This window comes from Pyrus communis, chromosome 17, assembly GCF_963583255.1.
Source record: "Pyrus communis chromosome 17, drPyrComm1.1, whole genome shotgun sequence".
In the NCBI taxonomy this organism is placed as follows: Eukaryota; Viridiplantae; Streptophyta; class Magnoliopsida; order Rosales; family Rosaceae; genus Pyrus; species Pyrus communis.
Window position 1 is genome coordinate 9,010,867 of NC_084819.1, and position 72,089 is coordinate 9,082,955.

Here is a 72,089-nt window from a genome sequence, read left to right on the forward strand (position 1 = left end):
CGTTAGGAATATTCCGTTATCCCTAACAGATTCCGTTAACGGCGTCAGGAATATTCCGTCAGATTTGATGGAATGTTCCGTCGTCTTCTCCGGCGAGCCTTTAGCGCCGGAAAACCGGGAAATTTTAAACCTTGATATCTTCTTCGTTTTTCAACCAAATTTCACAAAATTGGTACCAAAATGAAGCTTACAACGAGAGGAACACAATCATACCACTTTCAAGTGCTAAAATCTACAAAATCTCACCTGGAAAATCACCCCAACTCCGACCAACCTCGAAACTCGTGATCCCGACGTCCAAAACCTTCAAACGAACCACCCCGAGCCTCCTAGGGACCTCACCAAGCTTCCTACAAGCTTGAAATTCCCAAAAACGTGAGAAATCACGTGAGCATGAACAGTACCCAAAATCGGGCATCGTGAGTTCGACGTGAAAACGAAGGTATTCTTACCTGAAATGGGTATGGTTGGACTCCTACAAGCCTCACGAGCCTGAATATGTGCTTGGTTTCTTCGATCTGTAAAGGTTTGATGGGTGTGTGGGTGTGTCCGTACGTTTCAAGGAAAATGGGAAAGGAATGGGAACTCGGGAACAGGTGCAAGGATGGGGGAATAGTGAGGGTGAGTGTGTGGTGCAAAACCAGCCACACCAAGTCAAAAAGAATAACTACACAACGAAAAATCACGCTAGGGGCAAAATCGTCTTTTCACGCTACGTTTTTAAAATTTCTCGGGACGGGCTGTTACACTGCCCCCTTGATGTTCACAAATCAATAGTAGTTGCCTCGATAAAATCTTGCTTGGAAAACCCAATGGGAAAAAACCTAAGCAAAGGAGAAAAATCGGGCACCCTGATGATGAAATATTGATATGGTGTTGGATGCACATAATGTTGCCTCGTTAAAACCTTGACAGGAAAATCCCAGTGTGATAAAAACCTGGTCGAAGGGAAAAGAGCACAATGCACATATATGTCTATTTATAGCATATTGTCGACTCTCCCTAATGGACAACTACACTTGTCTCCTCCTAATGATAGTAAGTTTGAAGAAGTGCAGAAGTTAATCGGGAGTTGACAACAACCACTTGTGTTCCTGCTAAGAACAAATAAATACAAAATCAATTCGAGGATTTAAAATAAACTAGGAGTGGTATAAACTCCATGATAAATATTAACCATATTTGCAAATAGCCTTATAGGCTCTTCAAGAGTCATGCTAAAACTCTTTAACTCTTTTAAAGGTATGTTGCAAAAATATAATTTAGTTTGAACTAACAAAGGTACTCGTTGAGGCAATTTATACCAAATTTATTTATAACAGTTATTGAGTACATATTTTGAGCTTTATGCCATTTACTTGAATTCTTTGGATAATAATTTCATGGCATTCTCTATTATTTATGAAATTGCTTCGCGAGAGATATAAAAACTTTAAATCTCAAGTAATATGCAGTCTTCACACGCTATAAATCTCACGTTTAAAATAACACTGTAATTATAGAAATGTGATTGCGCTTACATTCGTAGACTATGTCTATATTTATGCCATAGTGATTTTATTTCACTTCATCACATACACACAAAAACAACTTGTGAGGTTTAAAACTACAGGTTCACTTATTTCACGTTTTTCCATGCCTCTCAAAAATAAAATTTATCTCTTTACAATTTTGCCAACCTTTAAACAATTTTGTCGACATTTAATGGAAAAACGTGATTGAATATTCCCTAAACAATTTTGTCGACATTTAATGGAAAAACGTGATTGAATATTCCCTAAACAATTTTGTCGACATTTAATGGAAAAACGTGATTGAATATTCCCTAAACAATTTTGTCGACATATAATTACTGTAACGTGCCGATCCGCTTTGCCGATTTCGGTTTCAACTGGAAAAGCCCATAGCTTTGATATCACGGTTGCAAATTCCAAGTAGACCAACGCAAAAACCAAAACCCGTTCGCAGATAAACGACTTGTGGCATCCATCCAACCCGTAATACTCCCAAAACCCAATTTCGTTTTGATTCAAAACTCCTTCGGATATTCAATCAATTTACTCCCATTCGACCTTCAACTCCATAGCCAGCTCCCTTCTCCAAGACTTCCATTTCTCTGAAGACTGGTATATTCGGGTGAGATTTCTTGATTGCTAAGCAAAGACTGCAAATTTTGGTTAATTTCTGCAAACCCTTTTGCTGATTTTTGTTAAAGAGGTCGAATTTCTGGGATTTGAGAGCACCCATTTGGTTGGTTTTCGAGGAAAAAAGTCAAATTTTGTTGAATCTGTGAAACCCATTTGCTCGTTTAACTGAGTGTTTGATGAATTTGTACTGGGTTTTGTGTTTTTTGTTATATTTTGCAGAGCGGAGATGGAGATTGACAAGGCAATCAAAGAGTGTGATGATCGAAGGCTGAAGACCAAGTACAACAATGCTATCTATGTTATTCAGAGAGCTCTTGCGCTCTACTCGTAAGTTCTTCTTTGTTTGTTCCCTTCTGGGCATTGCTTGTTTTTGGTGAATTTTCGAGCTTCTGCAATTTTTGTGAACTGAATGCTGTGGTTTTTTTATTTTTGTTTATGGGGATTAGACAAGGAGATGGGTTTTTGAATTGTTGCTTTGGGTTCTGTAGATTTTAAGAAATATGTAGGACTTTTGAACTGAAACAAGTAGTTATAAGTAGGTTCAGTGTTAATGAAACTTATAGAAACCGTTTTTTTGGTTTATTTTTACTACATTTTCTCAGAAATTAAATGGGTTGAGCGCAAAACTCTGTATCAATTACTTTGTAACAATATTTCTGCTCCCTTTCGTCTCCTCCCCGTGCATCTTTCATTTTCAACTCAATGCAGTTGCCAGACCGTTGTTTCTGAAATTTTAACATGTTTAACTCTGTATTATGTAATGCTATTTCTGTCAGGTGCTCTAAACCTGCAATATAATAAAAAGAAAAAAACAAATAAGTTGGTTAGTTGATTACTGATACTGTTTTGATTTTAATTAAAGGTAGAAGCAAGTACTTGGATATTGATGTGCGGAAGTATCTAGTAAAATAATTATTTGAATCTAAGCGATGGATTTTATTCTTAGTAAATGTTACTCTGCTTTTCCTTGTTGGTTATTGCCTGGTTTGTCGCTATCCGTTGAAGAACCTTTGGATGTATACACCATGTGTTGCTGGCGGTTTGGGCAATATGAATCAGACTACGCTTGCAAATTTCTTTGTGAAATTTTGAATATCTTGCAACCTTATCTGGAAAGTAATCCCATATCAAATGGATTAAAATTGTTCAACCATTATTAGGAGATTAAGGGATGAATGTCACTAATTAATGTATACATTTGAATCAAACAGCATTGGAAAATAATAAAATAAATATATGCACTTGAGGTGCTCCTGCTCTCCATATACCTTAGAGTTCGAAATTTCACACTTAAACTCAACTTTTGAAACATTGAGATTTGAACAGTCACTCTCTATAGTCTATATGCAAGTACTAAATTGTTTTCATCAACAGTATTGAAGAGGTTGCCTTCAGCTTCAATGGGGGAAAGGATTCAACTGTAAGTTTACTAGTGATTTTATTGGTTATCCATTTTTCTCAGTTGCTATCTTTGTCATTGATAATATTGTTGAGAATATTGTGTTCAAGAATGGGAAAAATAGAACAAACTCTGGAATTGGAAAAACAAATAACCAAGATAAATAACACCAAGAATTTATGTGGTTCGGCAATATGTGCCTACGTCCACAGGACAACAACGACAATCTTTCACTATATCAATAATGAGTACAACCAATAATCTTGCCAAATCTCTAGAACTAGGACTTGACGAAAAACCTAAAAGAACAAGAACAAGAAATACACTATCTCTTTTCTTGTCTCTCGCACACACTTTACAATATTCTCTCACTCTAATCCCTTGAGTGGTATACAAAATATTGTTTTGCTCCCTTCCATTCAAAAATAGTACAATAGCCCATTTATATAGACATAATAAAGGTCTTCTTCAATAAGGATTATTAATCCTAATTGGAATCTAGTTATAAATCCTACTCCAGTTGAGAAACTAACTCCAATTAGGTAAACAACTCCAATTGGGAAAACAATTTAATCCTCTAAGACTATAATTCCTTATAGACTTAGGACAACTTATCATGGAATGAAAAACCTAACAATCTCCCCCTCCAGACCATGAGGAAGGTATACCAAAAAATAGGATTGCTCCTCTTGACCAAACTTCCAGTTATATCATGGAATGAAAAACCTAATAATCTCCCCTTCCAGACCATGAGGAAGGTATACCAAAAATTAGGATTGCTTCTCTTGACCAGGCTTCCTCTGATCGCAATACACATGACCAGACTCCATGTGATCGAACATCTCTTGACCAAAATTCACTTGACCCAACTTCTCTTGACCAGGCTCCCCCTGCTCAGAATTACCATCGTCATTGGCAAAGGCAATTGTAGACTTCTTTGCCAGAAAACATCGCTTATCTTCATCTTGGTCCAATCAGCATCAGACATACTTGCTGGCTTGCTCTTAACACCTTCAGTAAATCATGTCCTCCTCTTGATTTCCACGTAACCCAGTTGGAGCGGGTGAGTTTCATCATAATTGCACCCTCCATTCTAAACGGATATCAGCCAAACCTGGCTCTGATAACACTTGTTGAGAATATCGCTTTTAAGAATGGGAAAAATAGAACAAACTCCGGAAATCGAAAAACAAATAACCAAGATAAATAACACCAAGAATTTACGTGGTTCAGCAATATGCGCCTATGTCCACGGGATAGCAACAACAATCTTTCACTATATCAATAATAAGTACAACCAATAATCTTGCCAAATCTCTAGAACTAGGACTTGACGAAAAACCTGAAAGAACAAGAACAAGAAATACACTATCTTTTTTCTTTTCTCTTGCACACACTTTACAATAGTCTCTCACTCTAATCGCTTGAGTGGTATACAAAATATTGTTTTGCTCCCTTCCATTTAAAACTAGTACAATAGCCCCTTTATATAGACATAATAAAGGTCTTCTTCAATAAGGATTATTAATCCCAATTGGAATCTAGTTATAAATCCTACTCCAGTTGAGAAACTGACTCCAATTGGGTAAACAACTCCAATTGGGAAAACAATTTAATCCTCGAAGACTATAATTCCTTATAGACTTAGGACAACTTATCATGGGATGGAAAAACCTAACAAGTATTAGTAACTTGATTGTGTAGGTTTTGTTGCACCTACTCAGGGCTGGCTACTATTTGCATAAAGGGGAGCAAAGCTGTTCTAACGAGGATGTGAAAGATTTTCCTATGCGAACGATATATTTTGAGAGCCCATCTGCTTTCCCTGAAATCAACTCGTTTACTTATGATGCAGCCACTACGTGAGAGATGCTTCCTGTTTTACTCTCATTGTTTACTTATGTCTTAAAATGTCATTGAGGATCATAAGTTCTAGTTTTAGGATAGATTTAAAGGTTCGAGATGTAGCCTTCTAGTAACATATTATTTTTTAAGCAGCTATGGTTTGCAACTGGATATCATCCGCTCTGATTTCAAGTCTGGTTTGGAAAATTTACTTAAATCAAAACCAATCAAAGCTATTTTCCTTGGTGTCCGAATCGGTGATCCTACTGCGGTAATTGATTTTCTGTATCCACAAAGATACAATCAATTGAACATATATCTTTTGTTGTCAGATTATTCTGCAGATGTTTCCTACAAAGATGCCTTAACTCTTGTGACTCGCAGGTTGGTCAAGATCAATTCTCTCCTAGTTCAGTTGGATGGCCACTCTTCATGAGGGTGAATCCTATATTGGATTGGTCATACAGGTATGTTTCGCACCCTTAGCTCTCTCATCTATTTTCTTTCTTTTCCGCATATGGAAAGCTCTGTTAGAAGCAACATTGCCTTTATAGTGCTTTTCTCCTTTAAAGAAAGAAAAATGAGTTATCTATATACAAAATTTCCACTTATTGAGAAACAACACACAAAGCCCTGGATAAGACACAAGAAGATAATTCTACTATTAGGTATCAGGTAACTACTGATAATGCAACATGAGGCTTTATAATGTCATATGATCTGAATTATATGCTTAAATATGACAATTAAGTGCGAGTTAGAAGTGTATTTGATCTAAATTCTAAACTGAAGTAAATTCTAAGCTATAGAATTTAGTTACTCGTTGCATTAGACCAACAGGAGGCTTCGTCTTTATCCAAATTCAAAACTCTTGTACGTTCGTGGGGTTTGACTTCCATGTGTTTCATTGCAGAGATGTGTGGGCCTTTCTCTTAACTTGCAAATTGCAGTACTGCAGTCTTTATGATCAAGGGTATGTGGCTTGAACTGTTGCTTTGATGCTTGACTTTTTTCAATGCTCACCATATTTTGAGTTGGTTCCTGATGCTGACATCATAACGTTTCATTTGATTGTACTCTTCTGTTATACTTGTTTAGTCATATTCAACGAAATTGACATGTTATTTCGTTTTCACAGTTATACTTCAATTGGAAGCATACATGACACAGTTCCAAATGCATTATTGAGCATTAACAATTCATCTGAAAACAGAGAAGTATTTAGACCTGCGTATTTACTTTCTGATGGAAGATTAGAGAGAGCCGGGAGGGTTAAAAAACTTCCTCCTTCAGTTCATGGGAATAAGCCTGCTGCTATCAATGGCCTTGATGGTGTGGGCTTACATAAGAGTGGCCTACTCATGGCCTCAGCCATTGCTGTGGGGGATGAGATTCTGTAAGTCCTTCGTTGGTACTACATTCTTTTGTTCCAATCAATATCCATAATAGTATGGTTGCGCCATGATAATATGAAATCCTGTATTCCATTGGTTGCGCCATGATATTGATGATCAGTGATTACTTATTAAAAAGTTTCAGGCGCTTTGTTGGATTTTCAGTAGTTAACAGAATCAGTACAAACCATTTTGTTCAACTATTCTCTTTTGTTTTCAGTAGCCTTTCATTATCTCACAGTTTAAGGCTGAAGGATTACTAAATTTTTCAAAATTGTGTTTAGGCCCTAATGAAATTTAATTTAGCACTTCGAGTTAACTTTATTAGTCATCGTGTCCCTGTTCATGATCATTATTTTTCTTATATTTTTTAATTATCGCTTATGCAAAGGAAAATATAAACAGTCATGTGTAGAAAACTGACTTAGTATTAAATATTACGTAACTTCAAAACATGAAGGAAAGGTAAAATTCACGGTTTAGATGTCATAGTATCTTCTGTACCTTAACCTAATGTTGTTACTGAAGTTTATTCTTTTCTTTATCTGTTTGATAGCTCAGGTTTGGCACTGTTGAGGATCAATTAGGGCCTTCACTGTGTAAAAAGCTCCATTCTATTGGCTGGTCGGTATCACAAACTGTTGTTGTTCGGAATGATGTGAGTTACCATTGCAATATAATTTGTTAAACATAGTTCGCCTAGTTCAGTTACCTATATATCAATATATGTAACTGCAATAATGGATGTGCAGTTATGCATGGAAACTGAAACATTTACTCAAATCACCTTACATTTTCATTTCCACGACATTCTCTTGGTAACAGATAGATGCTGTGGCCGAAGAAGTCGAGCGACGCCAATCAACTAATGATATGGTAAATCTTTACAATCTGTTTGAGAGTTCTTAGGTGGTTTTTAATCATGAAATGGATTGAGGGATTTTTCCCTTTTTGTTCTAATCTCTAGCCAATGTTATTTGACATTACTATGTAGGTATTTATGTATGGAGGGGTTGGCCCACTGCACTCAGATGTCACTTTGGCTGGTGTTGCAAAGGCTTTCGCGGTTCGTCTGGTATGTTTATTTTGACTGAGCTTTCTAAAGCACATAGAGAGTGATATGTTAACGAATCTATTAGTATTTCATTTTTGGAAAAAAAGGGAAATCTGTATTAACCCTTCAACATTCATGGACTTGTAAAATGGAGTCCATAGGAATATCATTGAGATGTCCTAATTTGTCGAAATTTTTTAGTTTTTCTCTAAGCCTCTAACAATATTGAGGTTGGTGAATCTTCATCGTTTAGGCTCCTGATGAAGAATTTGAAGAATATCTGAGGCATCTTATAGGTGATCAATGCACTGGTGACCGGAATGAGGTACTTGGATGTCAAGAGTTTCTTATACTTAATGCAATGTATCATGATCTCATTGTGCATTTTTTTTTTTTTTTCTCATTTCTGTTGGTTGTTACTTTCTGTGTACTATTAGTATGTTCCCATAAATAGTTATTTACATACCTTATTGTGCTAGAAGCTTCACAGTTCACAGCATGAATTTGATTGTATTCTTGCTTTTGCCTTCTCAGATGGCTCTGTTGCCTGAAGGTATCACTGAACTATTGCATCATGAAAAGCTGATCGTCCCTTTGGTATGTGTTTGAAAGGTCACATATGAAGTTTTTCTTTTTGTATGTTCTGTTAGCTAGAATTTGTGATATCGTTACTGGGGATAATCTAAAAGTGTCCTCTTGAGTGATTTGTGTGTATATATACATCCGATCAGTAAAGTACTAATTATATAGACTCAAATGATACTCTTTCAGATCAAGTGTAAAAATGTAATAATCCTTACGGCAACAAATGTCTTGGAGCTGGAGGAGCAGTGGAACTGTCTAATTGAACTAATGATATCTGACGGTGTGCTAGCAACGTTGCAACCATTTGTATCTAGGCACTTGACAACAAACCTTACAGATGTAAGTAATTCTGTATTCCATATATCTTCAATTAAGTCTTGAAAATTTGGGTGTGCGTACACAACACACTTCTTGTTTTTTTCCAGACAATCTCTTGTTAGTTACTAGACTGTTAAATGGAAGCACACGTTTAAACAATAAGCCATGGTGGTCCACACTGACAATCTCACAACATTAGCATGCAAGACTTGTAAAGCTTTACCACCCCTCAAACAACATACTGCAATCCCTGCTAGTTTGTTAGGCCATCTCCAATTGAGGGCTGGCTAGAGGGCTTGTGTTAGCCCTCTGGCCCTCCAAGATATTAATATTTTAATGAATAGTACATGGCCATATTTGCCTCCATCTCCAACTGAGAGCCAAAGGGCCATAGGGCTTGTTTTAGCCTTGTCACAAAAAACCGTCTCCAACTGAGGGCCAAACATAATTTATTATTTAAAAACAACAACTTAAATTCAAATCCAACGGCTAAGTGACGTCAGCTAGGAAAAAAATAGAATTTAAAAAAAAATATGAAACAAATTTTGTAAAATAGAAGTTATAGGAAAAAAATGGAATTTAAAAAAAATATGAAACAAATTTTGTAAAATAGAAGTTATAGGAAAAAAAATATAAAACAAATTTTGTAAAATAGAAGTTATAGGAAAAAAATTGCGTAAAAAAAAAAAAAAATTCAAAAATAGCGACTAGCTGCCATCAGCTAGCCGTTGCATTTGAAATTTGGCCTAGAATTCTTATTGGATATAACCGACAGGAATGCTAGAATTTCTGGCTAGCCTGGGGCTGGCTGGCTGGCTGCAAGGATTCAGCCCTTTGGCCTTTTTAGATTCCGTGGGGCCCACGAGCCCTTTGGCCTAACCCTTGGTTGGAAATGGTTTTCGAGCTATTATCGGCCCTCTGGCCCTCTAGACCCTTCGGTTGCAAATGGTCTTAGTGTAGCTCCCATTTTAACTTCTAACATCTTATGCATAATCCTCTTTGTGTGAATCACTTCACCCCTATGTGCATAAGTTGGAATGATCATTCTTGTACTCTGTGCTTGGCCTATTTTTTATCATAAAGGTACATGAGATGAATCATTAGGGGGAATATAGGCTGGTTTGGTGCCTATGATTGGATAACTAAAAAAATTCAAGGTATGTTTAAGTAAAAAATAATGTTAGAGGTGGCTAGAACGGTAAGCTATTAGGTGTTGATATCCTACCATTTATGGGTAATAGGGATTGGAAGGGATAACTTTCCTTCATGACTAATTCATCTTCTACCTTCAACTAGGTCAAAATTTTTTCATTTCTTTCTTCAACATACATTTGAATGTAGAGAGTAATTAAATCCTAGTTAAATCCTAGGCACCAGACGAGCTTATAGTACTTATGCCAGGAGATATAAGTGGTCGGTTGTCTTTGTGTATGTAGTCCACTATCAGAAGGATACCGTATCCATTTTTCTGAATGTTAGTCATGAAAGTACTGAGTTGGGTAATTGAGAAGGTCACATTTTCTTAGAAATTCTGGAATTTCTAAGCATGCAATTAATTGGGTATGCATAACAAAATTGATGTATTACTAATTTTGATGTATTACTAATTGTGTGGTAGTCATCTCTTTTTTTATTGGGTGAAAAATGCAGGTAGAAATTGCTCAACCTCTGTCAAAACTTTGCCTGGAATTTTCAGACCTTTACATTGGTGAGTGCCCTTTGAAAACTTTAGATCTCTAGGACAACATGATACCATACATGAATTCTGATAGTGATCTTCCATGGAAAATACAAAGGTTGTCGTCGCAAATCAAGGAAGGAGCCTCTTATAATCTATTTTGAGGGCAAGGTACTAGAACATTTCTTGAGGTATTATGCATATACATGTAAGTTGTTTGAATGACTATAACTGATTGAGTAATTTTGTTGCAGGACCAAGATCGAATTCAATCAGCCATAGAGGCATTGTGCAAGAAGTTCCATCCGGGGGCTTTCGTAGAAATGGACTCAAGTTGATGGCAGCGGTTGTTCAACTGGTCTTCTGATGCTTCAAAATGCTGAGTTATCCTGCACTTGAACCGGCCTCTCTTGTACGAAAATGATGATGGAACAAGCAGAACCCTCTCAGTATATTTGAATGGAACAAGGAGATCATTGAAGTGGAATTTGGAAGGGGGGCAAGATGAGAAGAAGGAAAACATTACAACATTATAGATGCGGGTAACTGGGCAAAGCCCCCCCTCCCCATGAAATTGGGGAAATGTTTAACTAATGATTATGGACAAACGAACTCCGCCGTGGATGCAATATAAGTCAGTTTACAATTCTATTTGAGGTGATCGACGGGACGGTTCTTTTCGATCACTTGTTGGCTTTATCTTGGTCAAGCACACAAATCCAATGTAAAACTAACAAATTAACTTATTAAGGTTCATTTGACATGAATCTAACGATGTCACTTATGTTGGTGTCGTATGAATAATTTTATTGCCTGTTTGACTGCTAATTGTACAAATAAAATGTTGACATTGTTTAGGGTGTTTTTATCGTGAAGAATTTATGCTACTGTGCATGTTCTTTGTTGTGATTCTTGTGTTTGTCAACCCTGTAACAAATGGTTTTCGTTTTCTTATTTAAGATTGAAAATAAAATTATGTATTCTACTTGACTTTGATTGGGTGAGTTTCAAAAAGGGGGAGGAATCTTCAAGACAATAAATTCAAAAGACAACTCGGGGATCCAACCTGTTTTTGTATTTGGATTAGGGTATTCCAGATAAATTCCCTTCCATTGGACGAAATATTCTATTTCTCACAACGAAATATTTGTCCGTCGACGACGTATTCCACGTGGCTTGGACTCGCTTAATTTTGAGTTGACTCTAACCATTGATCGGTCAATGTTGATTGATGACTTTTTATGGAATGGACTATAGAACCCTTCTTAGGATATTTCTACATGCTGATTCTGTTTCAATACTTCGTTTCTTCAAATTCAATTGTTTTAATGGAGTTTTTCTAATGGATCTGTATACAAGCCCAGGAGAAATTGTTATCGGTAATCTCGTCCTTCATATTTTGAATTTTATTTTCAAGTGCATTATATTTATATAGTTTTCAAAAATGCTTTGTTTAAAGTATTTTTCTACATCATGTCATGATTACACTTATCTTTAGAAGTACTATCATATTCCTAAGTTTTATGAATCTATCATGGCATGATCATACATATTTTATATGCTCATCATACATTCCTATACTAGTGATATGTACTTGTTCGGCAATGTATGTTCACATCACATCGATACACTCGCATTGGATCCATTAAGTGCCAACCTGTACTAGTCTGCATTAGGCAACTATTTCTTACATGTGATGAACTTAGCACCAGCTTCACGTGTATGTGGTACTAAAGTGTAGATCATTATTACAACCAACATGTTTCATGTCAGAATCTCTCTGCACGAACTTGTATGTCCGCACATGTTGATGAGCATTTGATATTATGTGTTATTATATTTGAGATGTTGTCATTTACTGTAATCTTAAAATGTTGTTATCATACGGTAATTGGTTTTCATACTAATACGTAGGGTCAATTACACAAATCCACCTCAACTATAGGTCACACCAAAAAATTTAAAATTCTAAAAATCTAAATAAAAATAATAATACAAGAACTGAATATTTCGACCGTAAGGAAGAGTTGACGGGAAGGGGTGGAAGGGGATCAGGAGTCGACTGGTCGACGAGGAGAGGTGCGTCAACGACTCAACGGATAGGTGTAAGTGACAGAACTGTTAGCAACGTTCAAATATTTTCACTTAAGGTGGCCCACATATTAGTCATTAATATTTAGTTACTGATATTGGTAATTAGTTAAGATATGAATTAGTCAAACAACCCACTGCATGCATGACTTTAGTTGATTACATTCCACTAAGAGCATGACTCTAGTTGATAGATAAGAGGGAGATTTTGACTCAGTGAATCCCTTAATTGGAGGGATTAGTGGAGTCAGTTTCTTTTCACGTGAGATTAAGGGGTCCCTAGGCTAGCCTATATAAAGCCTTATATATTCCATCTAAAAAAGGTACTCTCGAGTGGCTATAGGCTAGAAGATCACTTAAACTAGAGTTACAGGAGCTTTCAATATTGCTGTGCTGCTGAAAACCCGCTGTTGGTCGATCATGGCTGGAGGTTAGTTCGAATTATATGTTACATGTTGCTGCGCTGAATGTGATTACTAAAACTGATAACATGTGGTATCAGAGCCACCTTCAGTACATACTGTTCACAATTCAGACCCAAGGCACGAAGTGATATTGCTTGAACGTGCTTAAGGGTTCAAACTTCTTTAATCTATTCATATTATGAGTTTCATTTCATTATTAATGAAGACTATAAGTTAATGCTATATCCATGTATGTTATGAGTTTCTTTGCATCTGTACTCAGTAAGTTGATACATATATAATAGCTTCATGTTGATTTAAGATTAGCCGCAACATCTTAAGTCTATAAAGTGCGTGATTTAATCATGTAAGGAATGAGGAATGAGGCATCTACAAATTACAGTAATCTAAATAACTATTCTACCCGCAGGAAGTAAATATTTAATATTAGTGAAAAGCAAAATGGCAATCTAGACATATAAGTATTAGTTTTCCTATTTCCACAGGTATGGATTTTTTGGTTTTGATGTCTTGATTACCTTAAAGCATATGTAAATTCTTGTGTTAAACAACCTCTGCCCAGAGGAAGGTGTGAATTTACATTTCAAAAGCATGATTTATTTGTTTTTCTTTGGTTTGCAGTTATCTCTTTTGATTCATCTCGTGTTCCAATGTTGTGTGGTGATAATATTTCTGATTGGAAAGACAAAGTAATGTTGGCTTTGGGGTGCATGGATTATAGAAACAAAAAATCTCTCTGTAAAAATGATATTTACTTTTTCTGAATAATTACATCAGTAGAAGAGAGTATATATAGCTAAAGGATTGATGCAGTAATGCCTTTAGCTCCTACAACTAATTACACAATAACCACAGCTAAAGGTTTACAGTTTTAGCTAACTAATAGCTTGCTTATCTATTTTAGTATTTTCCTTAATACACCCCCTTAAGCTGAGCTTGGGATCAACCATTGAACCAAATGGAAGCTTGGATTTGAGATAACGAAACCGGTCTTTGGACAAAGACTTGGTGTAAACATCAGCTAATTGATCTTGGCTGCAAACAAATTGAACCTTGATGAGCTTAGCCAAGACTAATTCTCGAATATAGTGATAGTCGATTTCGATGTGTTTTGTTCTGGCATGACACACCAGATTAGAAGCTAGGGAGATTGCAGAAATATTGTGTCACATCCCGGCCCGGGGCGGATCATTTCCAGGGCCCGCTCCACCACCGTAGCACGATATTGTCCGCTTTGAGCCCCGACCACACCCTCACGGTTTTGTTTTTGGGAACTCACACGAGAACTTCCCAGTGGGTCACCCATCATGGGATTGCTCTCGCTCACTACTCGCTTAACTTCGGAGTTCCTACGGAACCCGAAGCCAGGGAGATCCCAAAAGGCCTCGTGCTAGGTAAGGATGGGAATATACATTTAAGGATCACTCCCTTGGGCGATGTGGGATGTCACAATCCACCCCCCTTAGGGGCCCGACGTCCTCGTCGGCACACCACGGCCAGGGTTAGGCTCTGATACCAAATTGTTACATCTCGGCCCGGGTGGATCATTTCCAAGGCCCGCTCCACCACTGTAGCACGATATTGTCCGCTTTGGGCCCTGACCACACCCTCATGGTTTTGTTTTTGGGAACTCACACGAGAACTTCCCAGTGGGTCACCCATCATGGGATTGCTCTTGCGCACTACTCGCTTAACTTTGGAGTTCCTACGAAACCCGAAGCCAGTGAGCTCCCAAAAGGCCTCGTGCTAGGTAAGGATGAGAATATACATTTAAGGATCACTCCCCTGGGCGATGTGGGATGTCACATATTGTTACACCAGAGAGTGGGAACTTGGGAGAGAGAGAGAAATCAATATCACGGAAAATTTTATAGATCCATGTAATTTCAGCAGTAGTGTGGGCTAGGGACCGGTATTCAGCTTCAGTAGATGAACGGGCAACATTGGATTGTTTCTTTGCACTCCAACTAATAAGATTTGAACCCAGAAAGACACAATATCCACTGGTGGAACGTCGATCAAATGTACATCCTGCCCAGTCTACATCTGAGAAAGCAATGAGATGAAGATAACCCTTTTTGAACCAAATTCCTTCAGATATAGTTCCTTTGAGATAACGAAGAACTTGTTTTGCAGCCTGCAAGTGTTGTTCTCGAGGAGCATGCATGAATTGGCAAATTTGATTTATTGCAAATGAGAGGTCAGGACGGGTCCATGTTAAGTATTGCAAACCACTAACAATAGATATATACTCAGTAGGATTGGAGAGACAAGGGCCCGTGTGATCAAGTTTTGTGGAACCAAGAGGAGTACAGCAAGGCTTGGCACAATCCATATTAGTTTTTCTCAGAAGATCCAGTAGATATTTCGTTTGATGAAGAAAGAGACCTTCAGCAAACCTATGAACTTCTAATCCCAAAAAATAGTGCAGGGGACCAAGATCTTTAACTGGAAAAATAGTATTGAGCTTTTGAATGAACTGAGTACACACAGAAGAACTTGGACCAGTGACTAAGATGTCATCGACATAAACAAGAACAATGACTGGACAGGGATCTTTAAGAACAAATAATGAAGCATCAGAAGAAGATTGCACAAAACCAAATTGTAGGAAAGCTTGAAAAAGTTTGTCAAACCAAGCTCGGGGGGCCTGTTTAAGGCCATACAGAGATTTTCGCAATTGACAGACATGATGAGGCTTGCTGGAATCAATGAAGCCAGGAGGTTGCTGCATGTACACATATTCCTTTAAATGCCCATGAAGAAAAGCGTTACTGATGTCTAATTGGTTCAAAAACCAATTAAATTGCACTGCTAGTGATAGAAGAACTCGAATTGTGACGGGTTTAGCCACGAGACTAAAAGTCTCTTGAAAATCAATGCCTTCCTGTTGGTGAAACCCCTTTGCAACCAAGCATGCTTTAAATTTATCAACAACACCATTAGGCTTCTTCTTAACTCTAAAAACCTACTTGCAACCGACAACATTTTGAGTAGGGGAAGGTGGTATTAATGTCCAAGTTCTTGTAGATTGCAAGGCATTAAATTCATCTTGCATAGCAGATCGCCAATGAACATGTTTAGATGCTTGCAGATATGTAGTGGGAACAACATCAATATCTAATGGAAGGGGATGCTTGGTAGCGGCATAGATTTTAGGCTTGTATATGCCAACTTTGGAACGAGTCACCATGGGATGAATGTTACTGGGAAGTACTTGAGAAGATGAAGTACTTGAAGATGCAGGATTCGATGCTGCTCCAATGAGATCAGAAGGTGAGACAGAACTGGAAAAATCAGGATTTGGGGATGCTTCAATGATGGATCCTGAGGATGGAGATTCTGAGGAGATTCTCGACAGAGGAATAGAGAAATGTAAATCCATAGTAGGTGAAGTAGAGTCTTGAACCGTAGTAGCTGGTTGAAAGATAGTTTGAAATGCATATGCAGTTTCATCAAGCTGCACATGTCGAGAAATATATACTCGCCCAGTTTGAGGTTCAAGACACCTGTAGCTTTTGTGTTGTAAACTATACCCCAAAAAAATACAACTTTTGCTTTTAGGATCCAACTTGGAATGAACATAAGGCTTAAGCCATAGGAAACAACGGTAGCCAAATACCTTCAATCTGGAGTAATATGGGGGTTTTTGAAAAAGGAGTTCCCAAGGAGATTGAGATAGTCCATATATTGGCAACCTATTGCTAAGATACATAGCTGTGGAGAAGGCTTCTGCCCAATAGAGATGAGGTACATTAGATGCAACAAGTAAAGTTCGAGCAGTTTCCACAATATGTCGATGCTTCATTTCTGCACAACCATTCTGTTCAGGGGTATGAGGACAGCTTAATTGGTGTACAATACCATGAGAACGAAGTAAAGACTGAAATAGAGTACTAGTGAATTCACCCCCTGAATCGGAGCGTACAATTTTGATTTTATTTCCAAGTGAGGTCTCTACATACTTTTTGAATACAACAAAAGTAGAATAGGCATCATATTTGGCCTTTAAAGGAAACAACCAACTATAGCACCTGTAGTTATCTACTAACAACATATAGTACTTAAAACCACTAGGTGAGAGAATAGACGTAGGACCCCAAAGATCACAGTGAAGCAGTTGGAGACTGTGACTTGTAGTAGAACTTGCATATCCAAATGGAAGTTTATGGTTTTTAGCAAGAGCACAATCTGAACAAAAGAAATCAATAGTGGTTGTGCCTTGTACAACAAGATTATTTCTGGATAGAACCTTTCGAAACAATGAAGAAGATGGATGACCCAATCTGCGATGCCAAATCTTCACAGGTGCTTTGACACTAATGAAAGCTGATGAGGATGAAATGACAGTGCTATTGAAACCTTACAGAGGATAAAACCCATCTTCAACTTGGCCTCGCAAAAGCGTCTTCCCCGAAACACGATCCTTTATAGTAGATCCATCAGGGTCAAGAGTTACAGAACAATCATTATCTTTGAGAAATTGATAAGCAGACAATAAATTGTGCTTCATATGTGGAACATGTAGTACATTACTCAACTTGAAATCAATATGAGGAGTATGTAAATATGAGGAACCAATATTTTTAATGGACAAACCTTTACCATCTCCGATATAGACCTTGTCTTCACCGGTGTAGGGAGAGGAGACAGAAAGATTTGCAATATCATTGGTAATATGTGATGTAGCTCCAGAGTCCAGTAGCCAAGAGGGAGAGGGTTTGGAAGAATAATGAGCACATAAAGGAGCAAGCTTGGCTGGTGGTACTCTTCCAAAGGTGTCAGGATTCATCCTATCAAAACAGTCAATAACTTCGTGGCTAGTGGAACCACAAATTTGACATGGATTCTTGGTGCCAGAAGAGGATGAAAAGCCTTGATAATTTGATCGGGAGCCTTGAGGATGATTTTGAGAACCACGATGATTACCATTGAAAGAGCCACGATTAGTATGGTGATTGCGATTGCCTCTGTTGAAGGTGCGATTCTGTCTCCCACGATTAGAGTTGTAACGGAAGGAAGATTGAAGTGGTGAAGAATATGCAGGCGTAGGCAGCAATGGTGCCTGAGAGTGAGCAGAGAATGCCTGAAATGGCTCAGTGACAGAAGAAGAACCAGTTTGCTTACGACGAGCGATGAATAATTCTTTAGTAAGCAGCAGGCCATGTAATTCATCAAGAGAAGTAGAAGACAATCGAAGCATGATTGAGTCAATGAATGACTCAAATTCATCAGGTAGGCCATGAAGTGTCACTGCAATTAGGTCTCGATCAGAGATAGGAGCACCAGCAGTAGTGAGAAAATCAGAAATTTCCTTGATTTGTTGCAGATATTCTGAGATCGATTGATGACCTTTCTGAATAGATTGAAGATGAAAGCAAAGTTGATGAACATGAGCATCAGAGACTCCACCAAAATGTTGTTCAAGCTTCTGCCATAACTCTCGAGATGTAGATACTCCAACCGTGAAAGGAATGAGATTTTCAGAAAGGGTCGAATTCAACCAGATTAATAGATTTTGATCTTTCTCAAACCACTGCTCAAACACTGGATTCACAAATCGATCAGGGAGAAGAGGAGCCGGACATGGCTCAGTACCATCAATGAGATCGAGGAGCTTGTAGCGACGAAGAAGGGGAGCAAACAAGGCACGCCATAGGAGATAGTTGGTGCGCTTGAGCTTGATAGGTACCATACTTCCAATGTTTTGAATCGTAAGAGACATATACAAATTTGGAGAGGGAGAAATTCCAGAGAGATTAGGGTTTGGTAATGGCGGTGAATCCATCGGAGATGATGGTTCAAAGGGGGATGCCATGATGAATTGAGACAGAAATTACAGATCAAAGGCAGAGATCGATCAAGAAATCGGAAGAAATTAATCACGAAATTGATCGAGACAGTGGGTGAATGAGAGCTGTGAGGCGGTTGGCAACTTGATACCATATAGAAACAGAAAATCTTTCTGTAAAAATGATATTTACTTTTTCTGAATAATTACATCAGTACAAGAGAGTATATATAGCTAAAGAATTGATGCAGTAATGCCTTTAATGCCCTTAGCTCCTACAACTAATTACACAATAACCACAGCTAAAGGTTTACAGTTTTAGCTAACTAATAGCTTGCTATCTATTTCAGTATCTGCCTTAATATGGATCTCGACCTTGCTCTCCGTGGAGATGAACTACCCATGCCCAGGGAATCAAGCACTCAAGAAGGCAAGGCTATGTATGAATGGTGGGAGCGATCTAATCGCCTAAGTTTGATGCTCATCAAATCCAGTGTGAGCAAGAGCATTCGGGGTTCAATCCCAGAATGTGATAAGGTGACAAATTTCATGAAAGCCATTGAAGAACAACTTGTGAAATCTGATAAAGCAATTGCTAGCACCCTGATGCAGAAACTTTTAGGCATGAAGCACGACAATTCCAAGAGTGTGCGTGAGCACACTATGGAAATGAGGGACATTGCAACTCAACTTAAGTCCTTAGAGATAGAGATTTCTGAGTCATTCTTGGTCAATTTCATTCTTAATTCTCTCCGTCTTGAGTATGGACCATTCAAGATTTCTTATAACACACATAAGGAAAAATGGTATTCCAATGAACTTCTGACCATGTGTGTTCAAGAGGAAGAGATATTGAAATTAGAGAAATTGGAAACTGCTCATCTGGTAGTTAACGAGCATGAAGGTGCCAAGAAGGGCAAGCGTTTTCCTAAGGTGAAAGGAAAGAAACCGATGAAGTGTTTTGCCGAGAAGGATGCATGCTTCTTCTGCAACAATAAAGGACACAAGAAGAAGGAATGCGCCAAGTACATTAAATGGCTGGAAAAGAAAGGTACTCTATTTGCTTATGTGTGTCATGAATCTTATTTTGTTGAGGCTCCTAGTAATACATGGTGGATTGACTCTGGTGCTTCAATTTACATTACCAATGTCATGCAGGGGTTCCTAAACCACAGGAAGCAGAGAGGCAATGAGTAATACATCTACTCAGGAAATCGGATGTGCTCCAATGTTGAAGCAGTGGGGACTTTTAGAATAAAATTAGCATTTGGTTTTAATTTAGATTTGGAAAATGTCTTTTATGTTCCATCTTTTTCTAGAAATTTAATTTCAGTTTCAAAGTTGGTACTTTGTAATTTTAAGGTTGGTTTTGACAATCCAATAATAAGTCTATATAAGAATGGTTTGAATATTGGTGATGGTGTTTTATCAGATGGTTTATTTAAAATGAATTTAGACCCCACGCATGAGTGTAATCTTTCAACAATGCCTGACAATGTTGGTTCTAAAAGATGTATTATTAATGAAAACTCCTCAAAGCTTTGGCATAAAATAGTAGGTCATATCTCCATGGAGATAATCAAGAGATTAGTAAATGATGGAGTCTTGATGACTTTAGATTTTACTGATTATGGGACTTGTAGAGATTGCATTAAGGGAAAACAAACCAATAAGTCCTCTAAAGGTGCCAAAAGGAGTTCGGAGTTACTTGAGATCATACATACTGATCTTTGTGGACCTTTTCCCACTTTATGTCTAAATGGTCAAAAATATTTCATCTCATTTATAGATGATCATTCTCGCTTTATGTATCTTTACCTTTTAAACGATAAGGCTGAAGCACTAAGTGCATTTAAAACATATAAAGTGGAGGTAGAGAAGCAAAAGGAGAGAAAAATCAAAATTGTAAGGTCTGATAAGGGTGGAGAATTTTATGAAAGGTACACAGAAAAAGGACAAATGCCAGGTCTATTTGCTAAGTTCCTTGAAGAAGAGGGTATTGTTACACAATATACAATGCCAGGCACACCACAACAAAATGCTGTGGCCGAAAGAAGGAACCGCACATTTATGGACATGGTAAGGAGCATGATTAGCAATTCAAGTCTCCCTATATCCATGTGGAGTGAGGCCTTAAAGACTGCTGTGTATGTTTTAAATAGGGTTCCATCTAAGCCGTTCCTAAAACACCGTTTGAAATTTGGAATGGATGGAAACCTAGCTTGAGACACTTACACGTATGGGGCTGTCCAGTTGAAGTGAGAGTTTATAATCCACAATTAAAGAAACTTGACTCAAGGATAGTAAGTGGTTTTTTCATAGGCTATCCACCTAATTCAAAGGGATTCAAATTCTTTTGTCCTTCACACATACCTAGAATTGTTGAAGCTAGAAATGCTAAATGTCTTGAAGATCATGAGCTTAGTGGGAGTGAATTACCTAGTAATATGGAAATTGAGGAAATTAATGAGGCTAATTTAATCCTCAAAATGATCAGGAGCTTAGAAGGAGTGGTTGTTTTTCAAGAGAATCATTCAATTGATACTCCTGAAATACAACATGTTCAAGTGGAACCACTTCATGAAGAACAAGCTCACGAAGAACTTAATCCTCAAAATGAACAAATTGAAGATCAGGGAGTAGTTATAAGAAAATCTGCAAGAACAAAGAAGCCTGCCATTTTTAGTGACTATGTTGTACTCCTACAAGAGTTTGATTATGATGTTGGGCCACTAAATGATCCCTGCATGTTTTCCCAAGCCATGAATGGACCAAATTCTAATATTTGGTATAATGCCATGCAAGATGAAATGGACTCTATGACTAAAAATCAAGTTTGGGAGGTCGTTGAACTACCTAATGGGCATTCAACTATTGGATGCAAATGGGTTTATAAGACCAAAAGGAATGCATCAGGTAGTATCGAACGATATAAGGCAAGACTTGTAGCTAAGGGTTTTACTCAAAAGGAAGGCATCGATTACCATGAGACCTTATCTCCGATCTCAAAGAAGGATTCATTTAGAATAGTCATGGCTTTAGTAACTCAATTTGATTTAGAGTTACATCAAATGGATGTGAAAGCGGTGTTCCTGAATGGAGATCTTGAAGAAGAGGTATACATGAAATAACCAGAAGGTTTCTTTGACGAAAAGAAAAGTCATTTAGTTTGCAAATTAAGAAAAATATACGGATTGAAACAAGCCTCCCGCCAATGGTATTTAAAGTTTGACAATGTAGTTACCTCTTATGGTTTTGAGGCTAATATTATCGATGAATGTGTATACCTTAAAATCAGTGGGAGTAAATTTATAATTTTAGTTTTGTATGTGGATGATATTTTGCTTGCAAGCAGTGACTTGGATTTAATGGATTAGACGAAACATTTTATTTCACAAAATTTTGATACGAAGGATATGGGTGAAGCCTCCTATGTCATTGGCATAGAGATTCACAGAGATAGATCTCTACGAACATTAAGCCTATCTCAAAAGTCCTACATTGAAAAGGTTTTGGAAAGATTTAAGATGAAAGATTGTTCGCTTAGTATTGCACCCATTGTCAAAGGAGACAAGTTCAATCTTAATCATTGTCCACAGAATGATTTGCAGCGAGAACAAATAAGGAATATACCCTATGCTTCAGCTGTTGGCAGCCTAATGTGCGCACAAGTGTGTACAATACCTGATATAGGATTTGCAGTTGGAATGTTGGGTAGATACCAAAGTAATCCAGGTTTGGAGCATTGGAAGGCTGCTAAGAAAGTCATGAGATATTTACAAGGAACTAAGGAATATAGGCTTACATACAAACACTTCGACCTTTTGGAAGTAGTTGGTTATTCAGACTTGGACTTCGCTGGTTGTGTAGACTCAAGAATGTCTACTTCAGGATACATTTATCTCCTTGCTGGAGGAGCTGTGTCTTGGAGGAGCGCCAAGAAAACTTTAGTTGCTTCGTTTACCATGGAAGCAGAATACATCGCTGTTTTTGAAGCTTCTGCGCATGCAAATTGGTTAAGGAATTTTATCACAGGTTTAAAGATCGTCGATAGTATTGCAAGGCCTTTGAAGATTTACTGTGATAATATGGCTGTAGTTTGTTTCGCAAAGAACAATAAAAATGGAAGCCACAATAAGCATATTGACATCAAGGTTTTGGTTGTCAGAAGACATGTTAGAAATGGTGAAATTTCTATCGAACATATAAGCACTCAACAAATGATAGCAGACCCCATGACTAAGGGTAATATGGGAATCATTGAATCATCTTTGTAATTAATTGTTGAGCTTTGTATTTAAGTATTTTGAATTCACTAAAGTGTTTTAATTTTGTGCACAATAAGGGTTTTTTTTATCAATTCAATGGAATTGATAAAGAAGGACCAAGAATAACAAGTTAAAGTTGTTCACAAAGGACTCAAACGAAGAGTTTCAGACATTGTAATACATGGAAGGGAAGGGCATGGTTTTTGAGTCTTGACCGCTGTGATTCGTGTTTGAGATTTTCTGTTGGGTTATATTTCTTGTCGTTGTCTATCTGGGAAGTTTCGATCAAGCTATCTATCTATTCAGGTCTATATCATTCTAATGTTAATATGTGGACCATGTCACATCCCAGCCCGGGGCGGATCACTTCCCGGGCCTGTTCCACCACTGCAGCACGATATTGTCCGCTTTGGGCTTACCATTCCCTCACGCTTTTGTTTTTGGGAACTCACGAGCAACATCCCAGTAGGTCACCCATCATGGGATTGCTCTAGCCCCCTTCTCGCTTAACTTTAGAGTTCCTACGGAATCCGAAGCCAGTGAAATCCCAAAAGGCCTCGTGCTAGGTAAGGATAAGAATATACATATAAGGATCACTCCCCTGGGCAATGTGGGATGTCACAATCCACCCCCTTAGGGGCCCGACGTCCTCGTCGGCACACCACGGCTAGGGTTAGGCTCTGATACCAATTATCACATCTCAGCCTGGGGCGGATCACTTCCCGGGCCCGCTCCACCACCGTAGCATGATATTGTCCGCTTTGGGCTTATCATTCCCTCACGGTTTTGTTTTTGGGAACTCACGAGCAACTTCCCAGTAGGTCACCCATCATGGGATTACTCTAGCCCCCTTCTCGCTTAACTTCGGAGTTCCTACGAAATCCGAAGCTAGTGAGCTCCCAAAAGGCCTCGTGCTAGGTAGGGATGGGAATATACATATAAGGATCACTCCCCTGGGTGATGTGGGATGTCACAGACCAAGTGGGAGAATGTTAGCAATGTTCAAATATTTTCACTTAAGGTGGCCCACATATTAGTCATTAATATTTAGTTATTGATATTGGTAATTAGTTAAGATATGAATTAGTCAAACAACCCACTACATGCATGACTCTAGTTAATTACATTCCACTAAGAGCATGACTCTAGTTGACAGATAAGAGGGAGATTTTGACTCAACGAATCCCTTGATGGTAGGGATTAATGGAGTCAGTTCTTTTCACGTGAGATTAAGGAGTCCCTAGGCTAGCCTATATAAAGCCTTATATTCTATCTAAGAAAGGTACTCTCGAGTGGCTATAGGCTAGAAGATCACTTAAACTAGAGTTATAGGAGCTTTCAATATTGTTGTGCTGCTGAAAACCTGCTGTTGGACGATCATGGCTGGAGGTTAGTTCGAATTATATGTTACATGTTGCTGCACTGACCAAAACTGATAACAAGAACCCAATCCTACTGCCGTCTTCTTCCCCAAATTAAAGGAAAGCTGCAATTCCCCCAAATCAATACAAACCCAACCCAAAAAACCAAATCAAATCACAAAAATAATTGGAAAGAATGGAAATTGGAGAAGTAGACATCAGATTCTTCAATTGGGGTTTTTGATGGTTTGTTGTATACCCATTCATCGAGGCTCGTCTGCAACACAACCTCGAGCTCGTCGTTTTATACGGTGATGCCGACGTTGTGGTGCAAAGATGCAGTGGAAGAAAATTAGTGATGTAGTGTAGATTATTCGATAAAGGGTGGTGTTTTTGGCTGGATGATTCCCGTGGCCCGTGCAATGGAGGCTGAAGAAGGATAGGTTTATCGGGGAAGATGGGGTGTTTGGGGATGGGAAGGTCTGCACTTGTTTTTTATTTTTTAATTAATTAATTTGTAGTAATATTTTTAATAATTAAACTTTTTTGCTTGTTTTATTATTCAACAAAGTACAAAATTGATGGTCATGTCATCAAATTTATGCTACTTATCATTGCCACGTCATCACTTAACGGTTAATTTAACAGATTGACTATCAGAGGTTTAACATTGAAACGAATTCGTAAATTGATGTATGACATTGCAATGTTTAAAAATTGAGGTATGAATTTGTTATATGACCCAAAATTGAGGGTGCAGATTGTAATTTACCCTAATACATAGTATGATATTTTGCAAACTATACAGGTTTTATAGCAAGGGGTTAATATTTTATTGAAGCAAAGGTTTTATTAAACCCTTATTTTTTGCAAACTATACGTAGTATGATATTTTGCAAACTTATACGTAGTATGATATTTTGCAACCTATAATAGCCGGGGTGTGTCATATGGGATATAGGTGGTGAAAATAGCGAGATAAAGGGCAATGGTGGAGGGAATGGATATAGGTACTATTGTGATGGTTGTATTAATGAAGGGTTGTGAGGGATGGTTGTGAAAATGGTGGTGGAGACGTGGGGATAATGGTGGTAGACATGGTGAAGATGGTAGTGGCCATAGTGAGGGTAATAGAGTGGAGAATTGATAGGAGCATATTTGTGCTACTCTGTTATGTTGTTTCCTTGCATTTAGTTAGCTAATTACTACTTATTATAGTGTTTTAAGCTATTTTCGTGTGTTTGTAGGTCATAATGACAAAGTTGGCAAGAAAAGGTAATTTTGAGCCTTTTAGAGCAGTTTTGGGTTTATTATGGATAGCTTGCATATGGAGCAAGGTGGATGGATGAAATTGAAGTCAAGAGAGGCTAGGAATATGCTACGACTCTGGACAAACAAGTTCAAATACAAAGAAGATAAGGAAAGAGCAACAAATAAGAAACATTATCCAACCTTATCTTATCCTATCCTAACCAACCTTATCCTTTCCTAAATCTAGCATTATCCTATCTTATCTTATTCAAATTAGTTTGTGCCTTAATTCTAGCTATTTAGAAGGGATTAGTTATACATTTAAATATATAACTCATATTCTAGAAACCTTATCCCTTGTGTGCCGCATATATGCCATTCCTTGGTGAATTGGGAGTTGTAATACCTCTCCTATATCCTTGCCGCATGTGTGGTGATTTAGAGTCAGAAATATGTTCTAAAACATCCTTTCTAGAAACCCTATACCTGATCCTAATTGAATGCCGCAGGTTCTTAACCTTTTCCCCCTTGGTTTCTGCCAAACCCTAGTCTTTTTCCCCATTAGATTATGCAATCCTTTTCCTTCAGAAATTGTCCAAGACCTAGCCTATAAATACAAGCCTTTGCCGCAGGTTTTAATCATCCATTCACTCATTCATTCATTCATACATTTAGCCATCAAATACCATAATTCACACCATATCACCCTAGTGCCACAAGCAAGGAAGGACGGAGAAAATGACTTGTGCAATCTACCATCCAAGGGAGTGCCGTGCATGCCGTTAGAGTGGGACGTTCTTGGTTCTTTCTATCCTTAGTTTTAGTTCAATGTTTATTTTAATTTGCTTTTCAATTATGATGAACATGTGGAACTAATTTCTTTTTAGTTAGAGGTGAATTCGAAGCCATGATTATATGTTTTATATGAATTGATTACATCTAGTTATTGTTTCTTGAGTCTTGAATGTGATTTGCTTATCTAAGTTATCAAAACTTGTTTATGTATGTTGGTTGAGGGTCGACACTTAATTTGCATGCATGAATTTGATGCTAGAGTATAAGGGAGTTTCACGTAATAGTTATTCACTTATATTCACAAGTAGTGGAGGTTGCTAGTCACAATCGTGTTAAGTGAATCCTTGGCATGAGTCTCATGCATTTCATAGTGATGAATGCCTTGTCAATGCTTATGATTTTCATAGAACTTAATGACTTTTGATATGTATCTCTATCATGCGTTTCATATAGGGAACTTGAGAAAGATAATTTGGTTATAATGCGCATTCATTCAATTCAATGAAATAAGGAAAATCTGATGGTTGGTTGTGCGATGCAATTAACTTGGGGCGTTGTCATTCGTAGTCTAAAGGAATAACAACTAGAAATTGGTTTGTTTGCATATATCATGTGTGGAGAAGGACCCTCTAACTAGCCTTTCACCCTTTTAATTCACCAAATTCATTCTTACAAAGTGTTTTATGCAAAGTTTCTGTTTTAAGTTTTAAATTTGTCAAAAACAATTCCCCTTTCATTTAGTCTTGTTATTTGAGTCAAAATCTGTTTTCTTTTAGTCTTTTGAGTCAAGTTAAGTTTTATTTTCGTCAAAATCACTCGCTAGGTCTAAAATTGAGTCTTTTTGATTGTTTGTTGTTGTTTTGAGTGTTTTAAGTTAGTTTTGAGTCTATAGAGTCTAGTTTAGTGTTTTTGAGTCTTATTTGTGTTGATTAGCATCCCTAGTTAATCCTGGTTTAGAACGATCCCTACTTACATATATACTACAATTGTCAACAATAGGGTTTAATTTGTGATTCAAGTTAATTTTCACATCAAATTTTGGTGCCGTTGCCGGGGATTAGCAAAATTGCTAATCTTCCCCTAGTTAGTGTCATGTGTTTTCTTTTCTTTTGTGTCTGTTGCTGTTTTGTTTTGTTATCTGATTTTATTTTGTTTTGGTTGCTTTGTTTTAGGTACTAGTTTATGACTCGTAGTTCTTAACCTATTCGTGCAAGCATCTTGGAGTTTGACGACGATTTTGAACGAACTTTGAGAAGAAAGAGGAAGCAACCAGAACCTAATCCACCTAGTTCTAGTTTAGAGTCCGAATCTGAATTTGAAGAAGAAGAAAGCATGGTTGCGGACAAGTGAATAATCAAAGAACTTTTCAGCCTCGGGGTTGGACAATACCGTGCCTATTTGCATTCAATACCCTAGGGCAGCTCTGGACAAAACCGATGAGTTTGAATTGAAGTCAAGCTTGTTGCATCACATTCCTAAATACCATGGGTTGTCCATGGAAGATCCAAACAAGCATCTTAAGGAGTTTGAAGTGGTATGTTCAAGCATGACACCCATCAATGTCGATGGGAACATTTTGAAGATGAAAGCCTTTCCATTCTCTCTTTTTGGAAAAGGCTAAAGATTGGCTATACGAATTGGCACCCGGAACAGTCTCTTCTTGGGAAAGCATGGAGCGGGCATTCTTAGAGAAGTTTTTCCCAACTTCGAGAGTCATTCAACAAAACCAAATGGAGTATTTTCCAGTGTATTATGAGTGTTTCAAGACTCTAGTTGCATCATGCCCTCAACATCAAATGAAGGAAGAGCTTTTAATTCAATATTTCTACGATGGACTCCTTCCAATTGAGAGACAAATGCTAGATGCCTCGGCAGGGGGTGCTTTGGTTGACAAAATGCTGGTGGCTGCTAAGGTCTTAATTGCAAATCAAGCCTTTAATGCACAACAATACGAGGGAGTTGGACAATAAGACCCCCCACGGCAACAGCAAGTCCATGAGGTAAGTTTAATAGCCGAAATTTAATCTCAATTAGCTCACCTCACTATGCTTATATCTCAGGTTGCAGAAGGATGCAAAGTGCAAGGTGTGGCAATATGTGGAGTGTGCTCTATGCAAGGGCATCTCAATGATCAATGTCCTCAACTGATAGAGAATGGAGGATGGGAAAACGCCGATGCCATAGGTTTTCAAGGCCAAAATCAGCAAAAGAATGATCCATACTCAAATACATACAATCCAGGATGGAGAGACCACCCAAATTTCAAGTGGAGGGAGCCTCAATAACCTCAACAACAAGGAGGGATTCGACAGCCACCCCTGGGATATATCAAAGGCCATTCGCACAATCTCAACCTCAATCACAAACTGCCCAACAAAACTCAGGTTCGCTAATTGATAATGATCAAACTATTCAATTACTAACTTCTATATCGCAGGGATTACAAAATCAAAATAATAGAATAACGAACCAAAAAAATGAGATGAGTGACATGAAGAAGCAAATAGGGCAGATTTATGAGTTCCTTGGGCAGTTTAGAGAACAAGGCAAACTTCCTAGTTCAACCATTGTGAATCCAAAAGGAGGTTTTGAAACCGCCAAGGCCATTACATTGAGAAGTGGTAAGGAGCTTGGAAATCATCCAAAACCATCCAAACAAGGCCTTAACAAGGAGGAAAAGCTGTTGCAAGAAGAAGAACAGGGAGCAAAGGCCACGGCAAGGGAAGCCAAAGCCTTGCCGCAACCCCCTAGTGCACCAAAACCGTCCCAAACCACCAAGGTAAGCCCAAATTTGAATTTTTCTAGTCTTATTCCACTAAATGTGCCTTTTCCTAGCAGGTTTATGCAATCTAAGAAAGAGGAGGATGAAAAGGACATTCTGGAGACGTTTAGGAAGGTGCACGTCAATATCCCACTCCTGGATGCTATAAAGCAAATCTCGAAGTACGCTAAGTTTTTGAAGAAGCTTTGTACAACAAGGAAATAGATTCGGGAGAAGGAAGTGGTCCAGGTAAGTGAGAATGTTTCTGCAGTGTTACAAAGGAAATTACCACCTAAATGCAAAGATCTAGGTAGTTTTACAATTCCTTGTGTTATTGGCAATACTAAGTTTGAACATGCTATGTTAGACCTAGGAGCTTCAATTAATGTCATGCCTTACTCAATTTATGCATCTATAAACTTAAGAGAGCTTAAAAACGATGGTGTGATTATTTAATTGGCCGATCGTTCTAATGCATATCCAAAAGGAGTTTTGGAAGATGTATTGGTGCAGGTAGACCACTTGATTTTTCTTGTAGATTTCTATGTGCTTGACATGGAGGATTCAACCCACTCTCCACCATCGCCAATCTTACTTGGATGACCTTTCATGAAAACAACCCACACCAAGATTGATGTGGCCAAGGGAGCCTTAACTATGGAGTTTGGCGGTGATATGATTAACTTTAAAGTTTTTGAATCTATTGAGAATCCTAATGATGTTCGTTCTTGTTTTTCCGTTGGTGTAATTAAAAATATAGGGTAGGAACGTTCATCACCAATCAAGAAGGTTGTATCTAGAACCACCATCGAAGAAGGAATTGGAGTGGAGCACAAGGAGCACGCCACTAGCCTAAAAACACCCAATCTGGCCGTGCCTAATGATGAAATTAGTGAGATGGTGGCTGCCCTAGGGGCATTGCCACAACATTCTAGTAAGTCTCCAATCCCAATTCCAATTCCCATTTCAACTAATAGGTTGTTACCTTCTTTGGTGCAGGTTCCCAATCGATTTCAAGGTGGTGGGAGCATTTACATGGACTTTAGGAACCAAAACACCACAATCAGGGAGGATCATTATCCCCTCCCATTCATTGAGCCATACTATGAGAACTTTGAGGAGCATGTCGTAGAGGGTGCAACCTTCCATGCTGTGGGCTTCAATGAAGCTTAAAAGGAGGAATCGTCCAGCTGGAAGATGTTAAAGCAAGCGCTTCTTGGGAGGCAACCCACGCAAATAAAGAAGACCTAGGAATCTCCAACACTCCACAACCAGATTTGTGTTCCTAAACCCTACTCTTTATTGCTTTTACTTTGCCATGATTGTCATGTTTGTTAGTTATGTTATTTGTTTGTTTGTTTGTAAACCTATGCTTAAAAATTTGAGGACAATGTTTGGTCTAAGTGTTGGGGGGGGGTAAACAAGCTGTTTTTACATGATTTTCGTGGGATTTTATCACCTATCACTTCTAATGTTGTTATTCACTGTTTTTAAGTGTTTTTAATTTGTTTTGAAGTTTTTTTATGTTTCTTAAACAGAAAATCCAAAAATTTGAAAAAAATAAAAAATAAAAAAAGAGTGTTTTAAAAACCCAAAAAGAGTTGTTTTTAGAGTTGTTTTTGTTTTTGTGTTTGTTTGTGTCTTAGGATACCTTCCAACACAATGATGAGGATTTGGTTTTTAATTGCATGACTGTTAAAGAAAGTTACAAACATGGGTGGAAGTTTGATATGCTCTTTGGTTTATGCTTAGTTGTAGTTGACATTTACGAATTCATATGTAATCACAAAGGAAAAAAAAAATCAGTTTTTGTAACATGCTTGAAAGAAGAAACTCAAACTAACGCTATAACCCTGAGATACTTGAGCCTAAACTTTATTTGGAGAGTTATTAATCTTGATGTTTTGTTTTCTAAAGTCGTTGCATGATCTCATTATTCTTTGCTTGGTTGCTACTTAGAATGCATTTTATCTCTATAGTTCCAAATACTAGAACTCATGCCCATTTCATTCAAAGCATAAAATTGATTGCATAACATACAATAAGATGAAGTTGTTTAGTTAAGCCAAAGCCAAAAAGCCTTACCCTCTGCATATGTATTGTAGGTTTAAACCCTTTGAGCCTTAGTTAGCTTATTTTCTTTGTTAATCACATTGTCCTTACCTAGCCTAGAATAGGACTATCCATACCCTTGTTCTTAAAGTATAGTGGAGCATGACTTAGAGGGAATTCCTTTTGATCTACAATGTGAAGAAAAACAAGTGTGGGGGAAGGATTTTTCGTTGGAAATCTATGAAGAAGCATGATTGATGTGCCAAAGAAAAAGAAAAGGGCACGTGAAAGAAAGCAAAAAAGGAAAAAAAAAAAACGTGCAAAAAGAAGGAAAAAGAAAAAAAAATGAAGAAAAGAAAGAAAAAGAGTTGAAAATAAGTGAGAATGAACTCACAAGTGTTGGTTGTTGAAGAACGGGTCCAAAAGTTTGAATCTGGCCCTAAGTGTTGTGTGAAGTTTCCCTTGGTGTTCAAAGTTGATTTCTGCATTCAAGAGTGAATTCTAAGTGTTTATTTCATTACTTTGCTTAATATTGCTTTAAGAACTTTTGTTTATCCTAACCTTTCTTTGTTAGCCAATAACTTAGCCCTGTTATAACCTTTAGACTTCGATCTTGATTGTTATGTGTTTCAATATGTGGAGTTGAAAATTGGTATGAGCATATGATATCCCTGATTCCCTGATTCTCGCGTCTAAGTAGTGGCATTCTATTCATGAGATAATATCATATATATGTTAATAATTCCAGAAAGTGCCTTCTTTGATTATACATATGTGAGTATTAGTCTACATGTTTGCATCAATCCTTTCACATATACCTAGTGTAGGGAGTGTAGTAAGAAAATCTATGTGCAAATAGAGAGTATATCTAGTGAGGAATTGAGGGGATTCTCTAAGGCATGTTAGTACATTCAAAATCATGTTTTAATTGATTAAATGGGAGCTAGTGAGTGGTGACTATGATTAAGTATGGACTCGAGGGTAGGGATAGCTAAAATCTATGTGAGTGGTGATCTTTAATATGTCATGTTGCATTGGAAATCCCTGAGGCAATTGTTGGAAGGTCTAGATTGTGTTTTGTTTATTTTGTTTGTTTTGTTTTGCTCGAGGACTAGAAAAAGCTAAGTGTGGGGGAATTTGATAGGAGCATATTTATGCTACTTAGTTATGTTGTTTCCTTGCATTTAGTTAGCTAATTACTACTTATTATAGTGTTTTAAGCTATTTTCGTGTGGTTGTAGGTCCTAATGACAAAGTTGGCAAGGTGGATGGACGAAACTAAAGTCAAGAGAGGCTAGGAATATGCTACAAATCTGGAGAAACAAGTTCAAATACAAAGAAGATAAGGAAAGAGCAAGAAATAAGGAACATTATCCAACCTTATCTTATCCTATCCTAACCAACCTTATCCTTTCCTAAATCTAGCATTATCCTATCTTATCTTATACAAATCAGTTTGTGCCTTAATTCTAGCTATTTAGAAGGGATTAGTTATACATTTAAATACATAACTCATATTCTAGAGACCTTATCCCTTGTGTGCCGCATATATGCCATTCCCTCCCTCTCCTATATCCTTGCTGCATGCGTGGTGATTTAGAGTTAGAAATATGTTCTAAAACATCATTTCTAGAAGCCTTATACCTCATCCTAATTGAATGCCGTAGGTTCTTAACCTTTTCCCTCTTGGTTTTTGCCAAACCCTAGTCTTTATCCCATTGGATTGTGCAATCCTTTTCCTTAAGAAATTGTGCAAGACCTAGCCTATAAATACAAGCCTTTGCCGTAGGTTTTAATCATCCATTCACTCATTCATTCATTCATTCATACATTTAGCCATCAAATACCATAATTCACACCACATCACCCTAGTGCTGTAAGCAAGGAAGGAAGGAGAAAAGGACTTGTGCAATCTGCCATCCAAGGGAGTGCCGTGCATGCCATTGGAGTGGGATGTTCTTGGTTCTTTCTATCCTTAGTTTTAGTTCAATGTTTATTTTAATTTGGTTTTCAATTATGATGAATATGTGGAATTAATTTCTTTTTAGTTAGAGGTGAATTCGAAGCCATGATTATATGTTTTATATGAATTGATTACATCCAGTTATTGTTTCTTGAGTCTTGAATGTGATTTGCTTATCGAAGTTATCAAAACTTGTTTATGTATGTTGGTTGTGGGTCGACACTTAATTTGCATGCATGAATTTGATGCTAGAGTATAAGGGAGTTTCACGTAATAGTTATTCACTTATATTCACAAGTAGTGGAGGTTGCTAGTCACAATCGTGTTAAGTGAATCCTTGGCATGAGTCTCATGCGTTTCATAGTGATGAATGCCTTGTCAATGCTTATGATTTTCATAGAACTTAATGACTTTTGATATGTATCTCTATCATGCATTTCATATAGGGAACTTGAGAAAGATAATTTGGTTGTAATGCGTATTCATTCAATTCAATGAAATAAGGAAAATCTGATGGTTGGTTGTGCGATGCAATTAACTTGGGGCATTGTCATTTGTAGTCTAAAAGAATAATAACTGGAAATTGGTTTGTTTGCATATATCATGTGTGGAGAACGACCCTTTAACTAGCCTTTCACCCTTTTAATTCACCAAATTTGTTCTTACAAAGTGTTTTATGCAAAGTTTCTGTTTTAAGTTTTAAATTTGTCAAAAACAATCCCCCTTTCATTTAGTCCTGTTATTTGAGTCAAAATTTGTTTTCTTTTAGTCTTTTGAGTCAAGTTAAGTTTTATTTTCGTCAAAATGACTAGTTAGGTCTAAAATCGAGTCTTTTTGATTGTTTGTTGCTGGTTTGAGTGTTTTAAGTTAGTTTTGAGTCTATAGAGTCTAGTTTAGTGTTTTTGAGTCTAATTTGTGTTGATTAGCATCCCTAGTTAATCCCTAGTCTAGAATGATCCCTACTTACATATATACTACAATTGTCAACAATAAGGTTTAATTTGTGTGTCAAGTTAATTTTCACATCAAGATTGTGGTGGCTGTGATGATAGTGCAATGTGTAGGGTTGGTGGTGGTTGCAGTGGTAATAGTGGAGGTGGTGATGAGGATGAAATAGTAAATAGTATGGTGGTATTGGTCATGGTAAGACTGTAGCGGTAATGTCAGTTGTGGCGATGGTAAGACAATGGAGGTGGTCATGGTGGTGAGGGTGATGACAGTGGAGGATATGGTAGTGGCCATGGTGGCAAGGTTGACGATGGAGAATATAGTAGTGGCGGGGATGGTAGTGAAAGGTGGTGGTATCAAAGATGGTGGCGGTGGTAGTGATAATGGTGAGGCAGTGCAAAATGTTGTGATAGTGATGGCAGCAGTGGTGAATGTAGTGGTGGCATGCATGATTTTATTTATTTATTTATTCAAACTATAACTTTGTTTATTATCTATCTTTTATTTTCAAATATTTTGAAAATTGTTCTTGAAAAACATAGAAAACATCAATTTGAGTTCTACGAACTTAGGCTAAATATTGTTTTCTGTGTTTTTTCGTTTTCCGAGTTTATTTTCATAAAACAATTAGTTGAACATATTTTCACTCATTTTATATATGCAAAACAAAAATATGTGTTACAAAATGTTAACGAACAAGCCTTTAAATCAAGAATCAAATTCGATTCTTTTTTCTTACCTTCCCTATTTTTAAGTTCTCGAATTCATTCATTTTCTCATTCTTGTTAAATAAACATGCTCTAAAATCAATTTATGTCTTTGGCATAATAAACTATTTGATTTTTTATTAAATTGATGATATAGTACGCATAGAACTCGTAATGTGAATAACATGAAAACCACATTTGCACTATCAATTTAATGAATAATTAGATTATCTAATAGGCAAAAGTATAAATTAATACAACCTCAAAACCATATAGTGTAAGAAAAATGACATTTCATAATGTTATAAATAGGAAAAAGTGCGAGAGAGATAACATTTTCTAGAGATAACAGTGAAATGGGTGCTATGTATCACACAAAAGATGTAAAGAGAGGAGGCGGATATTGGTATGATTACTTTTCACTCTTGATCTGGTGTGTTTTTTGAGCATATACTACATGCTCTTTATATAGAGCCTTTTACGTGCATAAGTCTACAAGGCAAATTAAGGGGTAAATTACATAAAACTACCTCAATTATTAGGTCATTAACAGTTTCATACCTCGTCTTTAAAAAGTTTCAACGTCATAACTTATCGTAGAATTTGTTGCAATGTCATACCTTTCGTCAGTTGTCTGTCAATTCCCCTGTTAAATGCTGACGTGGCTTAAGGTGGAGAAAATTAATAAAATATTAATTTACCCTTGGAAAAAAAAAAAAAAAAAAAAAAGCAAAACCCAATCTGGTTGTTCCCCGACACCTTCCCCCTTTCCCCTTTCCCCTTTCTCCCTACAACCCAAATCCAAAACCTCTCCTCCGCCACCTCTTCGACTCCCCTTCCCTCTGTTCCACCAAATCTTTACCTCTCATGGGCTTGAACCCGACTTGATCCCCCTTGTCTTCTCCTTTGCAACCACCTTCCCGACCCAATCCCACTCTCTCCCTTTTTTTAATTTTTAATTTTTTTTAATTTTTTAATTTTTATGTCCGGTTCTTCATCTTCTCCATCTTCTTGTTCATCCGTCTGATTTGACGAAACCCAATCATATCTCAAATCTAAATCTTCTTGGTTTTGTTCCCAGATTGAGTCCAAATTCACTATGGCAACCTCTAGCCGCATCTCTCCTTCTCCGATTTTTGAGTGTTTCATGTAAACATCCCTAAATTTATTCACCTCTCTCTTTCCATTTTCTCTGATTCTTCGGATAATCCAATTGATGAATATTATATAAAAGATTACAATTTTATTTTATTTGGATTAATAATTGTTCAACAAGTCTATCTGGGTCATAGAGTTTGATTAAATTGATTTGTCATTTTAGCAATGATGCGAGAATTATACGCACACAAATTAAACCCTCTTTTTGTCGATTTGTAGTATAAGTATAAGTAGGGATCGTTCTGGACCGGGGATTAGGAGGGATTGCAAATCTCTTGGAAATTGACTCAAAAACGTAAAATAACAATATGAAATACTAACTTAGACTCAAAGAATGCAAAACTAAAAATAAGAAAGATTAAGACTAAGACTTAAACGAAATATGGGGGGATTGATTTTGGACGAATTTAAACTAAAATGGATAGATTGTAAAGAAAACAAATTGTAAATATGAAATTGACGGAAATGAATGGATGGTATGGCTAGCTAAGGGGTTCATCTCCATACATGTTACACTTGCATAATAAAATGGTTTCCAATTGCATTTCAATAAACCATGAATTCTCAACACCCCGGGTTAATTAGGTCCGCTTAAATTAACCGTCAAGTTTTCCTTAAGTTAATGAATTGGATGATTGCATACGACAACCCAAAGCATTCCTCACAAGTTCCCTACATGAATTGCATAATAGAGAAACAAGCAAGAATCATTAAGCATCATGAAAACTATAAGTGTTGACGAGGCATTCGTTACTATGATTGCATGAAACTTATGCCAAGAATTCGTTTAACACGATTGTTTATAAGCAACCTCCACTACTTGTGAATATAAGTTCATAACGATTAGGTGAAACTCACTTATATTCTAGCGTCATATTCATGCATGAAAATTAAGCGCGCATTCTTAATAAACATACATAAATAAGTTATCAATCAAACGGTTAAACAAATTGAATCCACAACTTATGAAACGCAATTAGAAGTAATCAAATCAAAATGCAAGCATAAACATATATTTCGAATCCCCCCCTAGCTAAAGGGGGGTTTAGTTCCTCATACAAAACAAAGAGAATTGAAATTAAACATTGAAATCAAAGAAACGCCTAAACATTCCAACAACTCAAACTTGAATTGTATGAACGTTTAGGCCCTCTTCTCTTCCTCTTTATTGTAGCATAAGGTCTAGGGATAATTGGTTTGGGGGATGGAAGTGTGGAATGGAAAAGGAATTATGGAAAGAGGTGAGGAGTGGTGGAGAAAATGGTGCAGAAAATGGAGAGAAACTCACGGCTAGAGAAGGAATGGAGTGTTTGTGTTGTGGTATCTACAATGGAATGAGATGTTCTTTGAATGAATGAATGCAAGGGTATTTATAGGAGTAATGGAGGGAACATGACAGCTAGGAGGTGGGTGGAAATGTGGCTGCAAGTTTGGTGAATGATTATGAGTGAATGCATGTGAATGTGGCTAGGTTGGAAAGCTGGAAATCTGAAAATGCAAATGGGAATGCTGAAATGCAAAGGTGGCCACGGTTTTGAGTGTGTTTTGTGTTGGAAATGCATGTGAATGCATGTGAATGTTGTTTGTGTGAAGTGTGTGTGGGTTAAAGAGTGAATGGTGGTGTAATGATGAAGTGTGATGGCTGAAAATGTCAAGGGAAATGCATGTGATTGCAAGGCAAAGAATTTCAGGATGCATGTGTGTTGGTGTGTTGTGTGATTTGTTTTGTGGTTAATGGGAATGTGGTTGAATGATTAAATGTACATGTGGGGTGTAATTGCAAAGGGAATGCAAAGTGAATGAATAATGAATGCATGTGCACTGTTTTTGGGAGAAAGGTGGCTGAATGTGCATGTGAATTAGGTTGTGAAAACATGTGGAATGTGGCTGGAATTGATGAGTAATGCACGGTTTTGTTGTTGGTTCTTTGGTGATGAATGCAATGATGAAATGGATGGGAGTGCATGTGTGTTAGGTGGTGTAATGATGAAGTGGGAAGTGGAAGAATGTGGTTGGAAATGGCTAAGGGGATGCACGGCTAGGAAGAAGAATGAATGATGTGCATGTGTGTGAATGCATGTGTTTAAATGGTTGAAATGTGTAGATGATTATGAGTATGATAAGTGATAAGTGAATGATATGTTAAGTGATAAATGAATGATATGTTAAGTGATAAATGAATGATATGTGGTAAGTGATAAGTGAATGGAAGTGATAAGTGAATGGTTTGATAAGTGATAAGTGAGTGGAAGTGATAAGTGATAAATGAATGATATGTTAAGTGATAAATGAATGATATGTGGTGAGTGATAAGTGAATGATATGATAAGTGAATGCTTTAAGTGTTTAAAATAGGGAACAAAGCCCTTCCTTGCATGGCAAGGAAGGGGGACACAAGGAAACACACGACAATGTCCTAAGGTTGCAAGGAATGTTGTTTTTGTGTTCTAAAATGCGTAGGAGTCTTCAATGATGCTTAAACATGAGGTCTTTTAGGATTTAACTTTCCTACTTCAAGTCTTTAATTTCGTCCATCCTCTTGGCTCCAAGCATATGATATCCATTCCAATCTCTAATTTGCTCCAAAAGGCTCCAAAAGGCATTCTTTTGCATACCTTGCCCTTAGAACCTGAAAACACACAAAAGAAGCATAAAGGACTAAAATAACTAGAGAAACATAATGTAAATGCACGAGAACAAGCCATTTAAGTCGCATGAATATGCTCCTATCAAATACCCCCACACTTATCTTTTGCTAGTCCTCGAGCAAAACAGAAAGAAAAACAAAACAAAACCAAACGAAACAAAACAAAACATAATCTTAAACCTTCCAACGTTGCCTCAGGGATTTCCAATGCACATGACAAGTTAAAAATCATTATTCCCACAGATTTTGGTTATCTTTACACTTAAGTACATACTTAATCATAGTCACCACATACTAATTCACAATTAAGCATTTAAAACTATATATTGAATGTAGTAACATGCCTTAGAGAATTTGCTCAATTCCTTACAAGATATGTACTCAATTTTCACTCAGATTTTCTGACTACACACCCTAATCTAGTTACATGTGAGAAGATTGATGTAAATTTGAAAACGAACACTGACATATATGTATCATAAAGAGAGCAACTTCTGGAGTTAATAAGCATGTTTAGATATGATCTCATGAATGGAATGCTACTACTTAGAATGAGAACCAGTGATTCCATAAGCTCATATCAATTCCAAACTCCACATATTGAACACATAACGATCAAGATAGAAGCATAAGGGTCGAAACGGGGCTAAAGGTGTTTGGCTAACAAAGAAAGGATAGGGAAAACAAACGTTCTTTAAGCAATAGTGAGCAAAGTATTGAATTAGGCACTTAGAATTCCCTTTAGAACGCAGAAGTCAACTTTGAACACCCAAGGGGAAGTCACACAAAACTTAGGGCCATATTCAAACTTTTTGGGCCCTTTCTTCAACAATCACACTTGTGAGTCCATTCTTACTTATTTTCACTCTTTTTCTTTCTTTTCTTCTTCTTTTTCTCACATTTTTTTTTTTCCCGTGCCTCCTTTAAGACTTAGGCACATACATACACACAAAAATCCCTTCCCCCACACTTATTTTCTGCAACATATTAATCAAAAGGAATTCTTTTAAGTCATGCTCACTATACTTCAAGAACAAGGGTATAGGAAAGTCCTACTCTAGGTTAGGTAAGGGGTGATGTGGTTCGCAAAGAAAATAGGCTAAACGAGGCTCAACGGGGTTAAAACTAATATATACGAAATATGGGAAGTAAGGCTATTTGGCTATGGTGGCAACAACTTCATCTTGATATATATTATGCAATCAATATCATGCTTTGAATGAAACAGATATAAGTTCTAGCATTTAGTTCTATCATGATACAATTGCATTCTAAGTAGCAACCAAGCAAGGAATAATGAGATCATGCAACAACTTTAGAAAACAAAGAATCACAGAATATAACTCTCCAAAGAAGGTAATGGTTCGAGTCTCACAGGGATGTAGCGTTATTATGAGTTCCTTCCTTCAAGCATGTTACAAAAACGAATTTTTCTTTTATGATTGCATGTGAAGTCATACATTATAACCATAACTAAACATATACCAAGAGTAAATCAAACTTTCATCCATGTTTATAACTCTTTTTAACAGTCATGCAATTACAAACCAAATCCTCATCATAACGTTGGAAGGTTCCCTAAGACACAAAAACAACTCAAAACACTCTTTTTAGGCTTTTCAAAAAAATGTTTTTCAAATTTTTATGTGATTTTCGGAGTTATAAAACAAAACACGCTAAAACAGTTTAAAAACACCTTAAAAACATTTAAAACAGCAAGGAACAACACTTGAAGTTATGGGTGATAAAATTCAACGAATTTGCATCAACATACTTAGTTACCCCCCCACACTTAAATCAAACATTGTCCTCAATGTTTTAAGCATAGATTCACACAAAGCATAAGTAAATACACAAAAAAACACTTTAAACATACTAAACATGGCAGAATGTAATTAACAAAGAGAAGAGTTTAGAGACGCAAATCTGGTTATAGAGTGTAAATTCCATCTTCTCCTTGGTAATTGCATTGAGGCTTTTGATCTTTGTGATTCCACAGGCTTACTCTTGAACTGGTTTCTGCCCATCGTTGACTTTCCTTTGTGCTACTTCTTGAACTGGGCAGCATGATGGTTCTTTTGGTCTCCCCCGAAGGTCTGAGCTTATCCCTTTTATCTGTTTCTTTGTTCAATCTTTCCAATTCGTATTGAAAAGGGTTGGAGGATAACTCAGCCTATGTTTGTCTCCACATGCTTCAATGTATCATTTTCACTTGCCTTACTCGCTCCCCTTTGCAGAAGTGGTCCCTTCTCCGGAAGTGTATCAACCGTTGAAGATGACTACTCGAGAGCAACGCTAGGTAAGCAATCAGGAATAGATTCCAGGCATTTGGCTCCAGATCGGAAGATTGACTCCAAGTGCCGGCTGATTGCTTCTTTTACTTTGCCATGCGAGTAAGAACAAGGACAAAGAAAAAGACAGGGAAAGAGCATGATATGAGATACTTTTGCTTTTGACCTTGATGATATGAGATACCTTTGCTTTGAAGAAGCGGTGAATGAATCAGCACATGCTTCAATCCGCCGTTTCCTCCTGGGTCATATGTACTCCAGGCATCTGGTATCATCTTTGGGGAAGAAGAAAGAATTGAGTATTTTGAAAGGCTTTGTTGGGAGTGCGCCCTCAGAGGTGAGGGAGAGTTGGGCATTTTCTTCAGGTTTTCCCTGCCATAAAAGACGAAGGTCGACATATATAGAGATAATATCAAGTGGTGGTACTTTTTACCTTTGTCGACAAACGTTTTGATCCCGCAACTCCGGCTTTTTGAAATAGTGGCGCCTCTTCGATCTTTGAATTCGGCTCTTCGATTTCTGAGCAGGCGCCCCTTCGATTTCTGAACGACGCCCCTTCGCTTTCTGAACGACACGTGGTAATGCAGATGCGGCTCCTTTTGACAAAGATGCACGCGTTTTCTGAAAAGCAGAGAAAGCGTCGCCGAACTTTGCGCTTGTCGGCTAAAGACGTGTAGTTGCGATGATGGCCTCCACGTGTTTTCAGCTTTGTCAGAAATCTTTTGACAAAGTTGAACGCGTTTTCTGAAAAGCCGAGGGAGCGTCGCCTAACTTACGCCGGAAAATCCGGCTCTTTGAATCGGTGGACGCGTCGCCTTGGCATTTTATAGAGCTATCGATCACCGCCAACATACACACTCTGAAGATTTCCCATTCCTGAAACTCGACTCCGGCCCTTTGTGAAATTTTTAACTCCATCCACCCCTTCTCTTTGAACACTTTTGAAAAAAATGGCAAACTCATCGAACCTTAGCTTAGATTTGAGTCTTAGCAGCGATCCGGTTGCGCCCCGTCAAGGTAATGTATGGCGCCCTTCTTTTTTATCTTCTAACGGTCCTCTTTCAGGTGAAGACTCTGTGATGCAGGACGCCACAACAGCTACAATAGTAGCTAAAAACCTCCTCACTCCAAAAGATAGTAGGCTGCTGTCAGGACGGTCCGATGAGTTGGCCGTTCAAGAGTCCCTCGCACTTAGTGTTCAGTGTGCGAGCTCTGTGTCCAACATGGGCCTACGCCTGCTTGCCCGCTCCCGTCAGGTGGAATCGTTGATGGCAGAGGTGGAAAGACTTAAGCAAGAGATCCAGCAGCTTAAGTACGAGAATAGAAGTTTGCATGTGCTTGCAAATAACTATTCGTCGGGGATGAAGAGGAAGCTTGATGAGCTGCAAGAATCTGAGGGTCGAATTCACAGTGACCGTCAAAGGCTTGCGTCTTATCTCCAGAGGCACCTTTTTCCTGGGTCATCCAGCGCTTGGCCAAGTATTGAGGCCTGGAATGCTCTAGCTCCGATGCCTCCCGCTCCGATGCCTTCCGCTTCGATGCCTCCCGCTTCTATGCCTCCCGCTTCTGCGCCTTCCGCTTCTGCGCCTCGTAGTGGGACTTCACGCAAACAACCTTTGTGAAGCACCACCTTTCTCCATGTTTAGTATCTTTCTTTTTTTTTTCTTTTTTTTTTTTTTTTTTTTTTTTTTTTTTATTAACATAAATAAAATCAAACGGCATGGAATTGGTCCTTGAATGGAAGGTGATACTTGAAGTGAACCGGCATTGGTTTGAATTCTAGTGTAGGTGCCTGATTCAAAAAAAAATAGCAAGTTAGTATAAAATCTAATGGAATTTGGAAAAAAATACTTACTTGTTTTGTCCGACAAGAACTCAATGACAAATACCACTCCTTTGAAAGTTTCAGGGATATTGGACTTGGCCAGATTGCAAGTGATGGTTATTACTTGTCCAATGTCATCAAATTTAACTTCTTTGGATTTTGTGGTTTCAAGAACGTCCTCTTTGATGGATTCATGACATTCCCTACTTGTCACCTTTGGAAGGGCTTCCAAGATGTCTTTTTCACCTTCTTCTTCCTTGGAAGTCATGAATCTGCAAGGAATAGGGATACTTGTTGGAACGGGGTTAAAAATAATGAAATTTGGAACAACCATACCTGTATTAGATGGCATAGGAGCAATAGGTGCCTCCGGTAAAGGTGTTTCCACCCTTTCCGTGGGTTGGGTGTATTCCTCTTCCTTGTGATTTGATTTTGATGGTTGAGGGTCCGTTCCAACCTCCTTGTCACTTCTCAACATGATAGCATTGGTGGTTTCAAATTCTCCCTTCTGATTTGCAATGGTTGAACTAGGGAGTTCTCCTTGGTCGCAAAATTGTACTTCGAACTCCGCTATTTGCCCAATTTGCTTTTCCAGAGTAGTAAGTAATTGAAAAATCGTATCATTATCATTTGAATTACCTACATTACTTTGGGCAGGTTGTGGTGGCTGCATAGGCGTTGAATATAACTCCTCATACGGCTGCCAATATCCTTCTTGTTGAGCCTCATTGTCTTGATTTTGTAAGCCCTGCACCAAACAAATTAATTCATCAAGCTTTTGATTATAATTTATTGACGAACTTGAGTTTGGTTGGGCATATTGAATATGAGGTTGTGGTGGCTGCCAATATCCTCCTTGTTGAGCATTTTGAGGTTCCCACCACATAGAGTTTGAATGATCACTCCAATCCGAATTGTAAGTATTGGAAAACACGTTATTCCTTGATTGAAGATTCAATATATCAACTCTTTGCATTTGAGACCTTTCCATGAGTTGTGACAAAAGAGAAGCATTATCAAGTGCCATCTTGTTCTTAACAAACAAAATAATAAAAAAAAACTAAATCTAAAAGACAATACAGAAACAAACAATCCAAGGGATTAGCAAATTTTCTAATCCTCGGCAACGGCGCCAAAATTTGATGCGAGAATTATACGCACACAAATTAAACCCTCTTTTTGTCGATTTGTAGTATAAGTATAAGTAGGGATCGTTCTGGACCGGGGATTAGGAGGGATTGCAAATCTCTTGGAAATTGACTCAAAAACGTAAAATAACAATATGAAATACTAACTTAGACTCAAAGAATGCAAAACTAAAAATAAGAAAGATTAAGACTAAGACTTAAACGAAATATGGGGGGATTGATTTTGGACGAATTTAAACTAAAATGGATAGATTGTAAAGAAAACAAATTGTAAATATGAAATTGACGGAAATGAATGGATGGTATGGCTAGCTAAGGGGTTCATCTCCATACATGTTACACTTGCATAATAAAATGGTTTCCAATTGCATTTCAATAAACCATGAATTCTCAACACCCCGGGTTAATTAGGTCTGCTTAAATTAACCGTCAAGTTTTCCTTAAGTTAATGAATTGGATGATTGCATACGACAACCCAAAGCATTCCTCACAAGTTCCCTACATGAATTGCATAATAGAGAAACAAGCAAGAATCATTAAGCATCATGAAAACTATAAGTGTTGACGAGGCATTCGTTACTATGATTGCATGAAACTTATGCCAAGAATTCGTTTAACACGATTGTTTATAAGCAACCTCCACTACTTGTGAATATAAGTTCATAACGATTAGGTGAAACTCACTTATATTCTAGCGTCATATTCATGCATGAAAATTAAGCGCGCATTCTTAATAAACATACATAAATAAGTTATCAATCAAACGGTTAAACAAATTGAATCCACAACTTATGAAACGCAATTAGAAGTAATCAAATCAAAATGCAAGCATAAACATATATTTCGAATCCCCCCCTAGCTAAAGGGGGGTTTAGTTCCTCATACAAAACAAAGAGAATTGAAATTAAACATTGAAATCAAAGAAACGCCTAAACATTCCAACAACTCAAACTTGAATTGTATGAACGTTTAGGCCCTCTTCTCTTCCTCTTTATTGTAGCATAAGGTCTAGGGATAATTGGTTTGGGGGATGGAAGTGTGGAATGGAAAAGGAATTATGGAAAGAGGTGAGGAGTGGTGGAGAAAATGGTGCAGAAAATGGAGAGAAACTCACGGCTAGAGAAGGAATGGAGTGTTTGTGTTGTGGTATCTACAATGGAATGAGATGTTCTTTGAATGAATGAATGCAAGGGTATTTATAGGAGTAATGGAGGGAACATGACAGCTAGGAGGTGGGTGGAAATGTGGCTGCAAGTTTGGTGAATGATTATGAGTGAATGCATGTGAATGTGGCTAGGTTGGAAAGCTGGAAATCTGAAAATGCAAATGGGAATGCTGAAATGCAAAGGTGGCCACGGTTTTGAGTGTGTTTTGTGTTGGAAATGCATGTGAATGCATGTGAATGTTGTTTGTGTGAAGTGTGTGTGGGTTAAAGAGTGAATGGTGGTGTAATGATGAAGTGTGATGGCTGAAAATGTCAAGGGAAATGCATGTGATTGCAAGGCAAAGAATTTCAGGATGCATGTGTGTTGGTGTGTTGTGTGATTTGTTTTGTGGTTAATGGGAATGTGGTTGAATGATTAAATGTACATGTGGGGTGTAATTGCAAAGGGAATGCAAAGTGAATGAATAATGAATGCATGTGCACTGTTTTTGGGAGAAAGGTGGCTGAATGTGCATGTGAATTAGGTTGTGAAAACATGTGGAATGTGGCTGGAATTGATGAGTAATGCACGGTTTTGTTGTTGGTTCTTTGGTGATGAATGCAATGATGAAATGGATGGGAGTGCATGTGTGTTAGGTGGTGTAATGATGAAGTGGGAAGTGGAAGAATGTGGTTGGAAATGGCTAAGGGGATGCACGGCTAGGAAGAAGAATGAATTATGTGCATGTGTGTGAATGCATGTGTTTAAATGGTTGAAATGTGTAGATGATTATGAGTATGATAAGTGATAAGTGAATGATATGTTAAGTGATAAATGAATGATATGTTAAGTGATAAATGAATGATATGTGGTAAGTGATAAGTGAATGGAAGTGATAAGTGAATGGTTTGATAAGTGATAAGTGAGTGGAAGTGATAAGTGATAAATGAATGATATGTTAAGTGATAAATGAATGATATGTGGTGAGTGATAAGTGAATGATATGATAAGTGAATGCTTTAAGTGTTTAAAATAGGGAACAAAGCCCTTCCTTGCATGGCAAGGAAGGGGGACACAAGGAAACACACGACAATGTCCTAAGGTTGCAAGGAATGTTGTTTTTGTGTTCTAAAATGCGTAGGAGTCTTCAATGATGCTTAAACATGAGGTCTTTTAGGATTTAACTTTCCTACTTCAAGTCTTTAATTTCGTCCATCCTCTTGGCTCCAAGCATATGATATCCATTCCAATCTCTAATTTGCTCCAAAAGGCTCCAAAAGGCATTCTTTTGCATACCTTGCCCTTAGAACCTGAAAACACACAAAAGAAGCATAAAGGACTAAAATAACTAGAGAAACATAACGTAAATGCACGAGAACAAGCCATTTAAGTCGCATGAATATGCTCCTATCAAGCAAGTTGTGTGTTGTTACGAAAAATCGGCAATGGTGTTGTACTTGTAGTGTGGGTATTGGAATTGGAGTACTTGCATGTATGTGGCTATAGATGCAAATGCAAGCTTTGAAACCACTTGTGTCCTCTCGCTCGCCTCTGTATTTGTTGGTTAAACTTTTGAAAACTGTAAACTTAAGCTTGCTGCAAAAGAGATGGCTAAGAAGCTCTGAATTTCATTTATTTACTTGAATGAGAAAATTACAACTTATGTAAGAAAACAAGTCTACTGCTGCAAGCAACATAACGTCCACGTTGCAGATTTTGTGGAACTACATACCACGATTCTAGCATGAAAAATAAACCTAACCATGACTCCTACAACTTAGTGATTCTCTTGTAGACTAGGTAAACAAGTCTCCTAACTACATGCAAACACTTTATTGAAAAATAAATAATCTAAAGATAAATCTTAACACCCTCCCTTAAACTGATTTCTACAGAAAACAGTTTAGGATTGATCTTTATCTTCACTTTACTCATGTGCGAGTCCCTCCCTTGAACAAACTCCAAGCATACCTCTGAGCTTCTTGAACATTGGTTGTTTGAGAGCTTTTGTCATGAGATCAACAACTTGATCTTCACTCTTACAGAATAGCAACTCAATCACACCATTTTTACATAGATCACGCAATAAATGGTATCTAACATCGATATGTTTGCTTCTTCCATGCATGACTGGATTCTTGGAAAGCTTGATTGCTGAAACATTATCACAATAAATTGTTGTTGAATCTTGTTGTTGGTTACCAAGAACTTCTAGCATTCTTCTCAACCAAATGGCTTGACAAGAACATGAAGTAGTTGCCACGAACTCAGCTTTAGTTGTGGATAATGTCACAATTTGCTGCTTCTTAGAGGACCATGAAATTGAACTTGAACTCAATAAAAACACATTTCCAGAAGTGCTTTTACGATCATCAATATCACCTGCATAATCACTGTTAGTAAAACCAAGGAAACTTGACTTTCTTCCTTTCTTATAAAAAAATCCCAAAATCTATTGTGCCTTTCAAGTAACGAAAGATTCTCTTTGCTGCCCTAAGATGCATCTTAGTGGGATTCTCCATATATCAACTTATCACGCTTACATAATGCATGATATCAGGCCTCGTGGAAGTTAAATACATTAAACTTCCAATTATTTGTTTGAAATAAGTGCTGTCAACCCTCTTCTCATCAGGATCTTTACTTAACTTTAATCCTATCTCTGCTGGAGTTCCAACGGGATTACAGTTCAACATCTGAAACCTTTCCAATATTTCCAGAATATATTTCTTCTGGCAAATAAAAATACCAGTTGCCAATTGTACTACTTTTATGCCAATAAAGTAGTGCATCAGTCCCAAGTCACTCATATCAAACTCTTTCATCATAGACTTCTTAAAATCATCATACATATTAACACCACTTCCACTGTAAATTAGATCATTAACATAAATGCATAAATGAGCATCTTACCTTAATCACCAACCTTAACGTACAAAGTATGCTGATATGGACACTTTTGGAAGACTTGTTTGACAAAGTATGCATCTATGCGGTTGTACCAAGCTCGTGGTGCTTATTTCAGCCCATAAAGTGCCTTCTTCAACCTCAAAACCTTCTTCTCTTTACCTTGCTGCACATAGCCTGGAGGTTGATCGACAAACACTTGTTCTTGCAATTCACCATGTAAAAAGGCAGATTTTGCATCTAATTGAAAAATAGGCCAGGAGTTTTGAGCAGCTAGAGAGATTACCAAACGAATTGTGTCTTGCCTTGCAACTGGGGCAAACACTTCTTTGTAATCGACACCATATTCTTGCTTGTATCCCTTTGCTACCAAACGGGCCTTGTGCTTGTCCACCTCGCATTTCTCATTTAATTTGGTTTTAAAAACCCACTTCAGACCAATAGTCTTCTGACCTTTAGGCAAATCAGTAAGCTCCCATGTATCATTTTTCTTAATGGACTGAATTTTTGCATCCATTGCCTTTTGCCATTTTGAGTCTTCAGCTGCTTCCTTAAAGGTAAGAGGAGTAGAATTTGCAAACAAAGCGAAGTGTGCAGTAGTATCATCATCAGAGAGTTCATCTCCACTTACATAATCAATCATCCAAGATGGTTTCTTCCTTGGACCTTGAATTTGAGGTGGCTGATCACCTGCAGGTTGAGCATTTTCTAGCGGGATTTCATCAGGCTCAGGAGATTGTTCAATCCTCTCGTCTGTTGCATCAAAGTTAGCTAGAATTTGCTGTTGCTGCTTGCCTTTTCTAGACTAAACCCATGTCTTTTCTTCATCAAAAACCACATCTTGACTGGGAATCATCTTCTCAGTAGTTGGGTTGTACAATTTATAGGCTTTGGAGTGTTCATTAACTCCAAGAAAGACACTTTGCACCCTTGTTGTAGAGCTTCTTCCTCTTTTTGTATGGAATGTGTGCATATGTTATGCACCCAAACACTTTAAAGTGATCCACTGAGGGTTTTCGTCCACTCCAAGCTTCCTCAGGTGTCATGTTTTTAATAGAAAAAGTAGGGCACCTGTTCAAAACATGAATGGACCATAAAACTGTTTCATGCCAAAAACTTTTAGGAACTCCTCCCTTTACTAGCAAGCTTTTGACCATGTTGAGAATGGTTCGGTTTTTTCTCTTTGAAACACCATTTTGCTGGGGTGTATATGAGGCAGTGAGTTGCCTTAGAATCCCTTGCTCATCACAAAAAACTTTGATCTCTTTTGAGCAATATTCACCACCATGATCGGTTCGTAAGGTTTTAATCCTTCTTCCATTTTCGGTCTCAACTAGTGCCTTGAAGCTTTTAAATGCATTAAAAGCCTCTGATTTTTCCTACAGAAAATACACCCAAGCCTTTCTACTGAAGTCATCAATAAAAGAAATAAAATATTTCTTTTTACCATTTGATATTGGACTGATTGGACCGCATATGTTTGAATGCACTAGCTCTAATAGGTTTTGAGCTCTCCACGCCTTTCCTTTTGGAAATTGATCACAATGTTGTTTGCTAACAACACATTCTTCGCAGACTTTAGATGGGGGTGTGATCATGGGAAGACCAGTCACCATTTGTTTCTGATGCAGTGTCCTTAAGCCATTGAAATTCAAATGGCCATATCGAAGGTGCCATAGCCATGATGAGTCGTCTTCCTTAGCCATCAAACAAGTTTGGACAGTTTTGATCTTCAGCAAAAACAATCTATTTTGGCTCATTTGAACAATAGCAATGGCACCCCTTACTGGATCATATATCTCACATGCATCTTTCTGAAGAGTTATTATATAACCCTTTTCTTGTAGTTGTCCAACACTCAACAAATTTGTTTTCAAACAAGGCACATAAAACACATTCGAAATTGTTTCAACAAAATCATTCTTAGTCCTAATTTGAATATCACCCTTTCCCATCATATTAACACTTGACCAATCCCCAAAGCTCACGGTAGTTCGAAAGTTTTCATCCATAAATGAGAAAGATGATTTACAGCCACTCATATAATTGCTGCAACCCATGTCAACATACCATACTTCGGAATCAATCTCCTTCTTGACGTGGAAAGCCATCAACAGTGTCTCGTCATCCTTTTTTTCAACAAACTTGGACTTCTCTCCTTTCTCTTTATCTTTTGGCAGCTTCGTGTAGCATTCATTGCGATAATGCCCAAGGTTTCCACACCTATAGCACTCAATGTTGGACTTGTCAACTTGTCCTTTGCCTTTATTCTAAGAGTGATCATCATGTCTCTTGGAACTTTGGTGTTGTCTGTCTCCATCTTGGTTGCCTCGACCACCTCGACCTTTTCCTCTACCTCTACCTCGGCCTCTTCCTCTTGAGCTTGAGGATTCATAAAAGGTAGAAGCTTTCAGAGCTTATTCTTCTAAGTTGACACGTTCTGTGGTCCCACGGTTCAGCTGCTGCTCATGTACCAACAAGGAGCTTTGAAGCTCATCAATCGACATCTTCGCAGTGTCATTTGACTTTTCAATAGAGCAAACAATGTAGTTGAACTTTGGAGCCATAGATCTCAGGATCTTCTCTACAATGGAGCCATCATCAAGCTTGTCACCATGGATTCACATTTTGTTTGCAATCTCCATGGTCCTTGCAAAATACTCGGTGACAGACTCTTCATTCTTTATTTGGAGAGTCTCAAAGTCACGTCTTAGGGCCTGAAGCTATGCACGCTTCACTCTTGCTGACCCTTGGTACTTTCTCTTCGTGGAGTCCTAAATGTGCTTGGAAGTATCCTTCTGGAGAATAGTCTCCAAAATAGCACGATCAATTGATTGGAATAGGTAATTCTTTACCTTCAAATCCTTCAACTTCAGTTCTTCAAGCTTACATTGCTGTGCAGCCGTAAGCGTACTTTCTTCAGGTACAATGTATCTCATTTCCACAAGATCCCAGTACTCTTTGGACCTTAGGAAATTCTCATCAACATGCTTCAATGATTGTAGTGACCGTCGAAGCATGAAATCGCTGGCTGAACAAAGTTTTCTATTGGCTTGTCAGACGCCATGGATGCTTGTTACTGCAATGACAAAAAGCTGCTGCTTCTATGAGAGATTCTCGACACAGGCCCAGTGGGGGCTTTGGTACCAAATGTTGGTTAAACTTTTGAAAACTGTAAACTTAAGCTTGCTGCTAAAGAGATGGCTAAAAAGCTCTGAATTTCATTTATTTACTTGAATGAGAAAATTACTACTTAAATAAGAAAACAAGTCTACTGCTGCAAGCAACATAACGTCCACGTTGCAGATTTTGTGGAACTACATACCACGACTCCATCATGAAAAATAAACCTAACCATGACTCCTACAACTTAGGGATTCTCCTGTAGACTAGGTAAACAAGTCTCCTAACTACATGCAAACACTTTATTAAAAAATAAATAATCTAAAGATAAATCTTAACAATATTTCCAGTACCGTGAGAGGTATGAGTGAGAGAGAGAGGGATCGGGTCGGGGAGGTGGTTGCGAAGGAGAAGACAAGGGGGATTGGGTCGGGTTTGAGCCCGTGAGAGGTAAAGATTTGGTGGAATGGAGGAAGGGAAGGAGAGGAACGAAGGGAGGGGGAGTCGAAGAGGTGGTGGATGAGAGGTTTTGAATTTGGGTTGTAGGGAGATGGGGAAGGGGGGAAGGTGTTGGGGAACAACCAGATTGCGTTTTGCTTTTTTTTTTTTTTTTAATTTTTTTTTTTGGTTTTATTTTATTTTTGTTTTGTTTTTAAGGGTAAATTATTATTTTATTAATTTTTTTAATAGAAAGTCAAGCCACGTCAGCATTTAACAGAGGAATTGACAGACAACTGACGGAAGGTATGAGATTATAGCAAATTCGAAGATAAGGTATGACATTGAAACTTTTTAAAGATGAGGTATGAAACTGTTAATGACCCAATAGTTGAGGTCGTTTTAGTAATTTACCCTAAATTAAGGCATGTTAAAAACCATGCCATACAAGTTAAAAATCATGTCATCCAACAATAGCAAAATTGACAATATAAAGACTACATAAAGAGCATGTCGTGAATGTTCTTAGTTAAGATCAATGATCCATCACATCCAGAATTCATGTGGTCTACCTTAAAAGACAGACATTCCAACTATCATTCATGAAGATAATGCAGCGTGTGTTGTCAAAATGAAGGTATGATTCATCAAGGGCGATAAGACTAAACATATATCTCTAATGTTTGCTTTGTTGGGTGCCATGAAATTGCTGTATTTCTATATGTGAACACATATCTAGTTTGTGAGTGGGCTTTATGAGGATAAAAAAGAAAACCAACATTTGCATATCCAACAAGAATTTGGTCATTTATGGATTTCTCAGAGCAGAGGAGGCCCAAAACTATTGTCTCATGAAGGTGTCACAAAACATCTTTAACTCCCTTCCAATGCCCAATTATTGGAGAAGAGCTATACCTTACTAATAAGTTGACTGAAAAACTTATATCTAGTCTAATACATTATGCTAAATACAGCAAAACACCTATTGCACTCAGATATGGTTGTTCTGGGCCAAGGACCATCTTATCATTTTCTTTTGGGCGAAATAGATCTTAATGTCAAGAGACTGAACGACCATTGGTATGCTGAGTGGATAAGCCTTGTCCATGCCAAATCACTATAGGACATTTTCAATGCAAGCTGATTCATGTCATCGATATATACATATACTGCCACTATAGCGAACCCAGAGTTTGATTTCTTAATAAACACACAAGGGCAAATGACATTATTTGTATATTCTTCCTTGATCAAATACTCACTGAGAGAATTATACCACAGTTGTCCAGATTGTTTCAGCCCATATAATGATCGCCTTAATTTGATCAAGAGCATACTTAATTGTTTTGTTAGTTGTTTCAGGAAACTTAAGTCCTTGTGGGACTTTCATACAGATACCAATATCTAATTCTCCATATAGATATGCGGTGATGACATCTATAAGTTGCATATCAAGTTTTTTCTGAAACCACCAAACTTATTAAGTAATGGAATGTAATTTCATCCATTACAGGAGAGTATGTCTCCCTATAATCAATTCCAGGTCTTTGTGAAATCCTTGTGGAATGAGTCGTGCTTTATATTTTGTGATCTCATTGCGCTTTCTTATGAATACCCATTTTTAACTTACGGGGTTCACGCCAGGTAGGGTTTGGTTTACTGATATAATAACACTTTGCCTTTCTAAAGAATTTAATTCTGTCTAGATTGCATCTTTCCACTTAGGCCAATCTTGTCTTTGTTTTTCATTCATCGACAGAGTGGTGCTCAATATCATCATTTAAATGATTTCAGCAGCTACTGGGAATGCGAACATGTCGTCAATCATCTTTTCATTTTGATTCCACAATTCATTATTACATGCATAATTTATGGAGATTTGTTTGCTTTCATGTACTTTTGTCTCTTCAAGGATGTGTCTCATCAAGGACATTTTCTTTTTCTGGAAGTACAAAATCATGAGTTGTGGATCTATCATTCATTTTCTTTTCATGAATGATTTCATTTGGATTTAGTTGTGCCTTCATCTTCCTCTTTCGCGGAGCTGAATCTTTTGAACTTAGGGGTCTACCACGCTTCAGGCATGTACTGGATGAATCATTTGCTGCCACTTTGTTTTGTCCAATAGGGACATCAATTCTTGCAAGCGCATTTTCTATTGGTATGTGTGATTTCTCACTTTCTTTGCATCATCAAATGCATCTGGCATTTGATTAGCAATAATTCGAAGATGAAAGATTGTTTTTACTTCATCTTCACATTGAGTGCTTCGTGGATCGAAATAAGACAAGGTGGGTACATCCCATGTTATTTCTCGTCTTTCTTTTGGAACAATCTTTTCTCATCCTAACAGCAGGAAAATTGTCTCTTCAAAGTGACAGTTCGCAAAACGAGCAGTAAAAACATCACCCATCAGGGGTTCCAAATATTTAATGATAAATGGTGAATCAAAGCCCATATAAATTATCAGTTTGTGCTGAGTTCCCATTTTAGTACGTTGTGGTGGTCCAATAAGCACATAAACAGCACAAATAAAAATTCGGAAATGCAAAATGTTTGGCTGATACCCAAATAAAAGTTGTACTAAGGAGTTTTGATGGTTGGCAATAGGCCTTAATCGAACTAATGATGCAACATGTAGGATGGCATGTGCCCATATAAAATCGGCTAATTTTGTTTTCATGAGTAGAGCGCTAGCTATTAATTGAAACCACTTAATAGATGCTTCTACTAAACCATTTTGAGTATGAACATAAGGAATAGGGTGTTTAACAACAATGCCTAGTGTCATGCAATAATCATCAAAAGTTTAAGATGTAAATTCACCACCATTATCAAGTTGGATTTATTTAATAGGATGGTCTAGGAACTGTGCTCGTAGTTTAATTATCTGAGCAAGAAGTCTCGCAAAAGCTACATTTTGAGTAAACAAGAGGCAAACATGTGACCATCGGGTAGGTGCATCAACCAAAACCATAAAATATTGAAATGGTCCACAAGGTGGTTAATAGGCCCACAAATATTCGTTGAATTCTTTCAAAAAAGAGATGGGGTTTTAGCATCAATCTTTGATTGTGATTGCCTAACTACCAACTTTCCTTGAGAATAAGCTTGGCAAGGGTTATCATTTGATATAGCAATATGTCTGCTTAATAATGGATGCCCATTAGAGTTGGTAGTGATCTTACACATCTTGGTGGATCCTGGATGACTCAGACAGTCATGCCAAAACATGTAAATTTTGGATCAATGAACTTTTGGTTCATGACAGTATGTGCTTCGATTGTCTTTATGTATGTATAATACAATCCACTCGATAGACCACGCAAATTCTCCAATTTACGCTTCTGGGTATCATTGGAGGTAATGCATAGCTATTCCACATTATCTTTTTGTTTCAATGTGGTATCCATTCAAACATATATCTTTAAAACTCAACAAATTTCTTGTAGATCCAGTAGCGTGCAATGTATTTTGTATGGACAATACTGTTCCATTTAGTAACTTGACCTGGGCTTTTCCTAAGCCTTTAATTACATCCGATTGGCATGGTATTGTTATTACCTTTGCTTTTGTAAATATTAAGCTTGAGAAATACTTTTGATCTCGAAGTATTGTATATGTGGTTATGCTGTCTACAAGACAAATATCTTCGCCATTGTTCTTGTTTTGAGGACAATTAGAGTTAAAAGCAAGCTTTATGAGTAGAACTATTAGAGTTAAAAACAATTTATTTATAATAAAAATGAAATTGCAATGCCACATTTTATTGAATTGAAATACAAGCTTTAAACTACAAGTTCATATAATAAAGCATAAAATGATTTAAACAAATCGATATACTTCATTCCCTCTTTCCGCAACGAAGTCTGAAACATCCAGATGGGTTGTGTTCAATTGACCTCATAAATCGAACATTGGATTAGATATATCCATTGGTTTCGACACTTTTTTCTTTGAGGCAGGCTTGACACAGATCCACTAGATGTTTTGGGATACGGCATGTATGCATTGAGTGCCCATTGCCACCACACCTTTGGCAGACTTCTTCATGATTTCTAGGAGTGTTATTTATATAAGGTTTACCCTTGTGCCGGTTTACATTTTTGAAGCTCAAGCCTGGATTATGCCTTGAACCCATGTTGTAAAACTGGACGCCATGGTTCTTGCCTTTCACATTCCATCGACCTCACTTGTGGTCACATCTTCGTTTGTAATTATTGCCATGAGGTAAGGTGGTGTTTACTTCAAGAGAAGCATCATTCGCTTTTGGGAATGGAGCTGACCCAGTTGGTTGGGACTGATATTTTTTATTAGGAGCTCATTGTTCTGTTCAGCCACCAGGGGCATTAATATCAACTAGTCGCAGTAAAGTCTCGCTCTCTATACTGCTGTTGTAAAAGCATGTTGGAGGCATGAAAAGTATTGAAAGTCTTTTCCAGCATATCTTCCTCAATGATAGTTTCCCCACAAAGTTTCATTTGGGAGCCAATTCTGAACATTGCAGAGTTATATTCAACAATCGTCTTATAATCCTGGATTCTCAGGTGTGTCCACTCATAACAAGCTCTTGGGAGAATTACCGTTGTTTGGTGATTATACCAATTCTTCAATGCATTCTAGAGAACCAATAGGTCTTCAGCTGTTAGGTACTCGCTTTTTAATCTTTCATCGAGGTGGCGACGAATAAAAATCACGGCTATCACCCGATCTTGAGAGGGATGCATTCTTACCCTCATTGATGGTGTCTCCAAGATGTTCTGCCTCCAAATGGATCTTCGTATCCATTGCCTAGGTAAGGTAGGTTTTTTCCAGTGATATCAAGGGCAACAAAATCAAGATTTTCCAAGTTCGCCATTTTCTTTTCTTTTTGAAAAGAAAAATGTGATGTGTAAGAACTTGTAATACTATTGATTCTGGAGGGATGTGATGTTAGAACTTTTGGTTCTTACAAATTTTTTATCTTTATCTTCAAGCCAAATTGATAAGCACTTGAAACTTCAGGCTCGAGATTTACATAAATTGGACATTAATTAAAAAATTATTAGGTAGTTAGTAATACTCACTACACAGACACTACCATCAATATGAGTATTATTATTAGAAAGAAAGAAAATTAATGAGGAAGGTAAAAAAAAGAAAAGAAAAAATAGGTAGTGAATAATCCTCACTACATAGGCTCTACCATCAGTATTGAGTATTACTGGCAGAAAGAAGGAACATTAATAAGGACGGTGATTGTACCACACCACTCCTATTAAAATAATAGTGTAGAATGAGCAATTATATTGCACCAGCAAAAATTGCAGTAAAATTAAATATACAGTGCAAGATGAGCAATTATATTGCACCACCTAAAATTGTAGTGCACGATTAGTAATCCAGAGCTACACTAAATAAGAAATAAAAAAAAAATATAAATAATGATTAAACTGAGGACTAGGAGAAGACATGGTGCTAGCAGCTCTTGGCGAGGAAACATAAAGCAGGGGAGGCAAAGAAAGAATTGGAACAGTAATATCCTTACGGGAAGCATTTTTCAACGGATGAAATGAGAATTGGCTAGAGTTAGAGAGTCGTGCTAATAACGTGTTATAAAATAGGCAAAATTGAGAGAAAGATAACATTTACTAGAGATAGAAGTGGAACGAGTGCAATGTATCACATTGTTTATTTTTGTAACTGTATCACACAGGATGCAGGTAGAAAAATGAGAGGGATATAGATATTTTTTGCTTTTCACTCTTGATCTGGTGTGTTGTTTGATCATACACTGCATGCTCTTTATATGAGCCATTTACGTGCAAAAGTCTACAAGAGAAATTAAGGCATGTTGAAAATCATGCCATACAAGTTGAAAACTATGTCATCCAACAATAACAAAATCTAACAATATCACAATTTTTAGAAATATGACAATACCACCATTTTAGCCATCGTTACTTTTTCACTTTTGACTAAAATCATGTAGGTATTCAAACCCACAGCTTTTACAACACATAGCTCATTTTTAAAAATTGGACGGCGTAATGTGGCCATTTACCACAATGGTAGAAATATGTTATGCCTTTACATAATGGTGTGAGTTTAAACTTCGCCGGTGACTAATGTAACATTTATGTTACTAATGTTTAATAATTGGAGGGCGTTTAATGTAATGGGTGAGAGAGAGCGCCACAATTGAAAGCTGAAAGAAATGGCGGGAGGAGTTGGCGGAGGAGGCGACGGAGACACCGACAGCAAGAAGGGATTAGAAGGCACGGGCTTGGATTTACCAGAGAATCGCCATGGCAACTTCAATAGTGCTTCCAGCGACCAAAACCTCAGAGACCTTCTTCAGATGCCTGTATGCACCCTGCAAATCCCCTGTATGCACCCAAAATCCCACCTTTCAATTATTATATATATGTGTGTGTATATATATGTGGAAATTTTCCATTGCAACGCATTAAATCTTTGTCTTTTTTCATCTTCTTGCAAGCAGTTATCAACTATGGTGCGTCTTGGTATGTCTCTTTCTTCTAGTATTTGGGAAACTATAAGCAATTCAATTTTGCACACAAGGTGTTCGATGAATTGCCTCCCACTCAATTGCTTCGATTCGGTCTCGTTTTCAGGTGCCATGTGTGTAGCCAGATCCTTCCTGCATTCTGTCATCTGAGTAATAGTTTCGCCAAGCTCTCTTTCATCTGTGCGGACATTGATGAATGCCCTGAAACAACCCAGCATATTCGCTACACGACCACCTTCCATTTCTACTGGGATGGCGAAGGGGTTGATGAGATGTTTGGTGCAGGAGAAGAGCGGTTGCACGATCAGTTGTGGTTGCATTCGTGAATTGGGACATGTTAGGGATAATTGTTTTGAACATTTTAGCTATGGGTGGTGTCATCCAAGCTATTGCATTAGTTGATGTTCCAGAAGCTCAAAAGATTGGATTTTCTCACTTCCAGCAATGAAATTTGAATATTGCAGTCTACGATGATACAATTATTTGATTTCAATCGTTCGTAATGAGCTTCTACTTTGGCATAGAAGCCTCAACAGCCAAGATTCTGGGTTCAGAAAAAATGGGAACATGAAAAATGATAAAACAACGAAGGACAACGCAACAAATTACTACTGGCTCCTAACTTTGCTACTGCCTCAACTAACCGCACACATCTCGTCTTCTCAACGCTACCTTGAGTCTTGAAATGTAGACCTCGACATCCGATGCATGCGTTGAAAGTTTCTTATTCTTCTCTAACGTTATGAACAACAGCTATGATGGTAACCACCTTTCCGAAACTAGCTCGTTATGTTAAGCCTTTGGCTTGAGGATCTTGATGGTCTCCCATGTGAAATCTGGATCATTGCGGCCAAAATGACCATAAGCAGCAGTCTTTTGGTACCTGAAGTTGCCTCCTCTTTTCAAATCAAGGTTGAGGGCAATCATTCCCGGCCTAAAGTCAAAGTTCTCCTTGATGAGGACCAATATGTCCTTGTCCGGGATTTTTCCAGTTTTGTAGGTATCCACGAAAACCGACAGGGGATCTGGGACGCCAATTGCATAAGAAACCTGAACAATACAGCGGCGAGCAAGCCCGGATGCAACAACACTTTTTGCTGCCTGCCTTACAATGTATGCACCACTACGGTCAACCTTGGTTGGATCTTTTCCAGAGAAAGCACCACCACCATGAGCACCCCAACCACCATAGGTGTCTATAATTATCTTCCGGCCAGTGAGCCCAGCATCTCCATGGGGTCCTCCAATGACGAATCGACCTGAAGGGTTCAAGTGGTAGATAGTTTTGTCATCAATGAATTGAGCTGGGACGACAGGTTTGATCACATGTTCCTTCAAATCAGCAGCAATCTGCTCATTTGTGACAGTCTCATCATGTTGGGTTGAGATGAGGATGGTGTGCACCCGAATAGGGACCATGGCCCCGTTCTCGTTCTGGTACTCAACAGTCACTTGGGTCTTACCATCGGGCCTCAGCCATGGGACCGTCTTATTCTTTCTGACCTCCGTAAGCTTGGCACCAATCTTGGTAGCAAGGACATGGGTGAGTGGCATGAACTCAGGTGTCTCATCAGTGGCATAACCAAACATGTGGCCTTGGTCGCCAGCTCCAATTTCCTCGGGCTTCTTGGTAAGGTGACCATGAACTCCCTCTGCAATTTCTGGGCTTTGTTTCTCAATGTTGACGAGGACTTTGCAGTTGTCAGCATCAAGGCCTACATCAGCTGATGTAAACCCAATTCCTCTGCAAGTGTCTCGGACTATTTTCTCGTAATCTACTTTCGCTTTTGTTGTGATCTCACCGAAGACCATGACCATGTTGGTTTTCGTACATGTCTCGCATGCAACTTTGCTCTCCGGGTCTCGTTCCAAGCAAGCATCGAGAACGGCATCTGAGACTTGGTCGCAAAGCTTGTCGGGATGTCCCTCGTTGACAGATTCGGAGGTGAAGAGGAACGTTTCCATCTCTAGACTGAGAAAAACCAAAAATAATACGAATCACTTCTCTATTTCGACAAGAAAACTGAAATCTCAAGAAAAAAATATACAAGCCTGTGAAATATGAAAGCATGCATAAAATGTCACATGCTATGCCAAATCTAAACAATTCCCACCTTCCCTACCGATGAAATCCGAATTTCGATTACAAAAATCTAGACAACGATGAACAAGAATTAGCTACAGATATCGGCAAACCAATACACATTTTTACCACAATTCTAGATCTAATTAAACACCACAATTCTTCAAGAGATCCAACGATGAAATTCAGACCATACAATTACAAAACCATAAACACCTAATCCTCAAATTATTAATCATATAGCTATATGATCTGATTATTTATGATTTACGTAAATGAACATCGTTGTGTCGTTGATATAGGATCTGCAACAAAATGTTAAAATATGTTTATTACAGTTAATTGTCCTAAATTTAAATGTTACAAAAAATCCCTCAAATGTAATGAAGGAATTGGATCCAAAGAAACAAATGACATGCAAATCAAAAACCAAAAATCGATCGGTCCTACATTGTTCGAAGCAATTACGAAATATTGGATTGAGATCGAAAGTAGAACATGAACGAACCTCTGTGTGTGCGAGCGAGAGAGGAGAAGGAAGGATAAGAGAGACGCGAAAAAAATGAAAGAGAGGGATGCGGAGATTGGAGAGTTGTATTTATATATAGGAAGCAAAGTTACGTCTGACTCGTTCTTTCTCTATCTAACATTTGGCTTTGGTCGTACTGGGTCCTACTTAGTTGCCATGTGGACTTTCACTAGCCAATCAGAACTTGCCAACTCGGCATGTATATAGTTGTGGGACAAGTTTAGTTTACCCATGCAGTATGAAGGTTTGTAAACGGATCGGATTGCATGTATATAGTTGTGGGGAATTAGTTCAACACATTGAATCCTAAACCCTAATTCGACCACTGTTCTTTCTTGTAAATAATTTTGTTTTTACAAATGATAACATTAGTAGGTTAAATTATTAACATTGTCACTTTGGCATTCCTATTTGATGCAAGTCATGTTTGAGCCGCCTCATAAGTTGTGTAGAAGATGAATTAGCATTATGAATGGGAAGAGGAGGGAGATAAGGGGGGTGGGGGGGGGGGGGGGGGGGTGATGTGGGAGTCCACATTTGATTAGCTTATTTAGTGATGTGATAGAAACTAACACACAAATTAAACCCTTTTTATGTAGTTGTAGTATGTGAAAGTAGGGATCGTTCTAGGCCGGGGATTAGAAAGGCTGCTAATCTACTCAAATTAGACTCAATTACACTTAACTAGACTCAAAAACAGAAAACTAGACTCTAATGACTTAAAACAAGCTAAACTGACCTAACACAAAACTAAGTTAAATTGACTCAAAACATGAACTAGAGAGTGATTTGAACGAAAATCTAGCTTAACTTGACTCAAAACACTAAAAAGAAACTAGTTTGAACATATTCTAACTAAAAGACACGAAATATAAAGGGGGAAGTGGTTTTGACGAAATTAAAGTAAAAACAAACAGATCTAAAGACTCTAAACAACTTTGGACGAAATTGAGTGTTTAAATGGGTGAATGGTTAGCTAGAGGGTTCTTCTCCACACATGACACATATGCATACAAACCGTTTCCAGTTATTATTCCTATAAACCATGAATGACAACGCCCAAAGTTAACCGTGAACTGCACAAATTAACTCTCAGATTTTCCTAATTTCATTGAATTGGATGGATAACGCATCGGCAACCAAATTATTCTTCAATAGTTCCCTACATGAACAACATAATAGAGATACAATCAAAGATCGTTAAGCTTTGTGAAAATCATAAGCATTGACATGACATTCATAACTATGAACTGCATGATACTCCTGCCATGGATTTACTTAACATGATTGTGACTAGCAACCTCCACTACTTATAAATATAAGTTCATAACGCTTAGGTGAAATTCCCTTATATTTTAGCATCAAATTCATGCATGCAAACTAAGTATGCATCCTTAATCAACATACAAGAATAAGTTATCAATCAAACAGATAAGTAAATCACAATCATGTTTTACGAAACAATAACTGGAGGAAATCAATTCATATCACATATATGTTCATGGCTTTGAATCCACCTCTAGCTAAAATGAGTTTAGTTCCTCATGTTTGCACTTAAACAAAGATAACTTAAATTAAACATTGAAAGCAAAAGATAGAATACACCTAAGAATGTTCCAGCAATCCAAGCTTGAATGGCAAGGCACGGCTCCAAGGGTCTCCTCTCCTTTCTCCTTGCAAAGCTGCGGCACTAGATGGATTTGTGTGTATGATGGATGTGTGGTGCGAATTGTGATGAGAGATGGGTCATGAATGAAGGTTGCAGCATTATGTATTTATAGGGAGAAGGGAGGGCACGGCAAAGGCTAAAAAGGAGGGGAATTAGGACTCCAAATCAACAAAGAACAAGGACACTCTCAATCAGATTCTCCAATGGTCCTTGCGGCAGAAAACATGACTTCTAGAAGGGTTACATGCGGCATACTTTTAGGGATAGGGATAGGGTTTCTACAAACCTGATATTTAGGTATCCTAATGTCATTTAGATGTCCTCCTTGTAGCTAGATTAAGGTAGCAAAATATTAGGATAGGATAAGATAAGATAAGGTTAGATAAGGTTTGGATAAGATAAGGTAATTTGGATAATGTTTCCTTCTTCTTAGCTGATTCCTTATTTTCCAAGTATTGAATCAATTCTTCCAGATGTTAAGCACATTCCTAGCCTCCTTTGGTCTTCAAAAACGTCCATCCACCTTTCTCCATGCATGTGTTATCCATTCCAAGCCCAAAACTGCTCTAAAATGCTCCAAATTGCACTTTCTTGCCAACTTTGTCATTTGGATCTACAAACACACGAAAATAGCTTAAAACATTATAACAAATAGAAAATAATTGAGTAAATGCAAGGAAATAAGCTAACTAAGTAGCATAAATATGCTCATATCATTTAGGCAATTAGTTACTAAGGCGATTATAAGTAGTTTGTCTATAACTATTAGATGTAGATCACAGTCATGGACAGAGGGAGGTAAGGCCTTTGGGGGGGCCTTTGGGGGGGGGGGGGGGGAGGGTACAATGCCCCCTCTCACTCTTTTTTTTGCATTCAAAATTAGGGAAAACTAACGAAAAGTCCAATAAAAACTTTAGTTTTAATGAAAAATGACAAATGAAGGTGTAGTGAATAGTACCAGGGAAAGGTAAAATGTGGTTAATTTTTCATTAAAAGTGAATAGTACCGGGAGTGTTTTGTTAAAACTCCCTAAAAATTATTCTATTAATCATATTAAAATAGTGAAAAATCCTCTTTTAGTTTTTAAATGCCCCTCCTTCCTTTTTTCCCCCTTCACGCACTAATGTCTAAACCTTGTTGAGTTGCATGTATTTGGTTAATTAATACGAATGAGTATTAGACTGTCAATACAACAATTAAAGACAATTAGACAATAGAGTAATAAAATTAGGCATGTTGTAACTAATTTTTTCAACATTTGTGAAAAAAACTAGCTTTATTTGTCCAAAAAAGGAGTTTAAATTTTTTAAGGTGGGCTCTTAGTTAAATTTCTGGCTTTGTCCTTATTTGATAGCCCTAATCGGATCTAATGATGATGATATATTGCTATATATTCGGGAATATGATAAATTATGTGACAACTCGTCCCTAATTTTACGATAATATAAATTTGAAAAGTGTGAATTGATGAAAATGTTCCTAGAGGCAAAGATTTTCACTTCCGTTGACCATTGTTTAGAGAGACAGATGACTCATTCTTTTAGTATATTTGTGTAGTACTTGTTGATACGAGCACACGAGCATAAACGGAACGTAATTTGGAGCTATAACAAATGAGTTACTAACGTTTAAAGTCGGGGGCATTCTAGTAAATTTAACCTTCACTCCAAAAGGCTCCAGATTTTCTGGAGCAGTGTGATGTGCCACATGTGTGGTTGGGATGAAAGGAAAGAAGAGAAATGAGAGAGATGGATGGTTGGGATGAAAGGGAGATGAGAGAAAATAAGGGATTGGGGGGCTGCCCAATCAGAAACAAGAGAAGGGAGGGGAAATGAGAGAAAAAGAAGAAGAAGAGGGAATTGGATCCCTTTGGCTTTCCTCAACCTCCCATCACTACTAAACCTCATCATAACATCCCATCATCTCATTCTAGCCAAAATGGACAAGAATTGGTTACGATTTCACGAAGTTTGAACCCGTGGGTGCCGCAGAAACCCTTGCCTAAGATCCAACAATTCTGAAATGATTTCATTCAATTACCACCACCAAAACACTCCTCTAGAGGTCAGGAAGAAAGGCCAAAGAGGTTTGAGTTCGGCGGATCAAAGCTACCTATTTCTAGGGTTTCGGCGAGTTCGAGTGAAATTATGGATTTTTCCGGCTAAATTGGACTTGTCCATAAGTATAAAACTTGCTCTACTCATTGAGATCTTCATTTATGTGAAATTTGGTAATTTTTGGAAATAGTTGATTTTTCCGGTGAGTCGGGGCGACCGGCAGCCACATACAGCAGCGCGTGGCGGCAAAGCGTGGGTTGAGACCCCACCTGACCATCCAAGGCTAATTTTATGCCTCGATTCCATAATTGACATCCATTTAGTGAAATCCTAATGTTTTAATATAGTTTCATAGTGGACCGCTTAGTTGGCCACTACTTGGTTATTATATGAATGGACGATCCGACTGTTGGATTGGTACCCAACTTTAATACGTGATAGTACGTAACATTTGTGGATATTAGGAACTTATGGATCGAGAATCTGACGTACGGATCTTCCCTAATTGAATTTCTAAAGTTTGTAAAATCCAACGTTGACCGCCACTTGAATTTACGATTGGCGGAGATCCAACCGTTGGATCGTAAAGAAGTTTTAGTATGTTGTTCTAGAAGTATAGTGTGGACTTTGGGAAGTTACAGATTGGAAATCCATTGGCGAATATTCCAGATCGACTTGTGTAGGGTTGTGGACCTCACCTTTGATAAAGACTTGACTTTTGGACAATATGCTACGAATTGTTCTTTAATATTAAAATCAGTATTACTAGAGACTATGTAGGGCTTAGTGGGCCTATATCGATTAGTGAGTTATCCGAGATAATATATACATTGGTTGACTTTTAGGGTTAACTGTTGACTTTTTGTAAAATTTGACGGGGACCCTTCTTAGCGTATTTCGACGCGCTGATTCCGAATCCGCCATCTGTTTTCCTAAATTCGACCATTTTAGGATAGTTCCTTTATTAGCCGTACTTTGTACGAATATATTTACCTAAATGATTTTGTTTCTAGGTGAAATGCATTGCAAAGACTCTCGATGCTACAAGGCGAGTTCGACTCAGCGACATGATATGTGAGTGAGTCTTTTCTTTATATATATATATATAAGTTAGTGTCCATATATACAAGCATTAATAAAGTCTTTATGTGATTGCCATGATTAAATTAATGTTTATAAGAAATACCTTATTGTTGGGAAATGATGAAATAATCCTATGGGATGCAGAGGTAAGCTTACTATAAGGAGATGCCGTGATTATATTTATGGTCATGAATAGTATGATATTGATTATATTTGTTGAATGGCTGTGGCATCACTATATTGATGTTATCTGCTCATCGTTTACTACACTGGTATTGGTACTCGTCTGGGTCAGGGCCAGTCTTTCACGTGTATGTGCACATCGCACCGTACGCTCACTTTGGATCCATTGTAGGTGCCAGTCTTGTCGTACAAGTTGCTATAGGCAACTCCGACTCGTATGTGCTGCGCATAACGCTAGTCTTCACGTGATTGTAGTACTAGAGCGTATATTATTGCACCCAGTCCTGTTCATGTCGGAATACCTCTGCATGAACTCGTGTGTCAGCATGTGTCGATGAGCACCTGATATGATATGTTGCTTATGTGAGATTTTGTGATCGTCATGCCCTTATTTACGAGATATTGTGCCATAATGAATTCTTGAGATTTTCCAAGCTACGGTAAGTATTTTCTTAATATACGTAGTATGTATATTTAGGAAACTATATTGGTTTTACAGCGAGGGGTTATTATGGTTTCGAAAAGGATTTTTACAAAGATTTGTTTCTAGGCCCACTCACCCCTATTTTTCACCCCTTCAAGTTTTATTGCTGAGCTTAGAGCAACTTCAGCGTTGGAGCCCTCACCCCAGGCTATGCACTATTCAATCCACCTTATGAACAATAACTGCCCTTAATGAACAGTAATAGCCCTGGCAATAGCATTTGCATCTCCACCGTTACACTTCAATAGCCCTGACAATAGGCAATAAAATATTAGTATTTTTTTATTTATAAAATAATTCAAAATAATTTTAATTGTAATATCGGATAAGATTTTTAATCATTCTCGTTGCGCCACGTGTCATTATCCGAAGTATTATTAAATAATACAAAATAATTTTATTTGTAATTTCGGATAAGATTTTTAATCGTTGTCGTTACGCCACTTGTCATAAAATCCGAAAAGACAATTATTGGGGATGGATTTCCGATAAATTTTTTAATCGTACTCGTTATGCCACGTGTCATTATCCGAAAATATAATTATTGGTGATGGATTTCTGATAAGATTATTAACCAATCACGTCGCACCACGTGTCATAATCTGTTCACAATCTTTGAGGATAGATTTCCATCAGATTTTTAACGAATGACGGCATGCCACATGTCATAATCTGTTTACAATCTTTGAGGATAGATTTCCATCAAATTTTTAACGAATGACGGCATGCCACGTGGCATTATGTACAACCTAATCCTTTCTAAATCCTCCATATAATCCACCATCAATCCTCACAAATCTCACACCAATTTTCTCAAGATCTCTATCATTATTCATAGTTTTTGCTTCCTTCTTCACAAAAAATCTGTATCATTATTCATAGTTTCTGCTTTTTTCTTACAATGTCTTCTTCTTCCTCAAGGATGATGTGGGAACTCGATCAGGAAGAGGAAGAATTGTTTAACCAATCAGAAGCAATGTTCAATCACCAGGGGCAAAAAATGAGAGGGAAGAGGATGAGGAGTGTAGAAGGAGAGATGACGAAGTAAGAATAGGCAGAGCCTCACATTCCCGTCGAGTCATCCAAGCTATGGCTCAGATCTGCAGGCCTAGCCGTTCCGGAAACCTTGATAGAAGCAGGCAACGACGAGGTATGGAACTCTTGGATGATTATTTTGTTCCTAATAGTGCATTCCTTGATATGTACTTTAGACGTCGTTTTAGAATGGAACGACATTTGTTCAACAAAATCATGATTGCTGTTTGCAACCATGATTCTTACTTTGTGCAAAAGAAGGATGCTTTTGGTGCTATGGGTCTACTGCCTGAGCAAAAAATTACTGCTGCCTTGCGAATGCTTACATATGGAGCATCTGCAGACCAAGCGGATGAGATAACGAGGATGGGGAAATCAACCATTCTTGAGTCCCTGATGAGGTTTTGCGGAGCAATCGAATCTATCTACACCGTTGAGTACCTCCACAAACCTATAAACATGGACTTGGAACGGCTGTTTAAGAAGGCCGAGATGCGTGGTTTTCCTGGGATGATTGGAAGCATTGATTGTATGCACTGGCAATGGAAAAACTGTCCAAGTGCATGGCAATGCGCTTATGGGGACAGAATAGGAGCAAAAAGTATCATTCTGGAGGCGGTGGCATCTTTTGATACATGGATTTGGCACGCCTTTTTCGGGGTCCCGGGAGCTCAAAATGACATCAATGTCCTTGCCCAATCCCCAGTGTTCAACGATGTCCTGCAAGGAAAGGCACCAAAAGTCACGTATGAGGTCAACGGACGTATGTACGACGGGCCATACTACCTAGCTGACGACATTTACCCGCGATGGTCAACATTTGTCAAAACAGTGCCATGTCCGCGAAGTGCAAGGGAAAAACACTTTGCAAGCTATCAAAAGGGGTGCAGGAAGGATGTGGAGTGTTGTTTCGGTATCCTCCAAGCTTGCTAGGCGATCGTCAGGGGTGCTGCCAGATTGTTTGATGTAGAGTCGCTTCGATCCATCATGCTGACGTGCATCATTGTTCACAACATGATTGTGGAAGATGAGTACGATTATGAAGCCGTTGATGAATATGAGCCAGACACGATGAACAATTCAAGAACATGTATATATTGTGCTCATGATGCCATCGATGAGCCCGTGCAACATGAGCCATTACAAAGGGATGGACGTTACAATGAAAGGCTCATTCAACGATATACTGCATTTCAAATGCTAGACATGCACAATGCCCGACAAATTGACTTGATAGAGCACCAGTGGGCATTGAAACAAGCTGAAGATAATTAAGTTCATTTAGTGTGTTTTTTTAATTTGGTATGTTTATGTTATTTTATTTGGTGTGTTTTATTATTTGGTATGTTTATGTAATTTTTTTAGTGAGTTTTTTATTATTCCGTATGCTTATGTAATTTTATTTGGTGTGTTTTTGTCATTTCAATAAATATTCTCTTAGTATAAATAACTTACCAAATTAATTTGAATAAATATTCAATAAATTGGAAACAACATAAATAATACAAACAATAAATAATAAATTACAACCCAAAGTGATTGGAAAATTATGGGCTCCGATTACAAAAAGTACTCTATTCATCATCACTTAACCAATTTGTGGTGCTAGGATGATCTTCTCTTGTGGTGCTAGGACCATCTTGGCTTGCTATCGCTTCTCTTGCACGCCTCCTTCGCACCACGTCCGCTTTCTCTGACTTCCAAAAAAATTTAGAATTTGGAGACTTCCCTTCTAAAGGCGTGTTCATAATCTCACGATCTCGTTGAGCCCGTCTTTCTTGACACACCCCGACCGAGATCGGAGCGTGCTGGCCGTCACACAAAGGTGACGTAGCCATGTGCACGTGCGGAAGCTAATAGAGTAGTAATATAAAAGGACGAATAATTCAAAACTAGCATACAAGGTACTAATATAAGTGCTAGTAAGTGATACAAATCCAGAGCAGGTCTATAGCAGCCCAATAAAAACGATAACAGTAGTACGCCCGAAGGCGACCCTACAATGGGGAGTGTCTGTCAGAACGCCGGAAAGCCCTCAAAGGAAACCACCGCAACGGCTAAGCAACTAGAACCTGGAGGGGCGCAAAACAAAAGCGTGAGTGGGCAAAAACAAATCTTTCTAAAACCATTTAGCAAAATACAATCTAACCCCTCGCCGTAAAACCTGTATACTTCCCAGAAAATAAACATATGTACATATGTATAAACATGCACAACATGCTCAAGGATATGCCAATCATGCTCAAGATATGCCATGCCAAAGCCTCAATATGAATGTAAGTGCCCAGGTATAAATCATATCAACATCATGACATCTGGCAGCCGGAGTCACCTAACGTGACCTGTACGGCTGCATCTAGAGCTCAAATCTCAACTCTAAACTGAACCTGCCCACGAGTCGGAACCACTCAAGGTGGTCTGTACGACAGGCCTGGGTGTAACATATATATATATACGCTCTAGTGCTACGATCACGTGAAGACTGTGCGACTAATCGCGGGTTACCTACGAGTCGGAACCACCTAATGTGGTCTGTACGACAGGCCTATGCACCTAACTTGGATCCAAGCTGAGCGTGTGGTGCGGGAGGTGAACATCACGTGAAGGACTGTGCCCTACTCTGGGCGGGAGCACTAACACCGGGGTGCAGGTTATGAGCTCTCTAGGCATCTCAAACCACTACTGAAACATAAACGTGAATGTCACTTACCTGGCACTTACCTGCGCGTCCACAGCACCCAATATGCATATGTATATGTATGCCACTAATAATGCATGCAATGATGCGTAAACGATAATAATAAAGTGCATGGCATAATGTAAATAACCCTTTTTAATCAATTTCTGGGAATATAAATGTATATAGGTATATACGGAAAACAAAAGCCCACTCACTGGTATGTAGAAGGGTCGTAGCCCCCTTGTCTCGCGTGTGCACGCTCGTCCTCTGGGTACGTGTCACCTAGATGCGAAACAACTATAAAAACGTTAACTTTAAAGCACATAACCCGTTTCTCGTAATAACTTCTCATACATTGCTCAAAATGGACAAATGAATATACCCACGTGCTCTACACAACCTCAGGATCACAACCATATTTTTAAAATAATTTTTGGACCCCACACGCGCCCCCACGCGCCAGCACAGGCACGGACCTACGCGCCCCCCACGCGCGGCCACGTGCCAGGCACACTGACGGTGTCAACAGACGCCGTCAGGAATATTCCGTTAAACTGACGGAATATTCCGTTAAAACTAACCGGATCCGTTAACGGCGTTAGGAATATTCCGTCAGAATTGACGGAATATTCCGTCGCCTTCTTCATTCGATCGCCAGCGACGTCGCCGGCGCCGGAAACTGGGAAAACCTGCAACTTGGGTTTTCCCGCTCATTTTTCATCCGTTTTTCGTGAATCTTGGACCAAATGAAAGCCCTAGACTAGTAGAACATGTCCCAACAAGTTTTAAGGGCTAAAACTAAGAGATTATACCTGTCCAAAAACTCCAAGTTCGGCCAACTTCGAACCAGGCCTTCCCGACGTCCAAATTCGTCCAACGAGCTACTCCGACGCTCCTGGGAACCTCACCAACACATCTACAAGCTTCAAAAGTCCAAAAACTCAATGTATAATTTTTGCATGAACAGTACCCAATTCGGCCATTGTTGAATCAACGTGAAAACGAAGTATTCCTCACCTGAAAATGGTATGGTTGTGCTCGCCTCGACCTCACGAGTTGAATGGTGTCTTTGGTTCCTTCAATCTGTGATGGTTTAGGTGCTTTTGATGTTTGTCCGTACGTCGAAGGAAGAAGAAGAAGAAGAGAAGAGAGAGAGAGACACGGGACAGAGGCAGAGGGAGAGGGAGAGTGTGGCAGTGTGTGTGTGAGTTGTCCAACACCTGCCACCCCACACAAACAACCCACAACGTGCCAAAAACGAACTAGGGGTAACATCGTAAATTCACACGTGCGTTTCGAAAGTTCCGGGACGGGATGTCACAACCTTCCCACCTTAATAGAATTTCGTCCCGAAATTCAAAACAACCAAGCAGCAGCCCCTAGTGGCCAAAGAACAAACGAGGATACAAATCCCTCATTCGATCTTCTGTCTCCCACGTTGCTTCCTCAACTGAATGATTCCTCCACAAAACCTTCACTAAATTCACTGTCTTGTTCCTCAGAACCTTCTCTTTCCAATCTAGTATCGTCACCGGCTCCTCGTCATACGTCAAATCTGGGTTAATCTCAAGCGGTTGAGGAGGTATCACATGAGATGGATCAGCAACATAGTGTCGGAGCATAGACACGTGAAAAACATTATGCACTCTAGCCAACTCCGGAGGCAACTCCAACCTGTAAGCTACCTCACCAACTTGTTCTGTGACCACGTATGGTCCGATGTACCTGGGACTCAACTTCCCCTTCTTTCCGAACCGCACAACACCTCTCCACGGTGAAAGCTTCAGAAATACCCAATCTCCGACCTCATATGCTCTGTCCGTCGCATGCCGATCCGCTAGACTCTTCTGCCTGTCCTGAGCTGCTTTCAGGTTAGACTTGATCACCTGAACGTTCTGAGTAGTCTCCTCAACAATCTCTGGACCTACTAAGACTCTTTCTCCAACCTCTGACCAACACAACGGTGTGCGACAAGCTCTGCCATACAAGGCCTCAAATGGCGCCATGCCAATGCTCGAATGAAAACTGTTGTTGTAAGCAAATTCCATCAAATCTAACCGCTGGTGCCAAGCGTCACCAAACTGCAACACCGAAGCTCGCAGCATATCCTCCAAGGTCTGAATAGTTCTCTCTGACTGTCCGTCTGTCTGTGGATGATACGTCGTGCTGTAAAGTAATCTCGTGCCCAAAGCTTCCTGGAAAGCTACCCAAAACTTCGATGTAAATCGTGGATCTCGATCCGAAATAATACTCACAGGGA

General features: G+C 38.2%; 3 protein-coding genes across 4 annotated transcripts; 2 read left to right on the forward strand and 1 right to left on the reverse strand.

The window, feature by feature from the left end:
- Positions 1-1,809: 1,809 nt before the first annotated feature.
- Positions 1,810-11,277, forward strand: LOC137721698 (uncharacterized). 2 transcript variants are annotated; one of them, XM_068460724.1, is made up of 17 exons: positions 1,810-2,136; positions 2,367-2,474; positions 3,522-3,567; positions 5,251-5,408; positions 5,545-5,662; positions 5,776-5,858; positions 6,305-6,364; positions 6,530-6,787; positions 7,347-7,443; positions 7,611-7,661; positions 7,780-7,860; positions 8,093-8,164; positions 8,374-8,436; positions 8,590-8,763; positions 10,393-10,450; positions 10,539-10,591; positions 10,675-11,277. In XM_068460724.1, exons 2-17 carry the CDS (start codon positions 2,374-2,376, stop codon positions 10,756-10,758), a joined length of 1,557 nt encoding a protein of 518 aa, XP_068316825.1. In that variant the 5' UTR covers positions 1,810-2,136; positions 2,367-2,373; the 3' UTR covers positions 10,759-11,277. The 2 variants fall into 2 exon arrangements, with proteins under 2 accessions (XP_068316825.1, XP_068316826.1); XM_068460725.1 differs by having other exon boundaries at positions 1,811-2,136; positions 8,611-8,763.
- A 46,455-nt stretch (positions 11,278-57,732) lies between these two features.
- LOC137723316 (thioredoxin-like 3-3) lies at positions 57,733-58,463 on the forward strand. Its single transcript, XM_068462478.1, has 2 exons — positions 57,733-58,021; positions 58,133-58,463. The coding sequence occupies exons 1-2, from the start codon at positions 57,864-57,866 to the stop codon at positions 58,350-58,352; spliced, it is 378 nt and encodes a 125-aa protein (XP_068318579.1). The 5' UTR covers positions 57,733-57,863; the 3' UTR covers positions 58,353-58,463.
- A 30-nt stretch (positions 58,464-58,493) lies between these two features.
- Positions 58,494-59,997, reverse strand: LOC137723315 (S-adenosylmethionine synthase 3). Its single transcript, XM_068462477.1, has one exon. It carries the CDS (start codon positions 59,989-59,991, stop codon positions 58,819-58,821), a length of 1,173 nt encoding a protein of 390 aa, XP_068318578.1. The 5' UTR covers positions 59,992-59,997; the 3' UTR covers positions 58,494-58,818.
- Between the last annotated feature and the right edge of the window lie 12,092 nt (positions 59,998-72,089).

Coding starts and splice junctions, on each gene's coding strand:
- LOC137723315 (XM_068462477.1), bottom strand. CDS start 59,991: ATGGAAACGTTCCTCTTCACCTCCGAATCTGTCAACGAGGGACATCCC.
- LOC137721698 (XM_068460724.1), top strand. CDS start 2,374: ATGGAGATTGACAAGGCAATCAAAGAGTGTGATGATCGAAGGCTGAAG. Junction 2,475..3,521: donor AGAGCTCTTGCGCTCTACTC/GTAAGTTCTTCT, acceptor TTTCATCAACAG/TATTGAAGAGGTTGCCTTCA. Junction 8,437..8,589: donor AAAAGCTGATCGTCCCTTTG/GTATGTGTTTGA, acceptor CTAATTATATAG/ACTCAAATGATACTCTTTCA.
- LOC137723316 (XM_068462478.1), top strand. CDS start 57,864: ATGCACCCTGCAAATCCCCTGTATGCACCCAAAATCCCACCTTTCAAT. Junction 58,022..58,132: donor ATCAACTATGGTGCGTCTTG/GTATGTCTCTTT, acceptor TCTCGTTTTCAG/GTGCCATGTGTGTAGCCAGA.